At 35.4% G+C, this 72,089-nt stretch overlaps 1 protein-coding gene across 3 annotated transcripts; it reads left to right on the forward strand.

Annotated features, from left to right (window-relative positions):
- Nucleotides 1-15,644: 15,644 nt before the first annotated feature.
- Nucleotides 15,645-55,078, forward strand: LOC149558183 (arogenate dehydrogenase 2, chloroplastic-like). 3 transcript variants are annotated; one of them, XM_089832533.1, is made up of 3 exons: nt 15,645-15,700; nt 18,782-19,967; nt 54,770-55,078. In XM_089832533.1, the coding sequence occupies exon 2, from the start codon at nt 18,807-18,809 to the stop codon at nt 19,938-19,940; it is 1,134 nt and encodes a 377-aa protein (XP_089688659.1). In that variant the 5' UTR covers nt 15,645-15,700; nt 18,782-18,806; the 3' UTR covers nt 19,941-19,967; nt 54,770-55,078. The 3 variants fall into 3 exon arrangements, with proteins under 3 accessions (XP_089688659.1, XP_089688661.1, XP_089688658.1); XM_089832535.1 differs by lacking the exon at nt 54,770-55,078 and having other exon boundaries at nt 18,776-20,158; XM_089832532.1 differs by lacking the exon at nt 54,770-55,078 and having other exon boundaries at nt 18,782-20,158.
- Nucleotides 55,079-72,089: the final 17,011 nt, after the last annotated feature.

The raw sequence follows: 72,089 nt of genomic DNA on the forward strand, positions 1-72,089 counted from the left end.
TGTTTGTTGTATTGGACTCATCTTGAATTGAGTTTTTCCTTGTGTCACCTCCTTGTGATGAACCACCTTTATCTAGACATCAATAAGAAAGGTTCCCCATTTGATTACAATCGTAGCACTTCATATTAGCAAAGTAGTTTCCTCTTCCTCCTTGTCCACCACTCCTTCCTCTAGAGTTAGAGTTTCTTCCTCTACCATGTCTAATTGAATTTCCTTCTTGTTGTTCACTAAATTTTACCTCACCTTGAGCCCTTGAATCAGAACTTTTTCCACCATAGTCACCTCTTTGACCTCTATTATCCTTGCTCTTAGCTTTACCTTTAGAGGTTTCTTTCTTCCTCTTTCTTTTCTCTTCAATCTTCAAGGCCATTTGATAACATTGCCTTATGGTTTTGAAATTTACTAGGCTCATCTCTTCTTGAATAGACTATTTGAGGCCATTCAAGTACCTTGCAAGCTTAATGCTTTCCTCTTCAACTACCTTGGACCTCAAACACAATTTTTGAAATTCCTCGGTATATGTTTGGACATCCAAATCTTTTTGTCTAAGATTTTATCTCCTCTTATGAAGCTAAAATTCATAGTCATTAGGAAGGTAGGTCTGCTTCACCTTGATTACCATGCCCTTCCATGTAACTATAGGACCTTTCCCATCCTTCTCTCTTCTAGTTTGAACAAACTTCCACCAAGTAAGAGCTAAACCTCTAAATCTAGAATTGGCCACCACAAATTTTTGTGCCTCAAAGATAGCATCACATTCAAAATGGTTCTCAATATTGTAAATCTATTCCATGATTGAATTTGGATCCATTTGTCCACTAAATAGTGGTACTCCTTCTAGAGCTTTGCCACTCAATGCTTTTAATACCTTTAAGAATGGCTCTTTAAGAAGAACAGGTTCAGGTTTGGTGCTTTTTATTCCAACTCTAGTTCCTTATCCCTTGCTTCTTTTTCTTCCTTTAGGTCAATATTCTCTTTGGCCCCATTAGCTTTGTCTTGAACTTCACCCAAGAGTGGCTCCATTTGAGCTAGTCTTTCCCTTAGCGACTTATTATCTTCTTCTTGTTCTTCAACCTTCTTTGCTAACTCAATGTTAGTCACCATGGTTGTATCTTCTAATGTTCCACTTGGTGTATTTTCTCTAATTGATTTTGTAGGCTGCAACATCCACCACAAGTCTGATCAACTCAGGCCCTAATACCAATATTGTGTGTGTTCCAAGGGGTGCTTACACTACTCCTCAAGAAACCTAGCTTGTCTCTTCTAGGAACCTAGTCCACCTAGGTCCCTGATTGGCTTAGGTTTTTAAATAACACCAATCCAAACTCTTATTTAGGATTTTGAACCTTTGTGCTTACCCTCAGAAGACTAACACACTAGTTTAGTGCTCTTCTCCACACACACTTAGAAAGCTCTAAGTGCAACTTGCTCACAAACTTCATCCTTCATTGCAAGGTCATCCATCAACATGAGATAACTCCATTTGCTTCCATTTGTGTCCATTTGGAAATATTTTTAGACCTCTTCCTTAATGATTTCAAAATTTTACCTCTAAGAAGCCTAATTAGGCCTAGTTCTAATTAGCCCTTGGAATTGACTAATTCCTCTTTCTTGCAAGAACTATCCAAAAAACCTAGCAAAAAAAATCTAGATTCAAGCACCCTTTTAGATTCCCTAAAGGATTTTGTAGGTCTTAAACTTCTAAGTTGTCTATACAGGTGATTCCTATTATGTAGGTCAAATAGGACTAAAAGGCCTATTCCTAGGACTAGGCTACAAACTTGTTTGGAGACTCACCTAAATGGATTGGTAAGACCTCAATCTCAAAGATATATCAAGATAAAACTATCCCATTCCTAGAACTCTACTTTTTCCATACAACACATCCATTCATTGCACTTAACCATTTATTTCAACACTGTCAAACCTCTAACTGAGCATTCCTAGCTCACCTAGGGCTTGAGTTTTAAAATAGTAGCTCAACTTTCCTAACTCATACCTTGTTATAAATCATGTATAATGGTTCCACTCTAAGATTCATCCACATTTACAAAGTTTCAAGGGTTGAATCTTAAGTGGGAGACATGGAAGCAAAAACTATCTTCTAATAATCATCATATTGTCAAAAGTAAACTAATTTTGCCTTAGGTACAAGATTACCTCAAATAAACTTTCTTAAAGAATGAAAAAGTCTCTAGACTACCCTAGGAGCACAATAAAATCATCAGATTGATTCTTTTAATCCATGAAACACCACAAAAAATGAAAATGTTCAATCTGTACACTAATCACAATCACAATCACTATTGTATTTCCAAAAAGTTCTTACAATCCAACCTCCCAACTTGAGATTGAACCTTCAATAAGTAGTGGATGCCTTTTCCCTAGTTTTTAGGCCATCTTAGTGGATTATCCACTCATCATATTTATGGGATCCAAGGTAATTGATTTTCATGCAACATTTGCAATAAATTGCAAATGTTGTCAAGACAACTTTTTAACAACATTTGGCATCTTTGTACTTATGCCATGATCCTTGTTTCTAGGACCTCTAACCCCTTTAGGTTGATACATAAACCACATAAATGACCTTAAAGAATATTATCCACCTATTCTATGTGTTAGGATGCATTTAAAGACTCCAACTCACTATTACCACTAAACACTAAGAAATTGAAATAACAACTAACAAAGGCTAATTGTGTGACCTTAGTCCTAATGACTAACTCACCTAGCCAACAATGAAAATGACCTTGTAAGGTCTAAAAGAAAACTAACCTATTCTCTTGACTTGGTTAGAGTCAAGTACAAGCCAAAATCTTTCAAACAATGGAGGTTTCCTAGGTGTGCTCCTCCACCAATGAAATGTATGAAGGAAGAAATTACTGAACCTGCAATAATGTATTGTGATAACACAAGTTTTATAAACATATCTAAGATTCATGTGATGTACACAAAGACAAAGCATATTGAGATCAAGTTTCATTGATGGGGACACAACCCAGCATAGAATGGACACAATAGAAAGGGAAACTTTTATTTACTATGAGAATATGCTATTACATGCAATACAGAGAAAAATAGACTTCAAAACATGCCCTATGGGCTTACAATAGTAGAAATCAGGAGATAATTTCTTCTCCCAGCTCCTTCTCACAAACTCCACTCCGAACTACCTTTTACAATGCCAGAAACATCCTTAAATAGACCCCAAAGGGTTAAGGATTAGGAATACATTCTAGAAAGTGCTAGTTGGCATCCACTGACCAAATAGAAGGTTCCAGAAGCTGCATTAGAAGTCAGTGCAAAATTAGAAGAATCCAAAAATGGTAACCGAACTTTCAAGAGGCATAAATTTTGAACCGTAGCTCCGATTGACGAACCGTTTACATTTTTGAAAAGCTCTCAAAGTTCTCTATAGCCTTGTGGAGGAGCTTTGCTTGTCCCCCATTTTTTGGCCCTGTACGAGGTCATTTAATGCCCTGAATCTGATTTTGAAGCATTCTTAGGAGGTCTCCAAAAATTGAAAAATTGCAATAACTTTCAAACCATGGTGACTTTTGACCTGATTCTTTTTCTGGAATGCTCTAAATTACAAGTACAGTCATTTGGCCAATTTTCACCTCCTAGTTCACCAAAATGATAGCTCAATTACATACTCCTATTTTTTTAGCATTTTCACGTATCCTACAGTGCTCAAATACTCTAACCTAGAACACTAATAGTGCAACTGTGAGAGTTGGAACCTTTATTTGACCCAAATGGGTCTCCAGAAATGAAAACACATGAAACAAAAGCTAAGTCTAAGTACATTTTTTTGGGTGACACAAGATTGCCCTTATACCTCTGGATGCTCCTGCATCATTCATTTCTTAAGAGAACTAGTGCAAGATAAATAAGTGAGACTAGAATATGTGAATACGAAGGAACATATAGATGATATATTCACTAAGGCATTACCTAAGGAGTCACATGAATATCTAAGAGGTAAGCTAGGGATAATTCCCCTATCAAAAGAAAACTAAGAAGAGATGCAACATTTCATCAATTGTTATGATTAGAATATCTTACAAATTGATGCAAGAGATCACACTTTAGGATCTTCCTAGAGTTGTGAAAAGATGGACATAATCATGATTTGATATAGTTGCAAGAAGGCACAAGGTGGTAGTGAGGAAAGAAGAAAATAAAATTTCAAAAATCAATCAATATAGAGGACAAAGTATGGAGTTTTATGACGAGTTAAATTATCTTTGGCATTATTTTTAAAGAGGGGTAAAAATTTCAGTTACCATCCTAAGATATAAAGAGGGAGAATATGCATTGGAAGAAGATGAATGTCATAGAGGGAGTCACTAGAATTGGTATCCTAGAGGAAGTATATCAGAGCACTGCATGAATGAGAATAATAATGAAACTAAGAAGATGAGGATTATAATGAAACTGAGGACATTAAATAAAGTTCATAGATAGAATACAAAGGGAGATAAACAATGAAATGTTCATAGATAACTTTTTGAATTGCATGGTAACTCAAGGTGTTGCCATCAATGCCAAATAGGGAGATTGTTGGAACTACAAAAAGAACATTTGTTATGTTGTCATTGATGCAGAAGCATCCTGGGTTGCACTGCTATCCTACATGTTTTCAATTTTCCTAGTTTCTGCCAAGTTGCAATATCTGCCTTTACCGAGTTCTCATTTGGTGCCAAGTGTTTACTAGATGTCAATGTTCCTAGTTGATGTTGAGTTCACAGTTGTTGCCTAGTGTTCTTTGGTTGCTAAGTCATCCTTTGAATGCCAAGTTCATGTGGTTGTTGAGTTCATTTGGATTCCAATTTCATATGGATGCCAAGTTCATTTGGGTGTTGAGTGTCATTATTTCATGGAGCCTTCATTTACCGAGTTATCTATGTGCAGTTTCTTGTTGAGGCTAACCTTTGCATTGAATTTAGTCTTAGATATCAGTTATGAGCCAACTTGTGGCTTATCCTAGTATTTAATATGAGAATTTATTTAGTTGTATTTGCAATAGGCCAACTTATGTTTGTGCAATTATTTAAGAGACCTTGGTTAGAGTCTTATGGAGGTAACTTTGAGAGAAGGAGCAAAATGTGAAGTTGAATCATCAAAGATTATTATTGAAATTGATATATGGATGTAACCTAGAAGGCCTTATAGTTGGGCATGTAATTGATCATTGCCTAAGAAAATGAATGAAATCTTTTTACTTCCTTTATCTCCTGAGTTGTTTATATTTGTTGTTATTTCCACTATGTTGACTCTGTACAGGTAGTTTGAATAGTTGGGTGTGCCTTTGGCCCTAGTTCTTCATACCTCCCTACATCGTGTGGTATCAAAGTAGAGGTTCATCCTTATGGAAAGTGGATTGTGTAGAACCTTAAATGAATTTGGTTGTGGGGTAGCAGATTAGAGGATTTGACCTACAACTTGTAGAGGGTTACAATCTTCCAGGAACTTGATTTGTAAAGATGGTTCAAGGTAGAGGAAATGTTGATAATGCAATATTAGATACATTGAGACAAATTTGAGCCAGATTAGATGTTGTAGAGATAGCCTAGAGGAGAGGAGCACATCTTGATGATGTAAGTGATGATGAAGCAATAGTACCAAATCCTAATCCACAACTTGAAAAAGATCAAGATGAAGCAAGGTTGTTGAGAGAATTGTCTAGAGAAAATTCGAAGCCTATTGTAGAATTTGTTCCTTATAATGGGAAATTGGACACTAATGTTGTGTTGCATTGGATCTTTGAAATGGAGAAGGTCTTTGAGTGCAAAAGCACTCTTGATAATAGGATGGTGAGGATTTTAGTTACTAGTTTGAAAGGGCATGCCTCACTGTGGTGGGAGCATTTACAAAATGATAGACAAAGGAGAGGAAAGGAAAAGATTAGAACTTGGGTGAAAATATTGAACAAGGTAAAGAACAAATTCCTTCCCACTAATCACCAAGTTAGCTTGTTGAGAATGATGCAAAAATTAAGACAAAGAGATATGACTATGAAGGAGTATACTAAGGAATTCTATAGATTGGACATGAGATCTGGACATATGGATGATGATGTTGAGAAAATCACAAGGTATCTAAATGGATTGAGATCTAGAATTCAAGATAATATAACTTTTGTGAAATTGGAAAGTGTGGAAGAAGCATACCAATATGCCTTTCAAAAGTTGAGAAGATCTTGATAAATAAGCATGAGCAAAGACAAAGAGGTAGAGGTGGTAGATTATAGAGAGATAGAGGTAGATCTTATGGAGAAGGTGGCAAATCTGATAGTTTTGTGCAAAATAAAGGAAAATCTGAATGGAAAAATGATGATAAAGGAAAAACCAAGTGGAAAGGTGGTGATTCATATCGAGGAGGTACTAGTTCTTACTAAAGAAGAGGTAATTCTTATTCTAGAGGTGGTTTTCATGGTAATTATTTAAAATGTGGTAAAGAAGGGCATAGATCCTTTGAGTGTAGATCCTATGAAAGTGGGAAAGGTAACATAAATGTTGTGATTCAAGGAGACATTGAGGGTTCACCAAGTGGGCCTAAGGATGGTGAAAATATGATGGTAAGAAGAACCTTATGTAATAAGGGAAGTGATGAGGAACCTGTCGTAAGGAGAAGTCTTTTCAAAACCATATGTAAGATGGCTAAAAAATGTTGCAAGGTAATCATTGACAGTGGAAGTTCTACAAATTTGGCATCAGAAGAGGTCACAAAGTTGTAGTTTCAAAGGCTGAAACATCCTAAACCCTATCATGTTTCATGGATCAAGGATGAGCATGAAATATTGCTAAGTGATCGATGTATTAGGAAGTTCAAGATTGGACATTATTTTGATGAAGTTTTGTGTGATATTATGCCTATGGATTGTTGTCATATTCTATTGGGTAGACCTTGGTAATATGATAGATATGCTATACATGATGGAAGATTGAATCAATATACTCTTTGGGTGAATGGGAAGAAGCAAATATTGTTGCCTTTGATTGAAAGTCCATATGAGGTTAATTCTACTACTATGAGAATTTGCATGGTTAATGGGAAACAATTTGAAAAGGAAATAAAATAGAATCAAGTATGTTTTTCTATAATTCCTAGGAAGCTGAGTTGTGCCAGTAGCGACCAAGTAATAGAAAATAATGGTGACTGAGTAACAAAAACTGATAGAAGTTGAATACTAACAAAAATTAGAAATTTTCTAAATGAATATAAGAATATTGTTGCAGAAGATATACCTGATGGTTTACCTCCAATAAGAACTATAAGTCATTGTATGGATCTGATTCCTAGACCTAGTTTGCCGAATAAAGCACCATATAGATTAACACATATAGAGAATGAAAAACTTAATAGAAAAGTGCATGAGTTGTTGCAAAATGGTTTGATTAGAGAGAGTTTGAGTCCATGTGTTGTACCTATCATATTAGCACCTAAAAAGAATGGAGAATGGAGAATGTGTACTGATTCTAGAGCTATTAACAAGATAATAGTGAAATATAGGTTTCCTATGCCAAGGATGGATGACATAATCGATTGTTTGAGTGGAACAAAGTATTTTACAAAGATTTATTTAATGAGTGGTTATCATCATATCGGAATCAGAGAAGATGATGAGTGGAAGACTGCTTTTAAGGAAAAAGATGGTTTGTATATGGTTGGTTATGTCTTTTGGTTTGACTAATGCACCTAATAGTTTCATGAGGTTGATGAATGAAGTTCTGAAAAGATTATTGGGTAAGTTTGTGATTATTTATTTGGATGACATTTTGATTTTCAATAGGAGTAAGGAAGAACATCTTGAGCATCTCAAACAAGTATTGTAGAGATTGAAAGAGGAGAAGTTGATGATTAATTTGAAAACATGTTCTTTTATGCAAGAAGAGATTTGTGTATTTGGTATTTTTTATTTCAGCTAATGGTTTGAAGATGGATCTTAAGAAGGGAAAAGAAATTTTGGAATGACCTACACTTGAGAATATGGGTAAGGGTAGATCATTTCATGGTTTGGATAGTTTTTATAGGAAGTTTATAAGAAATTTTAGTTCTATTTGTAATCTTATGACTGAGACAATGAGAGGAGATAAAAGAGAATTCAAGTGGACACATGGAGCTGATAAGAGTTTTGAGACTTTGAAATGAAAGGCTGTTGAATTGCATGTACTAGCTTTGCTTGATTTCAATTAGGTATTTCAAGTTGAATGTGATGCAAGTGGTAGTGCAATAGGAGTTGTATTGAGTCAAGAAGGTAAACCTGTTGCTTTCTTTAGTGAAAAATTGAATGATGCAAAAAGAAAATATTCTGTATATGATCAAGAATTTTATTCTATTGTTTAAGCCTTGAAGAAGTGGAGACATTATTTGATTCCTAAGGAATTTGTATTGTATACTAATCATAAAGCTTTATAGTACTTGGGAAGTCAACATAAATTGAATCAGAGACATATGAAGTGGGTTGAGTATTGGAGAGTTTTACATTTTTTATTAAGCATAAGAGTGGAGTTACTAATAGAGTTGTTGATGCATTGAGCAGAAGAGGTTCTTTGTTGATTGAGATGAAGGTTGAAGTTCTTGGTTTTGATGACATGAAAGAGTTGTATGATACTAACCTTGATTTTTCTCAGGCATGGAGAGAGTGCAAAGCACCAAATCTAACATATCACATAAGTAAGTATGATGAATATTTCAAGGTATGTTGTTCAAAGGAATTTAGTTGTGTATCCCTAGAAGTTTGATGAGAGTCATTTGATTAAGAAAAATAATAGTGGTGGATTGGCTAGACATTTTGGAATTGATAAGACATTGAGTTTGTTGAAGGATAAGTATTACTAGCAAAAAATGTATAAGGATGTTCATAAATTTGTAAGGAGTTGTGGAGTTTGTCAAGTTGCAAAAGGAGTAAGTTAGAATATTGGTTTGTATACACCTACTACTATTGTTGAGAAACTTTAGAGTGACATTAGTATGGATTTTATTCTTAGATTTCCTAAAATAGTGAAGGGGTATGATTCTTTATTTTTTTGTTGTGGATAGATTTTCTAAGATGGCTCATTTTATACCTTGTAAGAAGACATCAGATGCTGAGCATGTTGCTAAAATTTTCTTCAAATAAATTGTAAGATTGTATGGATTACCAAGAAGTATTATTTCTGATAGAGATAGTAAGTTTATTGGTTATTTTTGGAAGACTTTGTGGAAGAAGATGGGTACTGAGTTTATGTTTAGTTCTACATTCCATTCATAGATGAATGGACAGATAGAGGTTGTGAATAGAAGCTTGGGAAACTTATTAAGATGTTTGATTTGAGATAAGCCAAGTAATTGGGAAGTAGTGTTGGCATAAGCTGAGTTTGCATATAATAATTTTGTGAATGGGAGTATGGGAAAGACACCTTTTGAGATTGTTACAGGAATGTAGCCTAGAGGAGTATTAGATTTGAGGGATGTTGTTGGTGAAGAGAAGAGAAGTGTTGCATGAGAAGAATTTGTTGATTTTATGTAGTCTTTGCATAAGGAAGTAAAATTGAAAATGGAACAAAGTAATCAAAAGTATAAGGAGAATGCTGACAAGTCTAGAAGACATCATGTTTTTAAAATTGGTGATGAGGTGATGGTTCATTTGAAGAAAGAAAATTTCCTATTGGAACATACAATAAGCTAAAAATGAAGAAGCTTGGACCTTGTAAGATCTTGAAGAAGTTTGATAGTGGTAATGCATATGAAGTTGAGTTACCTGATGACATGGATGTATCCTCTATATTCAATGTTGTTGATTTATATAAATATCATGAGTTAGAAGATGAAGTGGATGTGTTAGATGATTATCCTAAGAAGAAGATTGAAGAATTTGAACATATCCTAGAGCAGAGAGTTGGTAAAATACTGCGAGTATTTGGCAAAATGGAAAAATAGGCCTAGTGAAGATGCTACATGAATTTCTTAATTTGAGTTGGATTCAGCTCGAGTTGTGACACTTGCATGATTCAAGAGAATCATTTCTTTCTACCTTTGTTGTTTGATACAGGAACATCCTAAGTTGCATTTCTATCTTGCATGCTTTTAGTTTTCCTAGTTTTTGCCAAATTGCAATATTTGCCTTTGCCAAGTTCTTAGTTGGTGCTGAGTGTTTAGTGGATGCTAAGCTTCCTGGTTGATGTTGAGTTCATAGTTGCAATCATCCTTTGGATGCCAAGTTTGTGTAGTGTCAAGTTTGTTTGGATGTCAAGTTCATATGGATGTTCAGTTTGTTTGGGTGCTAAGTGTTAGTATTTCGTGGAGCCTTCATTTACCAAGTTGTCTGTATATAGTTTCCTATTAAAGATGACCTTTGCATTGAATTTAGTGGTAGATATCAATTACGAGCCAACTTGTGGCTTAGCCTAGCATTTAAGATAAGAGGTTATTTAGTTGTATTTGCAATAGGGCAACTTGTGGTTGTGCATGTATTTAAGAGATCTTGGTTAGAGTCTTAAGGGGGTAACTTAGAGAGAAGGAGCATAATGATATATGGTCATAACCATGAAGGCCTTACAATTGGGCATGTAATTGAGCTTTGGTTGAGAATATGAATGCAAAATTTTTACTTCCTCTATTTGTTGTTATTTTTTGCTATGTTGACTTTGTGTAAATAGCTAGGTGTGCCTTTGGCCCTAGTTTTTCATATCTTCTTGCATTAGTTATTGATGTCAAACTTTAATGGTAAGACTTTTTTCTAATAGAGTAGAGTGCCATATCAGTTGATTGATGAAGAGGATTTAAAAAAGAGAGATAATAAGATGACCTTGTGAAGAGGTTGAGTAAACAGGAGTAAGTATGATGGAGTTACAAAGGGAACTTTATTAGTTGGTATTTGACAAGATAATGTGTTGTTTGCTCATTGTACTAAGTGGAGAAAAAATATGAGTTGAAGTGTAAAAGAGATGATCAATACAAGTTAAGAAGTTAAGTGAATGCCAAGCAATGTCGAATAGAAGATTAAGGAACTTAAGCATTCCCAAGCTATATAGTATTAGCTGAGTGCTAGTAGCAACCAAGTAAGAAGAAGGAAAATTAAAGTTGTGACCGAGCAAAATAGTACAAGCCAAGTGAGAGTATTAGCTGAGTAATCCATTATAAGTCAATCAAGACAGAATAATGATGACTGGGTTATATAGTGATGACCGAGCTTCATAACCTAGTGATGACTGAGAGTCAAAAAAATGCCAATTTGTAATAGAATCAAGAGTTGAGCCCAACATGTAGGTGAATCTACAAATAAATTAAAGCATGCTAAAGATAAGGATTGATGTGCAGACATATTTAATGCATGAATAAAGTTTGTTAAGAGATCAAAGATAAGGGATTAATGAGAAGTTTCAAGATAAGGAGAAGGACAAAATGATGATTAGATTCATTAAATTTGATTATTTTTTTATCAAACCTTAAGATTTACAATTGTGATTAAAAGGAAAAAGATCAAAGCTATCTATTTAAGGAGGTATAACGAGAATTTTTTATGGTTGTTGGACTGGATAACTTGAGAAGACAAGTGAAGAATAGAGTTGCTAAGAAAAAGAAAGAAGTTTGTGAAGGAGCGATTGCTTAAAGGGGTTTCCATGTAGATTGAAGATGGAGAATGTGATGAATTCCAGTCAATGAACTAGGAATGAGCTGAATGCAAATTTGAATTTGTAAAATGAGTTGTATCTTATCAGATGAAACCTAACAATTATTTTCTAACTATTATGATAGTAAAAATCCTTTAATGAAGGTTGACCTAATAGTCATTTATAACCCTTTAATCAAGGTGACTGTATAATGGAATATTCTAAAGTTCTCTAACAAGGCCACTCTTAACAAGGTGATTTAATTCTTTAACAATATCACACCTAATAGTGTGTTTTGTAACCTTTAGCACGATTGGATCCTAACATAGCTCACTTTAGAAGAGTAAAAAATTGGTAGCATGTTACTTGGTTGTTTTTCCCAAATTGAGTTTCCATGTTAAATCCTGGTGTCATACATGTGTAAGTGTTGTTTGGATGTGACATGTTATTTACTATTTTATTTATCTTCTATTTGGTCTATACTAAAACAAAGAGTTAACTATTGTTATGAATAAGTTGGTTTATTGATATTATGCTATATTGACCAAGTGGATTTATGAGTTTGATTAAGCTGTTTGAAGTTGTTCAAAGTTGAATAGGTACATCTAGACCCGAGGATAATTGATTTACTTCCTCTCAATTATTCTAAATCATTCTAACACCCATTGCACTATGTCTTGCACTCAATACACAACATCAATTCTTAGATCTTGATAATTGAGACCAACTTTCACAAGAAGTCTTATTATGTAGATTTCAAAGTGTTATGCTTATCACAAAATTGTGGACAAAAGTTGGCCTTATCAATGTATCTCTTGAAGAGGTCAAAGGTATTGTATATCCCTTTGGCTCTAAGCCCCCACAATTAAAAACATATACATTAATCTTGAATTTTATAACTACCATGGTCCACCCTAGGATGAACAACATCCAAACCTTGTTCTAATAAAACCCATAACCTAGGACAAGTTTACATAAATACCACTAACTACATAAACAACTAACACTATACACAAATTAGAGGGCCTTACCCTAGATAGAGCCACCATAGATGTAGGTAAAAGTAAAAACAAGGCCTCACCTTTACAATAGTCTCTAAAGTGAAATCCCTATAATGTCTTTGCATTGAACCTAACTTCTTTTTCAATTGCCACTACAAAATGGAAAAGATTCCATAAAATATTATTAGAAAGAATGAAGAGGTTTGTCTATAGTTGCTTTCACATGATGCTAAAGTATGTGATGTTTCTTGTACACCCTCTTTTATAATTCTACGATTCATATTTTTCCTTTCTTTCATTTTAACCTTATTTCCATTGCTGAACATTTATATTTTTTCCTCTTCTACAGGTTTGCCCCCCAACACAGAAGTAGAAAAGAGCTAAAATTATTGTGTTCCAATAATCTCAATGCTACATTTTTTGGGAAATCTAACAAAACAAAATAATCTGGCAATATTGTAATTTAATTCATCATAAGTGGACACTTCTATGTATAATACTACCTTCTATACAAACTGACTTTGTACAATATCACTTGAATATACTTCCTTCTATTTTGCAAAAAAAAAATATTCTTTCACATTAACTTGTAGATAAATAAATGGTGATGTTGCAAATTGTATCGTTATTTATGTCTATGAGGGGCACTTCACTCTTCTAGTGTTAAAGTACATGCTTGTTTGCAACTACATTTCTTCTCCTTCAAGTACCAAGTTACATCTATGGAAGTTATAATTGCTATAGTTATAGATTGAGTTGAATATTAAGGTTTTCCATCTTCTTTTATAGATAGGTATTTTTACATTGATTTATTATTAGATATAACTTTATTATCTAGCTATGTAAGGAAAAGTTTATTCCTCCTAAGGTTTATTGCATCTCATCTTTCTTGTATTTGTAGTCCACTTCTACTCTTCTTGGGCTTTAATGACAAAAAATGTAAAACAACAATGCACACAATATATAGTTATTTCAATCCAATAACATGCAAACAACTATGTTTTCTTTGAGCAAGACTCAAATTAATTTCCGTCCATTATTTTTCAAAAACCACCTTGGTTCCCTACTATGTTTTTGTTATACTTGTTCTGATTGTATTTACAAATACAATATTTTCTAATGTGCTCAAATTAATTTAAATGCTACGGTCTTTTTTTGAGTTATATGTTCAAATTATACAACTTGCCTAAACTTTAACTTCAACTCATCCAAAGTGGATGTTGCTAAGTACAAGTTGACCTTCCACAGTGACACATTTTTTGGAATAATGTTTTCACATCTATGATCTATCGATGCACCCCTTGCATTGTAAGGAAACTCAAGTGCGGAAACAACTTCCTACACTAATCCCTTAAGGAAAGTATTGTGCAAATTCTATTTAAATCCTTACAATTTCAGATTCGATATTATGTAAACAACAATACTATAGTCAACCATGAATACAAAAAATAGATAGAGAAAGAAAACACAAACACAAAGATATGCCAATGGGGAAAAACCTTTCGGTAAAACAACCTCACCCCTCTAAAACCTACACAATGTATTATCTTCAACACAAAGGTTACAACACACTTGCAATGCAAGTTCTTTCAATACATAGAATACAAATTTAGTCGCAACAAAACACTACCGACAATACACTTTCACTCTCTCCTATCTGCAACCCTAAAGTCGCTTATATCATGTGCTTTCCATTTTTAGGGAAACTTTCAAAGAAGAACCGTATTAGGCTTTTACCATTCTTCGAAAAAGTAAGAACCCAAAGTACCCAATGATCAATTGCCACATGTCTTCACGTCTTCACCCATCATCATATCTTCCAAAGATATCTCTTACGCATCATAGGAATCCGTCACAACTGTTTCAGTCATGATCTCCTTACACACTATTCAAGATGCCAACACATGCAAGTGGAGTGACCCATCAACATGCCAACTAGACATGTACACTCACACTTAATTACATTATTTACAAAAAATACATTTACAAAACAAATAATAAGAATAGGAACTATCCAAGGTTGCAACACCTTATTCCTAACATGCACCTTCTTGCGATACAAGTGCTAGTAAATATACATGACATAGATAACAATGAGAGAGATAACATATATTAAGTTTCTTATGTTCCATTATAAGTTGATTGAGCTTCTCTAGGTTAACCAAGTTGATTAAGTTGGATGAGGTCCAATGTAGAGCTAGGTAAGACTCCTACTCCTTGAAGCCAAGGTGAGTCCATCAATAACCTACTCATATTAGTATCTTTGCAAATCAAACTCTAAAATACATTAGATATCAACTAAAATTATTTTATTTTATTTATCTTTAATTTTATTATCTACAATGTCTTTTTCTCTAATAATTTTTTAAAATTAAATTTTATTAGCACATTAAATAATATCTCTCAACATTAATTAATAATTGAATAAATTTTGTTACCATATTGAACATAATTTTTACCTAGAATAAGTCAAATTTCCAACATGAATATGCACACTACACTTTTTTGGGGTAAAGAAGATGAACAATGAACAAATTTTATTATTAGAAAGAAAAGATTATTATTAGAAAGAAAAGATAAACATTCTGTCACTGTTTGCAATCGTGGCTAGTATTAGAATCGTCTGGGAAAAGTTCACCTTAAATTTAAAGGTAGCAAAAATCGGAAGACACGAAAACCTTTTTAGATTCTATTGCTGATTGGACGAACACACATCGTCGAATAAAAAGAAATAGCTTGTCTCGGAACATGCTCACATTTTAAGTAGTTGTATTTGACATTTTGACTGAGATCTTTACTAATGTGTTTTTGATGTGATGAAGTACAACATATAATCCTCACACTCTACCTCCCAAATGTCCACGGCATTAACGCGTACGGTGTCTGGTCGAGATAAACGAACAGCTGGCATCTGTTATTTTCAAATCGCATCTTCTGCACGTTGGCTTTTAAAATCCGTAAATTATCCCAAATAGTTTTTATTATTAAATTATTTTTCAAATCTCGTATAAAAAGATGTCGACTTCGATATCGTTCTCCCAGAAGAAGAAAGATCGACTTGGATGAGTTAAGGAAACTGTTTCTGCATATTTTGAGGTAAGTTGTGTTTGTTGTTTTTATGCTTAGGCTGGTGATTTTTGAACGTTTTGGTGGCCAAAGAATAAATATCTTTGCATTTTTCTCGAAAGGTTTGTAGGACTTCTGTATTAACCGAGAGAGGAGTTCAAGAGGTTTTTTGGCTGAATTGTGGGATGAGTAGATTTTTTTGGAAATGTCCTCTTTTCACTATTTCAGGTTCTTTTTCCCTAATTTATTGGACTGTCTTTACTAACAAACATCTCAATAAGCCAGTTCCTCAATTAGCTCCAGGCCATTTCCGCAGTCAGCCAACTTTAGTTTGGTTAGTCCCTTTCACCATGAAACATCTCAATAGATTAGATTCATGCAGATTGTCTAACCATTGATGCATCTTAATAGATTGGATTCATTCAGATTGTCTTACCATTGATGCATCTTCACCAATCCATGATTCCATGCTATCATCTGGTAAACCTGCAGTTGTTATTTTCATTTTATCAGAAGGTGAACTTGCGTTTAGGTTACTAATTTTTTTTATGAAGGTGACTTTTATCAGTCATACGACGCATGGGTGTCTCATACTAATATCAGTAGTATGCTAAAGAAGGTTTCAAATCTTAGCCATAACCATGATATTCTTGCTAGACTAAGTTGGCTGGTTCAATATGACATATTTCCCCCCTAATTTTTTACTTATTTTAATAAAACTATATTTATGGTTCTCCTAATCTCCAGCCCTGGGAAGTTGCAGACCACATTCAATTCAATATCAGCGAGCTTGGACTTTGCAGTATTCCTTAAGGATTTTATATCTAGATCACCCTTCCTTGTACTTCATAAATTGGAGGGCTACGCTCCACTGCTGCTTGTTTGTTTAGAGTAATGGGCTGTCTAATTGCAGTAAGGGTATTTAAGGTGGTTGTTGCTATTACTAGCACTGCCATTACACCAAATCTAGTAGAACAACATAATGGGCATTTTAGCTGTAAATACTCCCATTTTTTCTTTTCTTTTTTTCATAGTTATGGGTTTTGAACATCAAAAAAGTATGTTTAGCCACAAGTAAGCTGACTTTTTGCACTTATATTGGTGGTTTTGACTCTGAACAGATGGATACATGTTTTTTTCAAAGTTCAGGGTAAAACATAAGATCAGTTTCTTATTCCCACTTTTAGGGGTTTGCCTCATAATAGTGGAAACTGCATCAATGCTAGCTTTTAGTCATCAATGCTACTTTTTCTGTAAAAAGACTTTTGATTATTGGGCATCTCAACAGTGGCAATGAGTCTAATCTGGCTTTATTTTGATCATTCATTTTATACAATGAAGATTTGGCCCGTTTCTTCTTGGTAAATCTTTGGTGATATTGCAAACTATATTTAATGTGGTGTGGGACAAGGTTGGACAAAAGTCTTGTTATGGGTGCTCCGTTGTGTTATTTGTCACCCATATATTTTTTCTTAGTTTCATTGACTATTTCTCGCCACTTGTGGATTGATGTCTAAATTCAGTTCTTAAAGTCAATCGGCCGAACCTATAGTATATCCAATTAAATCTGAATCAAAACTGAGTGTAACTTCCCTGCTTTTCTATCAGATTAGAGGTTCTTTTGAATATTTTAAATCTTGGCATTGGAAGTGGCAATGAACATTGTAAGCTAAATAGCCCATGGGTTATGTCCAGTAGATTTATTTCTTTATTACTTGTCAAATTCGAAAGTTCTGCTTTAAACAATATTTAGATATTTTTCATTTCAGTTATTTGCATTGCAACCCCCACATACCTGTTAGTCTGGAAAATCCTAGTCTACCTTATGCAATAGCGTCCATTTTTGGTGGTAGAGATAAGGCTCTTAGCGTTTTGTTTCAAAATGATAGAGGTTTCTTAACCAATTGTTAAGATACTAGTGCCCAATCCTTGACTAACTGGTTTATAAAACAATCTTACCATTATTATAGTGTGGTCAGGATCTCTTCCATAACATTTTTCTAAACTTTTAGTTAACTGTAGCATCCTCTTGCAAAATCTTTTTTCTTTTTTTTTCTTGAGCAATGTTGGTTTGTTGAGTAAAGGATCTCTGGTGGTGTGAAATATTTAATTCTCTATAGCTGAACATTTTCTATTATCAGCTTTTGGAGTCTGATATTTGGAGCAATACAAAAGTGAATATCTTTATCCAAACTCTCATGATTCTTTTTGCAGTTGGATGGCCATAATATTATTTATTGATTTGTCAGATAAGAATTAAACATTTTGGCAGCATTAAAGTTGATAGGTAGGACATATTTTGCACAGAGTGAAATTGTGATATTGCTATCAGGATTCAACTATGTAGTTTTTTGAGTCAAACTCATTGACCCATGTTTCATGAGTAGTGGTTCAAATAAACCCATCTCTTATGAGAATGAATGGAATACTTAGCACTCATTGCATCTAGGTGATGCTTATAGAGGTGAAGCACTGAGACTTCCCATCTGAGTGCTGCTCCATCTTGAACGCACTTAACTAGTGAGTTTCCTCCATCGCTAAAGACACGTTACTTGCAATCGCATTTGCAAAACCTTTAGCAAGTGTTGTGCCTTATGAACCATTTGTTAGAAAGCCTCTTGAGCTCATCAATATCTCATACTAATCAATTGATGATTATAAGGCACAACACTTGCTGAAGGTTTTGCAAGTGTAGTGTGTTTAACCATGGAGTAAACTCTGTAGTTAACTGTGCTTGAGCTGGAGTAGTACTGGGATGGGTGTCCTCCTAGGAAGTCCCATTGCTTCACCTATGTGAGCATTACCTAGATGCAATGAGTGCTTAGTACCATTGGTTGTCATGAGAGATAGGCTTATTTGAACCATTGCTCATTAAACATGGGCCAATGAATTTGTCTCAAAAAACTACATAGTTGAATCTTGATAGCAATATCGCAACATTAGATTTTACCCTATGCAGCTTCAAATTGTAGGCTGTTGCTTTTTCCAATGTAAATGCCCAGCAATTACTATCAAGTTATAAGCGTAGAGAGCTATATTACATTTGTATTTTTATGGTTACTTCATTTTTTGAGCTGTCTGACATCCTCATTTGTTCATTTGAAGCAACAGTGTAAAGTAGAGAGCAAGTGTGGACATGGCTGCTTCAATCAAAATTTCCACTGTTTCATTTCATTCCTCTCAGCCTTGTTCTGGTTTCAGACAGCCTGTAATGCCGACTGAAATAGGATATCCAAAATCAGTAGTTTCAGTTTTGCAGAAGAAGAAACAAAATGGAAAGCAAAGTCACTGCCCAAGGAATTTGAAAGTTATAGCTTTGGATGCTGCACAGCCATTTGATTATGAATCCAAGATAAGTAATGAAATCAAGAAGAGTAGTAAGCTAAAGATTGGCATAGTGGGCTTTGGCAATTTTGGTCAGTTTCTTGCTAAGACCATTGTCCGCCAAGGTCACACAGTATTGGCTTATTCTCGAACAGATTATAGTGAGGTTGCACGTAAGATGGGAGTTTCGTTTTACACGGATCAAGATGATTTTTGTGAAGAGCATCCCGAGGTGATATTGCTTTGCACATCTATCATATCAACAGAGTCTGTGTTGAAATCATTTCCAACTCAAAGATTGAAAAGAAATACATTATTTGCAGATGTCCTTTCAGTCAAAGAGTTTCCACGCAATCTCTTTTTACAAGTGCTTCCCCCAGAATTTGATATATTGTGCACCCATCCTATGTTTGGGCCTGAGAGTGGGAAAGCTGGGTGGAGCGGTCTTCCCTTGGTCTATGATAAGGTTAAGATTGGAGAAGGGTTGAGAGCTGAGCGTTGTGAACGGTTTTTGAAAATATTTGCAAAAGAAGGCTGTAGGATGGTTGAGATGTCCTGTGTGGAACATGATCGCCATGCAGCTGAAACACAATTTATTACACACACTGTTGGGAGGATGTTAGGGAAATTGAATTTGGAATCCACCCCAATAAATACTAAAGGATATGAGTCATTACTTCGAATTGTTGAGAACACTTGTGGAGACAGCTTTGATCTTTATTATGGTTTGTTTATGTACAATATTAATTCAACAGAGCAGTTGGAGAGGCTAGAAATGGCTTTCGATGCTCTAAAGAAACAGCTTGTTGGCCGGTTGCACAAGATTTTAAGAACACAGCTATTTGATGGGGTTGCCAGAGGAGAAGTGCCTGAGCAAAATTCAACTCTTGCAGATCTGAAAAACACGAGTCCTTCGGACGCTGCAGTTCCATTACGAACAAAATAAATGAATTATCTGTTCTCTAGAAACCAAGTAGAGCCATGCAATTCCCTTCTTATCTGTAGCCTAGCAGAGTTGTGTTTGTTTAATATAGTTGTTAAAACTTTCTCCCTTTTTATCAGGAGACTTTTCTCGTAAAATTTCCTTTTTTCTGTTTGCTTGTCATTGCATGTCCTCTGAAGTACAAGAGCAGGAATAACATCTTCTCTATGTGATTTTTGGAATGTTTTGTCATCAGAATTAGCTGACTTAGACGTCTCGGGATAGCAGGGTATTTTGCATGATGGCATTTATTAATTTGCATGTTCTGTATACTTGCCTTTCGTCTTAGCATACTTAATTATTACCACAAAGAGATTAATGTATTTATAATCAAAACTATTAGTATTTCCTCACTGCCTAGTTTGCAACTTTTTAGTATATCCAAATTTAATATCTGATCCATATATCTTTCAATGTTACTCTAAAGCATGCAGCCCTATTGCAAGCACTTAATTTTATTGAATGCAACATACAGAAATATAAATTTATTGGTTTAGAGGACAATGGTTGGAACTAGTTAATTGACATATGTTATTGCTTGGTTATATATCATACTCATTGCATTGTTAGAGGATTGGAACTAGAAATTTCTTTGATTTCCTAGAAGGTTGTACTTAGCTGTTCTTGTTTAGATTAATTGATTGTGGGTTCTATTAGGTCCCCCACCCTTAAAATAACTACACATTGTCCTAACTCTTACTTCTTTTTTATGTGAGATCTTCAAATTATCTAGGAAGAGGCTTGTTTCTTTGATTTACCTTTACTGTTGCTTATTATTGTTGAACCTCCTTGCTTGGGAGAAACAATCTCCATGTCATCATCCTTCTGCCCTGTAACAACTTCATTAGATGGAAATCCTCTATAGAAGACAGCAAATCAAGCCATTCAAACTCTTGCAATACTAACCATTCTGCAGAATTGGCTGAAATAACTTTCAATAGCTTCAGCACTTCAGAACAAACCACTTTATTGCACATTTATTTGGCTTCATCTATTTGCCAGCCCAGTGATTGAAGGCTCTTTTGACAAAACCAACTTACAGGAAGGAGGCATATAATTGGAGTTACTATCCTGTGTGGATGCTAAAAGAATTTGGCTTATAAATTCCTTTTTGACATGAAACCATAAGATCAGCTACAAAGTACTCTATCTTTGACAGTATTGTCTCAGCCTTTGAGATTTGGCAAAAGTAACCTGCTGATGAGGCAAGCTGACATTTGGGAGCAACCATTTATTTGATAATATAGGTCCATCTCTTTCCTGTTGGAATATATTACATCCTCAGTATATTGTTTAGATAAATAAATAAAACAATGGTAAGTCAATAATAAATCAGAATTTTCTGTTTTTGGAAAGTTATTCCTGTAGGCTGTTTCGAAAGTTTGTATACAGGGAAAATAAGGCTATTATAAAGTGACATTGGAATGTAATGTTTATGTTGTCAGAAAATGCCAATTTCATCATCGTATCATTTGCATGTTATTTATATGATTCATGGCATATTAAATTTGTAGATTCATGCTATTTCACTTTCTAAAATGGTATCAGAGCGACTCTGTGAGCCTTGGCAATATGTTGTAGCATCAGATCTAAAGAGATCCAACTGCCATGCATGAAGATTCCATTCTATTTGTAGTGCTGTGAATTCTAAAAACACATTGAGGGCATTTTCCAGTTGTGCCTTTTATGGGTGGGAAATTCAATATAAAAATGCATGATATCAAAACCTTAATCAAACTCAGTATGATATATGGCTTAAGTGATCTTAGATATGAGCAGGATGGTAGCATGCATAGTTTTTTTTTTGGTTCATGGGCACAGAATCCATAATTGAGAGATGTAGATAGTCAGTACACACCATTCACATTAAGAGGGACACACTTGCCACTAATTGTGCATTGGCAAGCACTTTTGGTGCGGCTCTTAGTCAAACAAGGTATGATATCATGCATTTTATGATAGTCTTCTGTTTCATTTCATTTCTACCTAGAGTTATGATGTTCGAATTGTCTATTTGATGACACACCTACTTGTTCCCTGTAATAATCAAATAGATATAGTAATGGATGGACCATAAGCTAAGTGCTACCAAAGTAGTCATATGCAGTATGGCTAAGAAATTTCAAAGGGTCTTCACGGCTAGGGTATAGTTCCTCAATTGTTTATTATTGTTGTGGAAATTGTACATGATTGATGAAGAGTAGTAATTTGAAACATATTGGTATATAGTGTGAAACTTGTTTATGATGTTTTGTGCACCATAAAAACTACATCCACTTGGGAAGTTTAAGTACTATAAGGATCCAAAAGCTATAACTCAACCATTTTTTTTGTCAAAAGGTGTATACAGAGTTACAAACATTAATTTGTTTCAAAGTCATAGAGTACAAACCTTAATACAAAAATATTTTTAATACCTCAAATTTCAAAGTTGTTTATACTTTGGACCTTATAGAGTAATTACTAATAAAAGTATATTAAAATGGAAAAATTCAATTATTATTGCTAAATTTGAAGGAATGATTTTTATTCATGGCAAGTAAAGATACAGTTGCTGTTAGGATAAACCACGGAGAGAAATAAAAACTACATGCAAATATAACCAATAACAGAAAATAATAGATCACACAGAAATGAACACAAGGCACCAAGATTTAACGTGGTTCACCCAATCCCTGGGCTACGTCCACCAAACAGCAAGTCCGATCTTATTACAATCCAGTGATTACAACCTGATTACAATCTGTAATCCCTTACAGCTCAATACCGCCGCAAGAACCAATTTCGCATCACAACATAATGAAAAATGCCCAACCCTAAATCCTTTTATACAAGTATTAAACCGCTTTAGGGTTATAACATGTCGGCCATAATTAGCCATAACTATAGTGGCGAATTTACGAATGGCGAATAGTACCAAAACGATTAGCGAATAGTACCAAGATTTTTTTTTTCGGGGCGATGCCCCAAACCCCACTAATTATGAAGTATGTACAGTACTTTCCTGATCAGTCACCACAATCTAACAGTTGCATCTAATTGAATTTTTTTTATGGGACATTGTGATTAGAAACACAAAAAGGCCACTAGTGCCAACTAAGCTACATAATGGCAGTTAGAGATCACAAAGTAACAACATTTATTGGTTTGGAATTATTAGATGCTTGTTTGCTACCTAAATCTTTTAAAAATGTCAAAATAAATCTAGGAAGGTCTAAGTACATTATTGGATCTTAAACCTGCATTTAAGATGTCCATCAAATAAAACTCTTCAGCCTCGAGACAAATTAAAAGGGAAGTGTTATTTAACAAATTAGTATTTTTCAAATCTCTTCTAAATCAACTTGCTGTTATAAATTCCAAGTTATAAGGAAATGATGCTAAAACAATCTTATTAAGTAGCATGCCTTAAAGTTGTGATCATGTTGGCTTTTACATTTAATTATTGAGGTAATTACACTGCTTGTCAAGAAGTCTAACATTTCTATAGGGAAGAACAAAAAATTCAAATGCTAGGTTCTTTTTTAGATGAATAGTCCCTTTCTAATAATTTTAAATATAAAGTTACATATTCACAAATAAAAAGGTCGGGGGATACTCGATCACTCTAGGAGAGTCCACACTACACTGAGGCCATAAACAACGACTAACTATTCATAAAAATAAAATAGTATAGATCCTTAGATTGCAAGGATAGTGCCAACTGAGGGAGGTGGATCTTAGCGGTCATTAGAACCCATACATCAACGGGGTTAGGTGGTGGGTTAGGAAGAGGCCAACCATCATTATTTTTTATCTTTTTCTTCTTTCTCCCTCCCAAAAGGCAAAATGGCTAATGCCAATTGAGAAAACCACTTAACATTGCTGGCAGAGGGCCACCCAGTAGCAAGAACAATGGGAGCAACAAGGGACCAACTAGAGCCACATTAAGGATAGGTAGAGCATTGTTGCCAACCATCCCATCCTTCATTAGAGGAATGGCGAGGGGCTTGGGACCTTGGGGTCTCTGAGTGACGGGAAGAGGAGTTGCGACGTCCACAAGTAAGAGTGCGGTAAACGAAGGAGGCAGTTGGTGGCAGTCGAGCTACTGTATATGTGGCATTTGCCCAATGCTGTAAGAGCTCTTGAAGCTGAGCCACCTCCAAAGCTACTTTACTTGCTTGCACTTGAAAGTGCATCGTAGCATTATTACAAATACATGCTTTAGTGTACATAGTAACATTGATATCGAAGTGGTTGTTATTGAAAATAATAACATTTCTTTTTTCCCATATGGTGAAAAGGATCTCCAATATGAAAGCATGTCAAGTCTAGAAATTTTTTTGAGGAAGCTTAGGAGAATCAACGAGTTAACTATGTGCCAAGAAAATGGCTTTGGTCATATATCTAGCTCTAGAAATGTTGAGCTTTGTAGCAAAACTAGAAGAGATGCATGAAAGTCTCAAATTGGCTACAAAAAGGGCATCTGGGATTAGGAATTTCCAAATGACTGAGCCGCGAACCCAAGGGAAGCCCTTGTAGAGCACACACTAGGCAAAATAAGTGATACATACCAATTTTTGCCCTAAAATTTTAACTGATTATAGCCGTTGAACCAAAATTACTTCTTCATTTTCATGTGAATTTGAGTTAGTTCATTATAGCCGTTGTTATAACATGTTAGTTATAGCCGTTACTTATCTCTTCATGTTCATGTGAAATTGAATTAGTTAATTATAGCTGTTGTATCAACTGACTAAGTTAATTATAGCTGAGTTAATTATAGCCGTTGTATCGATCTAATTATCATATGAAATTTAGTTAATTCTAGCCGTTGTATTAATTTATTCTTGTTCATGTTAAATAGAATCAGTTAATTGTAGTTGTTGTACATATATGATGAATTGGTCAGTTATTATGATATTGATGAAATTCCTAACGGTCACTTGTTGGTTTTAATTAACAATTTATAAATCTTGAATTGATGTCTCGGCGAGAATGTTTTTACGAATGATTATAGGATAAAGACTGGAGAAAGAGAGAAGCATTGCGAAATGAGGTCATCGAAAGGGGATGGTCATAAGATTTAGTCATCAGAAGCGACAGGTTTGATTTAAAACCATCCTGGCAAGGTTATTAGGACTTGGCGACATAATTTCATGGTGGAACCGCATGAGCTATAAGTAAAAACAATATATTAAAAACAATACAAAATAAACATAAGTTCTTACCTTTAAGAAATTATCACATAATAATATCATTTAAATATTATTTTATTCTCTCAATTATGATCATAGGTAAATAACAAAGTTGCACGGATACGGATACGGGTACAAATACGGAAACGGTATTGGGCACGGATACGGCCATTTATTTAGACACCCAATATGGATACGGCTGGACACAACATTAATAAATAATACATATACATATATTTAACATAGTTTTCTAAGTTCTTGTAGGAGATTTTCATTACTTCAAAAGTAATATTGACACATAAATGCTACATAAATATTTATAAGTTAATTTAATGCTTTACAATTTGTAAACACAGTAGAGTTACATTAGAAGACAACCCAAAAATGGGTTGCTGAAATATAACAAAAATTTTATTCGTCTTTCTCATTCAGTGGAGGTTTTTTTTAATACTATTTAAAAAAAAAAATTGCTTTAATATATATATTTTTAACATTAAAGGGAAGATCTACATCAAATCTTAAAAAAAAAAAACAAATCGCATAGTATTTGGTACGGTTGGAAAATCAAGTTTATTAGGCAGACATGGGTACGATATTCGATGTGTATCCAAGCAGTATTGGATACGTTTCCAAATTGGATACGGAGATACGCGCGCCCAAGGAGGGACAAAGGAGTTTCCGGCAACTCCGGTAAATAATAATAAAGTGGCACCATTACATTAAAAATATTAATCCAACGATGCCACCTTACCAATACGTACCTATAAACTTAGTCAAGAAAATAAAACAAATATAAATGATATTAATTATTTAAAAACTCTTCATCTTCTTTTCTTTCAATCTTTCCCTCCTCTTTATTTTATTTTTAGCCGATTGATTAAAGATTCGAATATGATCTTTGTAACTGTTGGGTAGCCATAAGGTCGGCTCAAATTTATTTATGCAACCTTTGTTGTGTATCGGCATACCACCTTGTAATCGGCTTCTTTCATTCATGATTTTTTCATCGATTTCCTTGTCCAGTTTACTGAGTCATTAGCACCTGTTTCTGAATTGCTTGCATACTCTCATAGTAATATCATTCACCGCGGGATTCATAGCAAAGAGGCGGGTTAAAGACAAGCGGAAGCCTTCTCAGTTTGCAGTGACAGAGTGTGTCACGTAAGAGTTGTTTTACATTTCTCTAATTACCTTTTTTAATATTGAGTCGGCTTTAAGTTTAAGACAATATAATTCCCTTGTTTCCAGTAATCTTGCAAGTATGTTGTATCCTCATGTAAAAGAGAATACGAGCTGTGAATAAAGCCATACATTTTTCATTTTCAATTTGCCTCTTGTTTATTAGTGATGTAAGATAATGGTTGTAAGCCGGCTGCCATCCTTCCAAGCTCATTATAATTTTTCAAGATCAGTAGACAGCCATAGTAATATTTCAATTTAAGTCTGTTTTTCATTGTAATATCTGAATATGCTTTACTCTGTAAATCTCCTTTGAATGGCTTTCTTCTCTGATAAAAATTAATATACAATTTGGAATAATGTTTATAACTGAGATGAGTATTAAACCAGAGTACCAAGGAATTCACCAGACTAAGAGTCTGAATATGGTGAAGAAGGTACAAGGTAAATCAGCAAAGTTAATTTGATGGCACCAAGGAATCACTGGCTAGTTGACTTGATTATGGTGAGGTGTAGATGAGCCTGTAAAAAGAAAATACAAGAATGATATCAGTAACGATACATATTTAATAAACTAATGCATTAGCTCATGCAAGTTCCACTTTTGACATAAGTTGTCAAGCTGAGTGGTGGAGATGGGGTTGTAAACCCACAATTTGAAATCCTTGGCCAGGGTGGAATTAGGCAGACTTGCCAGAACAATCGATCTTGTTGTTGTCCAGACACTTTAGTTATTTTGGCAGCAAATAACTGTTGGGACCTCAACCCACCTGGATACTATGATGGATGGATCAATGAACATCCCAAGCCTGACCTCGGGATAGGGAGGGCCGTTCTATTAAATTAGAACCTGTGGGGATAAGTAATGGTCCGCAGCTGGGAGGTTAAGCCTATGTCAATGCCTCTCCTCTCACCAAAGCTTGAGCTTGGGCAACCGATTAAGGAAGTTTCACAAATAATTTGTATGTTCTTTTAAACTTGTAAGTTTAGATATTTCCTTTCAAATTTAAATGTCAATTATTTAAAGGATAGATATTACTTAAAATAGTTAAATGATCTTACGTAATTAGATCTGAATTTCCATTCAAGAGCAACTATTAGTTTCGGTTGGAATAGTTAAATATTTATTTTCAGCTGATCAAGTAATTTGTTGATGTTATATTTTTAATCTTAGCAGATCAGAATTGTAATTAGATTTATTTCAGTTTAAATAGTTGTTGGAAAACTTTGTCATGTGAACAAGAAATAGAAATCATATTAGATCAAGACTAAAATTTAGTTAGAGAAAAACTGGATGTTAGAATAAGCAATTTTACGTTCTGTGGTAGCAAACCATACAACATGGAACCTATGACGCCATAACTCTTGAGAAGACTGCAAATGCTAGTGCTTGTTGAGAACAGTGACAATAGGCAAGTGGGGAACCAACCAATGGTACCCCAACGTGGGTTTGTAACTGGAAAGAGGAGTATATAGGTACCATGTCCAATCCTTCCACAAGGCTTAACAAAAGTAATTGCTAGTTTGTGAATTAACTCTAGTGGTAGGCACAGACCAGTAAATCAAAAGTTTGTCGATCTAGATGTGACAAACGAAAGTGGACTTGCATATCCTCCTAGGAACAAAAGCTTATAGTAGCTTTGGAAAATGGATATTTGGGAGTCTGAATGCCGCGTTTGTGAAAACAGAGTATTGATCCCTTGAAGCTTGGCGAGGGGAAAACCTTGAACATAAAAAAGAGGAGACCACAAGATGTTATGCTGATTCATGGGAAGCCCACCCCCGAAAGCTATCACCAACTCATTGAATCCAAGGCTTGACTACCTGCTAGGCTCTCCAAATACTTTTGACAATGAAAGTATCTTGGATTTGAATCGACTCTTTCATGAAAAGAAAGGTTTGAAAGCTAATCCCCTTCCAGGTTGGTTTATTATATGGAAAGTCTGAAGAAATACAATGGCAAAGAAGAATTTTCCAAGCCTCATTTCCAATTAAGGCTTGTATGACCCATTTGGCGTATGAAGCCAACCCTTGCTTTTGGGTAGGCAAGAGGCCAAGAACTCTAGAGTACTTGGGAAGGTAGCATATAAGCAACTTTGTGAAATCCATAATGAAAAAGCAAATCTTTGAGGAGGCATTCTAGTTTCATATAAGAGGCTTTAGAAGGAGCCTAACATGAGGAACAATACACATGAGTTGTAGCAAGAACTATGGAACAAAATTTGAAATTTATTAGCAAGAGAAAGAAGCTTGGTAATCTAGTAGTCAATGTTTTTCAATTCTCACAAGGATAACATTCCAAAGGTCCACTGGATTAGCTTAGAAGGCCAAGGGAATGCCTAAGAAGCAAAAGATTTCCCCATGTTGGATCCAGTTTCATCCAAAATGCAGAAGCCAAGGAGGAGTTGGGAGGAAGGTGTTGTCGGTAGAAAAGGGATTTGTGCCATTGAATAACCAACCTAGAAGCAAGGCAAAAGTTTCAAGACATTAAAGAACCGCGTTAACATTATCTTCATCCTCAATCAGCGTGAGTAATGGGTCATTCACAAAATGCCCATTGACAAGCCGAGCAGGTGACTCAGGCAAGGAAATTCCTTTGACATTGAAAAGAGAGATGACATTTGCAAGTAAGCATCCAAACCCTTCACCAATAAGAACATATAATGTAGTAACTAAGGGACACCCTTGACGTATGGACTTGAAAAGGCCAAAAGCTTGGGACTAGCGACCGTTGATTATAATACAAGCAGAGGCATCTCCAACGAGCGTCTAAACAAATTTTATGAAAGTGGGACCAAAGTCAAGAGCTTGAAGCATGATTAAGTTGAAAGGCTACTCAATACGGTCATAGGCTTTAGCGAAATCTATCTTAAGAAAGAGAGTAGACTATTTTGATTTTCTAGCCCATTCCATGCCTTCCTAAACAACAATTATATTATCCAGAATGTAGCGAGACTTGTTAAAACTAGTCTGCTCAAGGAAAACTAGTAAAAGCAGGATATGATGAATTTTAAGAGTAAGAGCCTTGGCTATGATTTTGTAAGAGACAATCAACAAGGTTCTGGGTCGTCAGTTACAAATATCCTCAGGATATCTTGCCTCAGGGATAAATTTAAGATTGCCTTTGTTAATAATTTCTCCTAAGGATGGGGAATCAAAGGCCTCAAGGTACACCTTGTGGAGGTTAGGACAAACAAAGTCCCATAAAGCTTTGTAAAATTCACAAGGGAAGCCATCTCATCCCGGAGTCACCATCTGCCATGAAGAAAACAACCTCTTTAAGGTCTTGTAGAGTGGTTGTTAGAATAGTGGATTTGTTGAAACAAATTGCATTTAACATTCTACAAATCTTATAATGGGAAGTTGATTAATAAAGCTCTTGCTCCAATTGAAAGTGAAATAGAAGATGGTGGTGTTGTAATGCATAAGGAACAATCCACACCATAATGATTAGTAGGAACATTTTTTTCAAAATTAAGTAGGAAACATTGGAGACTGGAGACATTAGATGTAAGATTTTATCATCTCCGATAGCTTCCTGCTTAGATAGGATACTTTGTGTGTGCCAGTTTTGTTTTTTGTCCCTTCATGGGATATGGAGGGGCTTGGCATTTCTTTATAGAATTTGTGGATAGTGTAAGTTTTAAAATAAGGTGGGATTAGTTTATTTGCGTTGACTCAATTTCTTTTTTACATTAGAGAAGGGTTTTCTTCACATGGCTTTGGAGGAGGGTATTGACACTTTAAAAAGAAAGTGGACTCTTAGAGGTGACTTGTTCTCTCATTGTGCACAGAGGATGGGATGACTTTCCTCATGTTGTACAAAAGATATACATGTTTGACAGTTAAGAGATCCATTGATGGATATTGTTTGGTGTTTTTGGGTGAGCAAGGAGAATTTCATAAGGGTTGTTGTGTTGAGTTCTTGCAGCCTTACATCCTTTGTTGAGATTGATCTAAAAAGGGGGAACACTAGAATATATTACATCCTTAGGATACACTTTAGATAAATAAGTAAAACAATAGTTTAGCGAACAATAAAGTAGATTAATTTTTGGGATGTTATTCTTGTAGGTTGTTTTGGTAGTTTTTACATTGGAAAGTAAGGCTTTATAAAGCAATGTTTAAAAGAAATGAAATATCATATGAAAATATGAAATTCATTATAATATATTCTCGTACTATTTGAATTTTGTATAATTCATGTTGTATAAAATTTGCAGTTCCGTTCTTAAATTTTCTAAAATTGGCACTATGTTGCCTTGTTGGCTTTACATTTATTATTTAGACACTAACTTGAGAAGCTACCCAAGGCCAAGATAGCGTCGTCATCTAAAAGGCAACTTTGCATAATCAAGAGGTTGCTTCTAGATGATCCATGTAAAAGTTGGGTTGGATTGCTTGAGGGTCTCAAGGGTATCGAAAGAAATTCACTTAAGGTGTGTTGCCCTCAATTTTATCCACAGTAATTTTAAATTTTTGAATCCACTAGTTGAAAGATGTTGCTCAAAAATGTCTTTTGGAAGTTGTGCTAAGCATATTCATTTCTTATAGAGGTTTTGTCGTCGAAGTATGATTGAGTTGAAAATCATTAATTATCCATGGACTTGGTTGTGAGCAATTTAAATTTGTAAGACATGTTATTCCATCATAATTGTCCATGACAATCATAAAAAAAATATCATCTAAAGTTGCATATAGTGTGCCAAATGTTTAAATTTTGTTGATATTGCGGCATTGTTTAATGTTTATAGTTACACCATTGGCTTAAATGTAATTGTACACTTGAGGGCATACTTGTAATGTTCCTTTGCAACTAATTCATTTATCAGCATCCTGTAAACCCATTTCTTTATATTTCCTTGTGTTGGAGGAAAAATATTCTCTTTAAGGGTGCAGCTAATAGCTTGGGAGAAATAGCAATAACAAATAAATAATATTTAATGGCATATTCTATTTAGTTTTATCAAATTTTGAGAGTCAAAGTCAAATTTTTAGAGTTATATATTGCCTTTTCCAAAGAGGATCGTTATGTTGTCGAAGTGGAGTAGTTGAGTTATAGTGGTATTTTGTGTTGGACAATGTTTGAAACTTTGGGACTGCTTTTTATGGGAAAGGTCGACTTTGGACCCTTTATCGTGCCCTAAAAGGAGGTATTTGGATATTAGAACTATAAGTCTCTATTCTTTTGCTATTTTTCTGCATCAGCGTTCTCTAGCTGATTTGAGGATGGAATCACTTGAATCTGGAATTAGAGGACAACACAGTTTTGGCTCCCTTTGGTAATATAATCTAGGGGCTACAAGTATGTGAAAGATATTCTTTGGCAAGTGTTTGGCAGTCTATCATAGATGCATGTACCAAATTAGTTTTGGAGAATTGTTTGTAGGCCATTCCATGCATTACAAGTTTGGCATGTTTGCATGCTATTAGCTATGTGTCATTTAGTGTATGTTGTGAGTTAAAAATAGGATTTCAGTGACAATTTTTATAGAGGTTATTACAGTGTTATTCTTGCCAACATGTGAAGTATTACAAGAAAGTAAATACTAAGGACCCATGTCAAAGGAGGAAATAGTAGACCTGTTTCAAGATATCATGGTAGTTGGGGCAAGAAAGAATGATTGAATTGTTCACACAATTGTTGTAGTCCATCACCATCCCATTACAAAATCAAGGAAATTTGAGAATGCCGCAGGATGGGGGAAGCTAATTTTCACACCTTTGGCCAATAAGTTAAATTCCAAATTCTTCAAAGCCCATGTTCTTATAGAGGGAAGAAAAAACTTTAAAAGCCAAAGAAATAATCAAGTTGATCATAGAAAGGAATTGAAGCATAAAATAAACAAATTAATTGCACCCACATTTGATGGCACAAACAAGATTGCTGCTAGTGTTTGGTTATAGAAAATGTAGACATATTTTAGAGTTAGGTCTATGGAGGAAGAAGCAGCAATTCAATTTACACCATTGCTCTTGGAGGCATAACATATGGTAGGTGGTATATGGCCTTATCACACTAGGGCATAGCCTTTTGCAAACTTTGGAGAGTGTCAAACAAATTTTGACAAATTTGAGTAGAAGGATGAGGAAGAGTACTATAGAGAACTAACCATAATAAAACAATATGTATGTAGGAAAAATCCAAAGAGTTGTAATAATGGTCCCTAGTATTTTAAAGAAGATTATTTTCTCCTCTGTTGATTGGAGAAGGGCTAACCTTTTGGAAGGTTTGAAAGTTTCATCCAAATTTCGACAGGCTTGAGAAGGAGGACAAGGAAGAGTATTTTATAGAGCTAACCATAATAAAACTACAAAACTTGTTGGGTGCCTATGTTGCAAATTTCCATAGAATCGCAGTAATGGTTTCCAATATTTTAGAGAAGATTATTTTCTGCTTTACTGAGGGCTTATTTGAGTCTCTACAAGAGGTTATCAGAGAGTCTTGAGATTTGAGCCATTTGAGTTAGGAAATATTTTTACATCATAGTTGAAAAAAGCTTACTGTTAGACTCCATCAAGGAAATATGTGATGGGTGGATTAAACTCATAGCTATAAAAGATTACTCAGTGACCATTTACAACAAAGAAGATGGATGACAAAACTAGAACTCAACTCGAGAGAAGATGCAATGGCTCATTTGTAGAGAGCCATGCGATTGAGCACAAATCTGTTGGCAAGGATCAAGTACAATATATAAAGGTGATATTTCATGAAGAGAATGAGTTTGAAGATGCAAAACCACAACCAACCATAGAGAAGAAAACCATAAAAGGTAGTAGCCAATAGCAGGTAGTAATAACATTGAGCACAATGATACCAATCAGTTAGACTTTATGGGGTGTTATTGATGCAATGGATAATTGTGCTCATAGATAGTGGGGCCACCCACATTTTCATTGACAAGAGCATGGTAGCTAGACAAATTTTTTGGGGTCCAACATCATTCTTGTAGATAGGTTCAGAATTCCCTGCATAAAAACCATATTATAGAAAAAATAACCCTCAGTGACTATGAGGCACGTAATGATCTTTATGTCGTAGGATTTAGGGAAAACAACTATTGTTTTGGGAGGGCAATGGTTGCATTCCTTTGGGATATTCTCTTCTAACTATTAGCTTGTGAAGTCGAATATTAAATCTTAAGTAAAATGTGATACTCAGGGTTATGCTAGAGGGGTCACCACAAGTGATCAAACTTTTTTGGAAAGAACATTTTGCAAGGGACAATTTGAAGGTGAGCATGTTTATTGGTGATTGAGGGCATGCACACTTCTAATCTTTTGGCAAGCTACATAATTATCTTGCTGATATCCAAACTTTTTTGGATAAGCATATGTAGTGTTCAAATGATATGCCTTCATGATTACCACTAGATAGATGACTCCAACATACCATGGAGTTGGAGCCAAGCTTTATGCTTTTGATAATAACTTCTTATTGTCACATAAGGACATACCAAGATGAGATAGAGAAGGCTTTTTAGAATTTTCTTAAAATAGGGCACAACAAACCCAACTTCTCACAACTTAGGAGAGGAAGTTGGAGTTTTAATGCAAATGGGCCACCCCGTAGCATTTGAGGTAAAAGGTTGAACTGTTAAAACAGGAATTTTGTCTTTATGCTAAGGAGATGCTTGCTATTATGCATGCTTTGTCAATGTTCAAATTATCTGGTTTGTGGTAGATCTCTGGTAGAACATACCATGATGTATGAAGGGTAGAACGGATATAATTGTGATGCCCTTTCTAGAATCCCCACTCTTTGTTCTATTATCATTTCTGCTGATCATCAGGTTTTTATTGTGGTCAAATATGCTTTAAAACACTCTTTATTAAAATCTTTGATGCGAGTGTGAAAGATGGTAGGTATGCAATAGTAGAGAGTCTCATTTTGCATAAGGATATAATATTTTCAATATTTGAATCTAAGGTGAAAGAGATAAGGACATACTATTTTCAGTACTTGAAGCTAAGGTGAAAGAGAAGACTTTCAAGCATAGCATGGTTCACCTTTGGCTGGTCACATTAAATTCTACAAGATATACAAGTAGATGAGGGAAAGGCTCTCTTGCAAGTGCCTTAAGATGATGTATTTTAACATCATGGAGTACATAACCTATTGCCAAGACAAGATAGAACATGTTTTACTTGTAATATTATTGCAGCCATTACCTATTGAAATCACTATTTGGAGAGCATACCAAGGATTGCATTATGTGATAATGGATAGTTAGTACAAACACTTCTTTTCCATTATTTCAGATCTTAGATGACATTAGATAGTTGATCTATTTTTCATCGAAGTGTTTAGGCCACATGTCATGGCCAATAACAATGTCAGTGATAGAGAGAGGGGATTCCTGAGCTTCTTTTGTGAAGATTTGTTTAATTTGACTGTTACTAAGCTCACTCCTAGTACTGGTTATCATTGATAAACAGATGGTTAATTAAAGATAGTGAATAAATGATTTGAAGGATATTTAGGAAATTATGAAGGCAATGTTAGTGGTAGCGATATGATATTCTTGAAGTTCTTTAAGATTTGTTTTATTTGATTAATACTAAGCTCACTCACTTCTAGTACTAGTTATACTTATTATCCATAGACAAATGGTTAATTAGAGATAACGAATAAATGGTTGAAGGATATTGTAATAACCCAACCTGGTTATAGCTTAGATAAACACTGATTCTATCAATTTTCCTCACAAATCAGATGTTTGGCATTATATTAAATACTTGGCAAGCAAAGCTAATTATCATTTTATATAGTGCCAAAGTCTTGAGCATAATGCAAATAAATTTTTCCCCAATTAATGGTGTAGTCTGAACAATCCTGCCTTGAAATCTATGATGAATAAATGCACTGGGAAAACTGATTTCTAACAGGACTACTGTAATTCTGAAATTCTGCTCTAATTAAGACAATTGAGTATGACCCTTCACTCCCTTCTCATTTTGATTTGCCACAATGAAATACTGAAATAAATATTGAAACTCGGATCTCTTTATTTTGATTGCGTATGTAAGAGAGATTTACAATCAAAGAATTAGAACCTGATGAGAAATAGATCAGTACTCCAGCTGGGCGACTAATGATGCATATAACTCCTTCGTCCAATTCCAACGTTGCTTTCTCCAGCATTAAAATTGGACCAGTATGAATTTGCTTGTGTTTTGATTGTAAAGGACTGATGATCAACGTCACCCAGCCTCCCAGGTAGCTAACGCAGCCTTCTCCAATTCAAACTCAGGCCATAGACACTTAACCACAGGAAGACTTTTGAATCGCTTCCTTGTGAGACCAGATCACAGGTTTATGTTGTGAAGTAATCCCTAATCACAGGTAACCGCAGCCTTTAGGAGATGAAATGCAGGTCTCTGATAATTCACAGCTCCTTGTAAAGCAATGCCTGGCCCCAGTGATGATGTCCAGCCTTGTGAAAGGTTGTAAATGCATTCACTAACAAAAAGTGGCCTCTAGATGAATATAAACTCTATAAATTTCCAACAGTAATCTCAAATGCATTCGGTGATTTCTCCAGATGCAAACGCAGGACCCTATAAATCTCCACCAAATAATCTTTCTTGAAATCACACCATAGAACAAATTTCTCCTTAGATACAGAGAGCACAGTAAGGAGAATTAGTAAAGTTCTTATAACTTGATCCACAATACCTCAGCCGTGGAATCAATGCACAACTGAGAACCAAACCCTTATACTTCAGCAAGGGCACACTATTCAGAAAACTCAGAAAAAGCCACAAAGGCAGCAAAAGAAAATGAATTATCCAAGCATACTTTTCTCAACAAATGGGCTTGTATTTATAACCTCCAGATTCCCTTTTGTTGCCAAAATGTAACTTCACTGAAGAAGCTTCACCACACAACGTTAAATAGAAGCTTCTAATAGATTCTTTCACTTGACTTGCCTTAACTAATTAATAAATGGATCTTTCCAATGATAACTCAATCCTCAAGTGAAATTATAAAGTTAAATTATAACTTTATAATAAGCCATTTAATTATTTAATAATAATTTGGCCACTGAAAATATAATAACTCCCCATACACTCATCATTTAAATATGCCATTTGAAATAGGAGTCATACCTATTACTTCCCCATGTGACCAAATGCACTTTTGAAAAATAGAAAGGGTCCATCTTAATCAATACCAACTTACCACAAATAGTAAGTACACAAAACTAAGCCCAAACGAAGTCCACTTTGAGCCAAATGAAGACCAACTTGTAGCTTACTGAATTGTGGAGAAGATAAGACCCTCCCAAGCCAAGCCACTGCCTCAAAAGCCCCTCTATCCACAATAATTAGCCTACGAGGATCACAATAATAAGCTAATCCCTGAAGCTCCAATGTTGGCAAAAATGGGGACATTATAGTTCTCCCTCCCCAAGATTGCTTGTCCTCAAGCAATTTGGCATCACAGTGAACTCCAACCTCCACCTGGATCCGAAATGAAGAAGTATGTGACACCCCTTTCAACATTGAACCAACTCGATACCACTAACATCATTAGGACCAACAACATAACCTGTAGTATAGCACTCAAAACTTGTGCTAATGATGTAGGAGTTAGAATATTATCAGAAGAAAACTCCACAAGAAATATCTTCTTCCTGGCCACCACCCACATAATACATACTGGACTGGAAACCTGATCAACAATCCTTGGAAGAGATGTAGCCATAGGAGAACCATAGGCACTCATGCCAACTGTATCAACAATAGGTGTAGCTACGTCAAAATCTGTGGACACAGGAACATCACCAATTGCCACAACACAAAACTGAACTTTTGCAAATGGTGAAAATTGAGCCCAACTCCACTCAGGTGAATGATCAACATCAACCTCAAACAACGGATTGTCATAAGACAATGCTGCATCCATGTCGAACATAGGATTGTTTATGAAATGAACATCAACACTGTGTTGGTTAGTAGTATAACATGACTTTGTCACTACATCACTCACCTCATCATCAATAAAAAGTGTACTATCATCAGAGTACACATCTACAACTGCATGCATACTGCTAAAGTCCTTGTTGGATGACTCAAATGACATAGAAGTGGTTGTTGATATGATGATATCTTGGCATGCTCCTACTCCCACTTTCACTGTATCGACATCAAATACATGATCCTCGAAACTCATGCCAACAACCACATCATGTGACTTAAAGTGACATGAATTTTCATCACATTCCACCTCAATTGTGGCCAACTCACGCGGTGTCTCATAAGAAATGTCTTGCAAATCTGTAGCCGCAATTGTATCATCACATTTCACTCTTCAAAAAAGCGATATCATGCTTTGCTCAAATTTTGGATTCGAAATCAATTAGGTAATCCATTTGTGATTTTGATTCAGCTCATTCACTAGCACATCCAATTGTTTCACAATACCCCATATCTCAGATTCTCTATCCCTAGGCGGAGAAGTATGTCCTCTGCGGGTATAATGAATACCAAACCTCTTGTCACCATCCATAACGCTGAAAATCGAATCTCCAAATTAAAGCCCCAATCAAACTGAGCCCAATTTGTACAGGCTAGCAGGAAACAACTCTGATACCACTATAATAACCTTACCTGGTTATGGCTTAGATAAACAATGATTCCATCAATTTTACTCACAAATCAAATGTTTGGCATTATATCAAATACTTGGCAAGCAAAGCTAATTATCACTATATAGAGTGCTAAAGTCTTGAGCATAATGCAAATAGATATTGCCCCAATTAATGGTGTAGTCTGAACAATCCCACCTTGAAATCTATGACAGATAACTGCACTGGAAAAACTGATTTCTAACAGGACAACTTTAATTCTGAAATTCTGCACTAATTAAGACAATTGAGTATGACCCTTCGCTCCCTTCTCATTTTGATTTGCCACAATGAAATACTGAAATAAATATTGGAACTCGGATCTCTTTATTTTGATTGGGTATGTAAGAGAGATTTACAATAAAAGAATTAGAACTTGATGAGAAATAGATCAGTATTCCAGCTGGGCGACTAATGATGCATATAACAACTTCCTCCAATTCCAACATTGCCTTCTCCAACATTAAAGTCGGACCTGTATGAATTTGCTTGTGTTTTGATTGTAAAGGATTGATGATCAACGCCAACCAGCCTCTGAGGTAGCTAACGCAGCCTTCTCCAATTCAAACACAGGCCATAAAGACTTAGCCATAGGAAGACTTTTGAATCACAGCCTTGTGAGACCAAATCACAGGTTTATGTTGTGAAGTAATCCCTAATCACAGGTAACTGCAGCCTTTAGGAAATGAAATGTAGGTCTGTGATAACTGGCAGCTCCTTGTAAAGCAATGCTTGGTCCCAATGATGATGTCCAACCTTGTGAAAGGTTGTAAATGCATTCACTAGCAAAAAGTGGCCTCTAGATGAATATACACACTATAGACTTCCAATAGTAATCTCAAATGCATTCAATGATTTCTCTAGATGCAAACACAGGACCCTATAAATCTTCACCAAATAATCTTTCTTGAAATCACACGACAAAATGAATTCCTCCTTAGATATAGAGAGCACAGTAAGGAGAATTGGTAAAGTACTTAGAACTTGATTCACAATACCTAGCTGTGGAATCAATGCACAACTCAGAACCAGACCCTTATACTTCAGCAAGGGCACACTATTTAGAAAACTCAGAAAAAGCCACAAAGACAACAAAAGCAAATAAATTATCCAAGTGTTCTTTTCTAAACAAATGGGCTTGTATTTTCTCTAGTTTCCCTTTTGTTGCCAAAATGTAACTTCACTCAAGAAGCTTCACGACACAACATTAATTAGAAGCTTCCATTAGATTCTTTCACTTGACTTGGCTTAACTAATTAATAAAGGGCTCTTTCCAATGATAACTCAACCCTTAAGTTAAATTATAACTTTATAATAAGCCATTTAATTATTTAATAATAATTTGGCCACTAAAAATATAATAACTCCCAAAATACTCTTCATTTAAATATGTCGTCTGAAATAGGACTCATACCTATTATTTCTCCATATGACCAAATGCGCTTTTCAAAAATAGAAAGGGTTCATCTCAATCAACACCACTTTACCACAAATAGTAAGTACACAAAACTAAGCCCAAACGAAGTCCAATATGAGCCAAATGAAGACCAATCTGTAGCTTACTGAATTGTGGAGAAGATGAGACCCTCCCAAGCCAAGCCACTGCCTCACAAAACCCTCTATCCACAATAATTAGCCTACGAGGATCACAACAATAGGCTAATCCCTAAAACTCCAATGCTGGCAAAAATGGGGAGCGAATAAATGATTGAAGGATATTTAGCAAATTTTGTCACAAATCAACTGGTGGCATGGGTCAAGTGGTTGTACCTTAGAGAGCATTGCTACAACCATAGTTGAAAATATAGTTGTGGGCAACTTATTGCCAAGGGCCAAGTAAAAGGTAAAAAAAGGAGATTGACAAAAAACCTACAACTTAAAAAATTAGTAAGGCAATTTTTTTGCAAAATTCAATGAGGAGATGCATCTAATGAGTTAGTAAATGAGTAAACAAGACAAACACGATGAGTCTAGATATATTTAAATGCAAATAGGGTCCAAGATGACATTCTTATGTGGAATGTTGATGGCTGGTAGTCATAACCTAATAGTCTAAACACTAAAGCAATTGCAAATTGTCTCTGTAAAAATATAAGTAAATAACAAGTACAACATCAAAATTGTGTACATCTTACTCTTACCCTAACCAACAACTCTAGTAATACTAAAAAATGTTGGTGGTGTAGGGGCTCTAGTCCTAGAAATCTATTGTGGTTGTGCTTCCTCCCTTTGCACAATTGGTTGTGACTCAACTTATATTATCAAACTAAACAATAGGCATTTTATATCGACCACATCATCTCACCCAAAAAGAAAAGCCGTCTTCCAAATGATAGGTATGCTTTAAGTAATATCCAAGAAGATTGATGAAAAAAGTGTAGGTTGTTAATTTTTTTGTAGTGCTTGTTAACCACAGGAAAATCATCAAATTTGTTGCCTTCCCAACCATAGATGGTAAGCTCTTATCATCACTCCAAGCACACTACATATTATGTGCATCACATAATTCATGACTATTGATTCAAGAATGACCTTGCATATATATGAATCAATGGTTACCAATAGACTTCCAGTCAGCCTTGTAGTTTTGACACCAAGGATAGGATGAAATCTATTTATTACAAGTTAAATTCATATAGGCCTTTCCCAATTGCATAATTGCAAAATCGCCCAAATAGAGCTATATCCAAATAAGCATTAATAAGGGCAAGATTTATTAACAACATGGCTAAGGCCGAAAGGATAATTAGCCATTAGGTGTACTTGGTTGGCCCTATGGCCCTAGAAGGGATCCAACTTAGCTACACACCAATGCTCCCTCATAGCTACGGAGGATTCCTTCTCAACATTCAAGTTATGTAGTGACAACCATCAGAGCTACTCCCATGAAAATGCAAGTTAACACAACCACCATGGCTACTTCCAGAGGGTGGATATACCATGGCTACTTACATGAATGGAAGCACAAATGCTCATCATGGAAATGTGATGTCGTTTAGCATGGCTCCTTCTAGAGGGCGAATTAAAAAAAGTGCTACATCATGGAATTTCTTCCATGACATCCACCATGCCCACTCATAGAGGGTGGAGTGAGAGCTTTTATCTCAGACACAATGCTTACTCATAGAGGGTGGAACGAGAGCTTTCATTTCAGGCTTCTCCCAGAGAAGAATGCATCTCTACCATGCTTATTCACAAAGGGTGGATCCACCATACCTACTCGTGAAGGGTGGAACGAGGTCTTTCACCTCAAACTTCTCCTAGAGAAGAATGTATTTCCACCATGCCTACTCCCAGAGGGTGGATCCACCATATCTACTTGTAGAAGGTGGAACGAGGTCTTTCGCCTCAAACTTTTTCCAGAGAAGAATGCATTATTGAGGGCTTGCACCTCAAACTTCTCCCATAGGATAATACATTACTAAGGCAATGTACCTCCCTCTGAACTTGATATCAACTTTCTAAAATGACTGAATCCCTCTAAAGCACATATCAATCTTCTAACCTCTTCATCCAAGGTTGCTTTTGATGATATGTTAGATTCCATCAGAGTCGGATGTCAACCTTCTGACCTCCTCGAACAAGGTTGCCTCTGGTGAATTATCAGACTTTCTTTGAATGTTAATTCATCCTCTTCAAAGAAATGCAAGTAGTTATCAAGATCTTCCTTTCTTGAAGGCAACCTCTTATGCTTCTTGGTTTGTCCAAAAACATTTCACAAAGATTAATAATAGTTCAAGACTATTTGGAAGAGAAATATCAATGCTTGAATCCTACATGATTCACTATCCCAACTATATTGCATGAATAAATAACAACATGAAAAGTTTTTTGGAGTTGATGAAATCCAACTTTGAAGACGCCCAAGATCACTTGCATGCAAAAACTTGTCAAAGAGAAGCCAAGGAAGGAAGAGCGTGGAGCAAGGGAAAAACCCTAAACGGACATGAGAGAGAAAATATGCAAACACAAGAAAATATGTATTTACAATATGCTAAATGTCTTGTTGTGAAATACAATGAGGGAGAGACCGCTTATAAAGGCCTCAAGGAATCTTCTAGAACAAGCTAGAAGATGCTAGGAGATAAGTGTGACAACTAAGTATACATCCACATGAGGTGAAAAGTTCTCGAACAAATCCACGTGAGGTGGAAAGTCCTTGAACAAAGTGAGAGGATAAGTATGACTTAAGAGAGAACAAACTCCCGTATTGTCAACAACTTATAACAAACTCTTAGACTACAACTAATAAAAAAAATGCATTTACCTAAGTAAGCTTAAGTAAATAGAATAAATAATTAATTATTTACTCTAACACCCCTCCTTAAGTGCAACTTAGGGAAATGCCTTAAGCTCACAAAACTAAGAAATGCAGAAATGCAGAAAGGGTTCCAGCAACGAGGCCATGTTAGGTACCCATGTACAAAGCAAAGAGATGCAATCGCTAAAAATGGGGAAAGAGAGAAAACCATGTGGGAAAAACCTTCCCCCAAAAAGAGGTAACCTAGTGAAGAACTAAAGAAGCCTCCAACTAGGGAAATGTCCCTTAAAACAGGAACGATGAGTGATCATGAAGAGTATCACTGAAGCATGAAGAAGCTACAAATCTGCCAAATTGCTGATCTGAAGAACCTCCAAGGAAGAAGGCACGAACCGAGCATGTCTATATGGTAGATGATCCATCTCACCGAAATGCATAGGTAGCCAGCCACTGCAATCGCCTTGTATATAGGATCAACCATTGAATACATAGTTCACACTATCGAACCATCGAACCACGGATGCATTGCCCTTAATGCAGACGGGGTGAGATGACAGACAATTGAGAAGGTGGGCCAAAGTCTCCTGCAAACGAACCAAGAACGACGAGAGAGGAAGAGGTACAAACACCTATAAAGACACGGTCACACTGATGCTACATGGGGCTAATGTTGTGGAAGGGACACTCACTTGACAAAGGGAGAAGGCTTAAAATAGCAAACAACTATCCCCCCCATGGTGCTTTATGAAAATAGTGGACGTACAACTGACTCAAAAACAATGTTCATGACTCCCAGAATGCAAGAGTGGCACTTTATCTTAATGTGATACATAAAAGTGCTTCAAAATGATAGCTACAATGATTAAAACTGAAAACAAGTTGCAACAAAACATAGTACAGCCCAAAACAAAGGAAACCATGCCAGGAAAATGATCCTCGGACCTAAAACACCTAAGATATTCACCATAGAGCAAAAATGCCAAAAACATGATAGAAAGAGCATGGGCAAAAAATTGAAGAAAAGGACCACATTTTTGAAAAGGTGACAAAAACCAGCTTTCCAAAAATATAACGTTTTCAAAAAATTGACATGGGACGCAAAAGAAAAGCTTGCCGGAGTCAAAAACACAACCTTGGACTTCAACTGAAAAAATGGGCAATAAAAATGCATCAAAACCTAATAATACCCGCACCAATGTCTTTGTCTCGAAACCAACTTTCTGGTGCTTCTTTCGGATTGGAAAAATACCTCCGTATGCTCAAGTTATGGCCAAAAAATCGCAAGTGGGTCAAAAATGACCTTGGAGAGGTGCAAGGGTCATATGATGCAGCGCTGACATCATGCTGATGTCAGCAGAAAGCGTCATTAAATTTGACGGCTTGCGGCCCATCGGAGCAAAAAAAGGTGCCACGTGGCAGAGGAGTGACATGGTAGGGGCCACGTGGCAAAGTGCCATGTGGTTGACTTGCCACGTGTCACACCCTAACAGGTGCTGACGGGGCTGAAAATCCTCCCTGGTAGGTGCAGACGTGTACGCTGACGGAGCGGAGCCGCGGGCTGGCGGCAGACGAGCAGAAGCACCAGTGGAGGCGGCGGAATCTTCGACTAAAAAATTTTGCCTCTCGAAGCTCTGTCTCCAAAAGTGAAAAGTTTTATCTGAATCCTAACTGCAAACGGCCTTCTGGATCCAATGGCAGCGTCCGTTTGGGTCCAAAGTGCTCCGAAAAATCGTTGTCCCCCTGATTTGAAGAAAAATGCACAAACAAACTAGGGTTTGTGACTTCAAATCACAGCTTTAAAAATCTTTCAACGAAGCAGCAGTAGGGAGGCTCTGATACCATGTTGGAATTGATGAAATCCAACTCCGAAGATGCCCAAGATCACCTGCATGTAAAAACCTATCAAAGGGAAGCCAAGGAAGGAAGAGCGTGGAGCAAGGGAAAAACCCTAAACGGACATGAGAGAGAAAATATGCAAACACAAGAAAATAAGTATTTACAATATACTAAATGTCTTGTTGTTGTGAAATATAATGAGGGAGAGATTGCTTATAAAGGCCTCAAGGAATCTCCTAGAACAAGCTAGAAGACGCTAGGAGATAAGTGTGACAACTAAGCATACATCCACATGAGGTGGACAGTCCTCAAACAAAGTGAGAGGATAAGTATGACTTAGGAGAGAAAAAACTCCCGTATTGTCAACAACTTATAACAAACTCCTAGACTACAACTAATAAATAAAATGCATTTAACTAACTAAGCTTAAGTAAATAGAATAAATAATTAATTATTTACTCAAACAAAGTTCATGAACATCATTCAACCATAAAGAATACTTGTCACTTTATAAGTTAGTCTTCTACCAATGTTCTTTCCTAATTTCTCTCATTAATGAAATTCGACAAAATGCAAGGTGAAGCATTGAGTGAAATGAAATCTATAGGCCTCTTACCAGATTTCTAACCGACTTTGATATTGTGTTAATTTTATGGTAGTGCTCGTTAATCACAGGAAATCCATTAGATTTGTCGCCTTCCCAACCATAGATGATAAATTCTCATCATCTCCTTGAGCACACTACATATTATGTCCAATGCATAATTAATTACTATTGATGCAAGAATGGCCTTGCATATATATGAATCAACACCTCCTAATAGACCTCAAGTTGGCCTTGTAGTTTTGGCACCAAGAATAACATCAAACCTATGTTCCCCTGAGTTTTCAGGATGGGGACGACAAGGGACAGCTATTTATTTTTAAAATTTTTTGCATATTAAAAAATTGGGGACGGATGCAAGTCCCCAATGAAGTCCCTGAGACGGGAATGTCCCCATTCCCGAAACGTTGGTTTTTTGAGGGGTACGAGTCCCCGGGGAACATAGCTGATCAAACCTATTAGTTACAAGTTACATTTATATGGGTCTTGACTAATGTAATAGGTCTTGCCAAATTACATCATTGCAAGTTACATAAATCACCCAAAAAGGGCCAGACCAAAATAAGGATTGATATGGCAAAGTTCTAGCAACATGGTTAAGGCTGATAGGCCAATTAGCCATTAGTTGTACTAGGTCGGCCTTGGAAGGGATTTGATCTAGCTACACATCAATAGAGATGATGACTTGTATTGCACACACTCACAGTTGGGGGGTTTGGGGGCAACACCCCCAGTTGGGTCAAGTGGTAGTGCCTCTTGCAAGAGTTTGAGAGCAATGTCCCTAGTGGGGTCAAGAGGTAGCACTTCAAAACAATACCATTTTCTTGATTTTTTAAGATGCAAAAAATCAATACTTATAAGGTCTGACATCCACTTCAAATTCACTAAAAATTGCTCTAGATTTCTCCACATCACCTATCAAAACCTTGGGAGCCATTTGATCCCCAAATAGCAGTTTAGAACTCACAAAATGAAAAATGCACTTTTGTTTGGCCAACAATCTTAATTAGGTGACTATGGTCGATAAATAATCCACTTATGACTGTTTTATTATCGACGATAAAAATGGCAATAAAGTTCAGTATTTTAGCACCATGAATGTTTTATTGCAATAAATGCATTGATCACTGATAAATAGGTGATGAGTGCAACTATGGCTACACCACCAATCATCATACATCCATTGGCACAACTTCATTTATGACATTGTATAGTTATGACATTGATTTTGATTGTTTTGGTGTTCATGGATGAGAAGGTACTAGCATCTAGTGACTTGGTGGGATAGAGATGAGGCATTTTTAGATCACTTAAAAATCATTTGCAGCGGGCCCAAAATCAACAAAAGCTTTGTGCAAACCAACAGCATACAAAGAGACCGTTTGAGACATCTGCATCCACAACCTTAAAATATACGTCCACTAACTAATTGGGAAATGAAAAGCTCAGAGTTTATTTTTATTGAACAAACAATGTTTTGAGGAGACTAGGTAAAGTGGCCTATGGATTGGGGTTGCGTGTAGGTAATTGTTTTTACAATGTTTTCCACATATATTACTTTAAAAGGGTATTGAGCTAACATGTTGTGTAATTAGTTGATCAACCACCCTTGAATGATTAAGAGAAACTTAAATTGGTGTTGGATTCCATCATTGCATATGGGAGAAGAATTTGAAGGATAGGGCCATTACATGATACTTGGTCTGTTGGAAGCACCTACTGCAGGGGTCAAAATTATTTGAATGTCTAATGCCCCCTTTCCATTTATCCTTCTTATACAGTCCTGTAGCTCATCCCATTATTTTTTTTGATGGTTTGGAAGGTAAAATTCTCTTTAAAGGGGGCGTTTACAATTTGAGACAACTAGCAATTATAGATTTTGTTATTTTTTGATAGTGCATTATGGGAATTCCAAGTTGACATTTCAAAGAGGGCAGTTATGTTGTAAGAGTGGGGGCTTTGAGTTATGCAGTTAATTTCGACTTGAATAGCATTTTCTATTGTGGGAATGCAGCTAATTTACGGCCCTCCTTTTTTCATTTAAATGAGGCATTAGAATTTTAGGAGTGTCATCCATTTTGCTTTGATATTTCTGCATTAGTGTTTTGTAGCCACTTTCAAAATGAAATTTCTTGAATCTTGAGAGTAGAGGATAAATATCCTTAGGCTCCCTTGGCCGACTCATCAGGCGCCGCAACTCTACTGAAGATATTCTCTTTCTTAATTTTTCACTTGTGCTTGGCGGTTTGTAACAGCTGGATGTAGTACACAAGTGATTCAATCTTAGATTATTGTTTACAGGTCATTGCATGTGTTGCAGGTTTGGCATGGTAGCATGCTCTTGTCTACGCAATCCAATTTTATGTTGTCAATAACATAGAATATTTCAATATGGTGTGTTGTTTATAAAACTGAGTGTAGTATGTTGTATCGTAAATTATAATAATCAAGATGATTCTTCTAATTTGTTGTGGAGTTTGTCTGGTTGAAAAGGTTACAAATGTATACAAATGTGGGAGTCCAAAGGTTTTTCTGCTAAAACTAATGTGAGTGCAAAAGTGGGTATATATTGTAATTTTGCAAGTTTGTGATACTTACATAGGTAGTCAAAAAGTTTGACATTGAGCTGTAAAATTGCAGAGATGAGAAGTCACGATGCAGTTTGGCAGTTTTTATAAATCTACATGCAATATGGAAACGGATGCAGAGGAAGCTCAGAGAAACATAAAATTCAGACTTAGGGTCTTCCTATCACCATTCACTCCCAAGGTGAAACTTAACACCATTTTTTAGACCTTTCATTTCTGGAACCCCTCAACATCTTGAGAAAGTACACTTTCTCAGGACACCTTCAATAGGTTTGAGAACAGTATGTGGTCTTCTTGACAACTAGGACCAATCCACTTTGTATTCCAAAATCCAACTCAATACATGGAAATAACTCTTCACTCATGACGAGTATGTTTGAGACTGCACTATGGATAGGTACAGATACATACAACACAAATTTGGTTATGCGATATCTAAACAAGGTCCATAAAGACTACACAATCACTTTGGACTTGGTTTGTCAAATCTTCCATATGCTGTCCTTAACTCTCATTCTGTCTTCTTAGGACAGTTATTCAAAATTTGATCAAAAATTCATGAAATGGCCTGCAACTTAATGGAATTAAAGATAAGAAGACATCCACACCAATTTTCATGAGAACCCAACAATGCAAGACCAAACTATTTTAAACATGGTCACTGAAAAATCTAGGAAGAGTTTTGACCGGTTATGAAAGAAAATTCTATAACTTCCACAAAACTTAATGAAAATCAATGAGACCACTTGCAAATGAAAGTAAATTCAAAGACCTAACTTCTCCAATTGATTTTTGACAAATGTCAGTCTGTACAAATTCGTACCATTCATTTTTGCAGACTGTTAGCACAGAAAAATACAATCTTTTGACCTGCATCTACAAAAAATGCTATATCTCAACTGGATGAAATTTGATGAAACCAAAGGAAAGAGCAAAGTATATTCATATGACAACCAAGTCCAATAGGTTTCAGATTTTTATATGAATCCAACAATTCGTATAATGTGAAGAACAGGAGTGTTACATGAAAACCCAAGTAATTTTTGCCCAAAAATGTTTCAAAATTCTCATTGCAATGTTCACCTATCCCCCTAAACAATTTTGGAATCCAAATTTATACATTTTCAATCAATTTCAACTGTCCAACTGACCAACTAATCCATTTGTTAACCGAACCAACAATATGACAACTTCTAAAAGTTGCTTGACAAAGTTTTGTTGCTATATGACAATTTTTTGCTACTTTGCAATTTTTTGCCCTATTGACCTATAACTTTCCGAAATGGTTCAATGTGGTCCCAAAGAACCATCAAAGACTTTATTAGACTCAAAAATGCCTATTCAACCTAAAGCCAAGTCATAACAAATTATGACGACTTTTGATCAATAGGAGGCTCTTGATGCCCCTTCATCAGAAACTCCAAATGATCCAAAGAAAATCAGATCTCATTGGAGGTCCTATACCATATTTGGATTCTCATTTAGTACATTCTAATAGGTGTTACACTGTTACTATTTCTTTATATTTGCCAAGAATATTGTCTTAGGAAATTGTGGGAACATATGTGAGCATGGCAAGGAGAGGAAAGACATGAAGTTGGGCAATGTTTTCCAACAAACTTAACCAGAGGTAGACTTGTGGACTTTCCACACCTTTGTAAGCTGCACAACCACCTTGAAACCTCTTATTGTAACCTTAAAATCTTGTGCAGTGTTGAAGTTGAGGGGATGCCAGGCATTTGCTGCAGCTTTGTAATGTTTATAAATGTGCAAAAAAAGCTGTGTAACCCTGTAATGTATATAAATGATAGAGATTCAAGTCACATGTTTAACCCAAAATCCTGGCATGGGATTATAAGTTGCATATACAATTGAAAATCCCGCTCATGAAGAGTTAATGTACAAAACAACTCTCAAGTCTGGAAACAAATGAACTTGCACACAATTTGAGAATCAAAACCCGACAATATTTTGGAAAGAAGGTCTCAAAGAGATATGCTCCCACAGAATGGTCTGAATACAGGATAAGGATCCCCCTGGAGTCTTCTACATATTTCTTAGCGAGTACATACCTGCTCAGTTGAGAACATAATATCACATGAAAGCTCACAGCCAGTAACAAATGTTACATTTGTAGAATCTACATTAAGACAGTTAATAAGCAGTCCACTAGATAATGCTTGTTATGATCTGATGATGGGTGGGTTAAAGATGAAGCTGTGGAAGTCCCGCAAAGTGACGTCCTTGTTGTGATTGATGACAGTAGACCTGATATTGGTTTAATGACACAAATTGAATCCTTGGTGCCATTTGGATCTAACCTTCCTTCTCGAAGGTATAATTTTAGATAGTATTGCATGGAACTTCATGGCTGTAATTGCTATGGCTTACTCACTAACAGGATATGCACAAAAACTGTTAGGAAAGTGCACAACTGGTGGGTGTAAAATCAAACAAAAGAACCTTTTGCTAACATCTTACCTGTCTGTTCTCACTAGGAGTTTTTGAACAACATAGAGACGTTTATTGAAGCATACTCAAAAGTGGATACAATTTCAGACCACTGTTGTATGTAAAATGTGGAAAATTAGACAAACTATGTGAACTGTGTGGAAGCACAGCCATGATAGGGAGCAAACTGTTTGACAAATATCTAAAGACTGTGGAGCAGATTGTGTGAAACATAAACATCCATTTAAGCATGAGTGAAGTACTGAAGTGGAGATAAGACTTGGGAATTGTTAGAAAACTATGTAAAATGCGAAGTTAGATACAAGGGATGTAAATTGTTTGCTGAAATGTAGGACACTAGATCAGAGCATGGACAATGCATGTCACTGGGTTAACACGTGTACAAATAATGAAAACACACACGACACATGAACAATTTAATCTATCTCCGTGAAACCCAAATCTATCGTGAATGCAGTGATGGTAAGAGACACATAAAATGGTATGTTGACTTGTCTCCAAATTGACCAGTCCACATTTCCCAGCATTCTCCCAGCCAATGCTAAATGGAAGCCTCTGAGCAGAGCATTCAAAATGTGAAAGCACAGATAAGACAAATCAACTGTTTGATAGAATGCCCTCTTATTATGCATGTGCAAATTGAATCTATTAATGTATGCTTGGATTGCAGTTAAGGTTTGAATTTAGATTTGGGGCAGATATTCTAATTCTCCAGCTAGAGTACAATACAGAGCTTTTGAGGTGATTGAAACCAAGGAGGAAGATCAGGCATTCAAGTTTGGAGAATGAATACTTGGCTACATGTGTTCCTGCATAATGCCAAAATAGGGTTTCAGGTGAAAAATGAGGGCGGCATGATGAGTCAAACAAAGCGGTCCTTGTATAGAAATTTGAAAATTAAGAGTAGGCTAAGGAATATGTAAGATCAGGCCCTCTTTGTTACTTTTGAGTTTAACATTTTCATCCATTCTTCATCATGTTCTAATTTGAATAGAATGTTCTGGTGTGTCCTAAAGACTGAGAACTGCATACTTGTCAGATACTGAGAAGATGGAAATGAGCTTCAAGTTTGTCATGATCAAGCAACTATGTAACTAGAAAGAATGTATCATCTGAATTATTACCGTATATGTTGCATGATCATGCCATTTGTTAAAATGCTGAAGTATGATTATTGCAACCAGCCAAAGAATATCTGTATAAATTTAATCATATATTAGAACAGCAAGTATGGGAAAAAATATATCATGAGAGAGATTGTTCCAGTTGAGTCCACATAGGATATCGCAAAACTTCCTGTCTCTCAAGCCAGACAAAATAAATATATTTTTTTGGAGCTCCCAGACTTTTTTGGCGATTTCAAGTTTGATCAGAAATAAGGATTCTAAGGTACTGTTAAGATAGTATTAGATAATCTGGTTACATCTGCCAACTGCAAATAAGTTCTTAATATCATAGTAACATGGGGACACAACCCCACTTTTTGCCCCATGTCCCAAAGACTTGGACGCACTGGGGACTTGGGGACTATGTCCCCCCGTCCCTAGCGGCACCACCAGATTCCGCTACCTCTTCCGAGGATGAGGAATATCCTGATGTTGACTAGTTGCTGATTCGACAATTTATGTTCAATGTTCCATGTTCCAATTCAATCCAATGTTCAAGTATTTACTTTTTTACATCTTTATATCATATATTGGAATACATCTTTTCATAACTAGCATTTAAAGTACCATATGTATATATATACACGCTATCTCCAAAATTTGCACCCTGAAAATTTGCCTTAAGTTCTAAAACTCATAGCAATTTTGGAGAAACATGGGATCAACCAAAAGTTGTAGGTAACTTATAACTTGGTTGAACCTCCGGTTTCTAGGCCGGTTCCTGTATGATATATCTTATACCTTACTTGTACTAATGGAGAGGTGAAACTTTCAGATGGAAAAGGGTAAAAAGACAACCTAAAACACGGAAAACTCAAAGAAATAAGGTGATACACCAAGATTGATAACACAAAAACACTACTATACCTGAGACACAACGAAAGTTTTGACAAGACAATCACAAGAAACCTTATTTGAAGATCCGCTAACTCATATCAATAATTTAAGAGAAGGTTCATGAACTTGAAAATATACAAAAGGAATTTAATCACAATCGAATACATCCATAATGGAAACACAATTCCAAACCTATGAACAACATTTTAGATAAAGAAGATACAAGATAAGACATCATTCAGAAAGGTCTATTATTAAAACACAATTTGAACAATATCAATCACCTTAACGCATACAACTAAATCTGTTAACTCCCAAAACTGGTTCCAATGAAAACTTTATTTCCATCAAAGGCCCCCAAAACAGTACATCTGCATAATGGATCAGAATCATGAAGAAAAAGGCACTAAGGATCAAATCACATAAGTGTCCTCTCTCAAAATCTGAACCCCTTCCTCCAAAAATAAGAGGAGTATATATCAACAATACAACTGTCTCAAAACAGGAAAGCTGGGTCGAAATAATGAGTTAACTCATTATTAAGAACTTTTGAAAACTCCAAAAACATGTTCAAAATATCCCGAACTAAAGCTCCACCAACCATGCATAAGCAAAGTGTATAAAAGTCCCCAAAACCGTCATAAATCACTCCACAATGTACTTTGAGGTCTTCAGTCAGAACTATCCCTCTAAAAATAACAACTGAAATTGTCCCTTGAACTTTGGCATTTTAAAATACCAACTCTTCCTCTAACTCGTCTTAACTCTTGACTTTTAATTATAAAATATCAATTATAAAATAATAATTACAAATATAATTCTATGCAATAAAATATAAATATAATTAAGTCAAGAATGAGTCTTTTGACTTCTAATTTGGCACCATTATTATTTTAAATCAATAAAATTTTATTATCTTTTAGTTGAATGTAAATTATCAACTTAAAAGAATAACAATATTTTAACGCGCATGTAATGCAATAATAGTAATGTAATAATGGTAAAAATATGTTTTAAGTCACAAAAACTCCCCACCATACTACGGACCTGAAAACTTATCAAATGAGTTTAAGGGAATGTTAAAAAGGAAGAAAGAAGTCTTATTTGTCATTTCATTGCCGAGCAAGAGCAAAATAAACTGAGTAGGGTCGTTTTGAAACCCTAGCCGTCCAAAACTAACCCAACGATTTTCTTTTTGTTGCTGAAGACTCCATTTTTCTTTGCCCTGCTCCTTGTTGATCTCCATTATGGCATCTTTGTGAGCGTTGGCATGAAAGAATATGAATTCTTTGGCTGTCGATTGGTGTTAGGTAGTCATCTTCTTGGACGCCATAGAGTTTTTTTGAGACTTATGGTTGAAAACGTATGGCTTTTAAAGCAAGCCGACTGGTGTCTACCATTTGATTTGATTTGTTCTCCATGCTGTTATGAGTGACGAACTCTGAGAGCCAATTGAAAAATGGCATTTTCTTCTACAGAAAAGACGTGGTTCTTGTTTTTCTCTACTGTAAGTAACAATATATTCTCCATTTTCCTTGTTACTTCTCTTCAGATCATGGTTCAACATAAGGCTGACTGGTTGTTTTAGCCATTGTTTAAAAAAAAATATATTTGTCAATTTGCTCTTTCTGTGCTTCATTCGTGAGCTTGCTAGCCATGTGGGTTTTAGAATTAGAAAAATATTAAAGAAAAACCACCCCAGATCTATGGTTTTTCTTTAGAAATCATTTACCAAATTAAAATGGAGGTTTTTTTTAATGTTGAAATTAGAGCAATAACTGTGAATTCTTTTTGGCTCTTTGCTGAGTTCTTAGTATTCGAGTAATGCACCTCATAGATATGACTGAGTTATACATCTGCTACTGCTGACATACTTTCATTGGTTACTGTTGGAAGTATACCAAATTTTCTCATTTGGGTTTTAACTGGAAGATGCATCAAGGCGCCATATTTATCTTTTCATTTGATTGCAAATTTGAGCATGTGAAATTTATTTTTGCTACAGTCCTGAAGTTTCTTGAGATAATTATAATGATACTAGTGCTAGTAAATAAAATAACTTTATCTCTGCTATTGCTATGCTATAAGTGAATCTTGAACGTCACTTTTCTGACCTTTTCTTATGCTTTTGCTGAGAGGTAGAGTTACTTGAGTTTGTACTTTTGATGCCATAACATGTTGCTGGTAAATCACAATCTTCCTTATCATTTGTCCCTCTTTTGCCTTTATAAATCTAGCTTGTAAATTTTGTAAGATAGTCTTAGACATTTATTCCAATGCTGATATTCTTTAATCTCTGAACTTTTATATTGTTCTCATGCCCCTTTTTCTCATAGGCCCTCCATTTCTGATAGTGTAATATTAGAATAACATTTCTGATAATGTAATATTAGAATAACTCTGCAAATCAAGAGCAACACTTTCTCATTGTTTTTCTATGTGACTAAACTTTCTAGTCATAGAGAAATAAGAAATATAAGAACCAGTGGGAACTTGTTTGAATCTGTACAATGGCTTTGCCAAATACCTTCAATAATAGGCTATTTATGATCATTTGTTTGGGTGTCATGATTTGATTTCAGAGGGTTTCTGCCACCTTAGACGTCACAAATTCTTTTTTTTATAAACTCCACCTCTACTTGTTTAGACACCTGGAGATTATGACTTTTGGATGTCGCCACTACATCTGTTGTAATTCTGAAATACTTGTCCTTTGAATCTGTAGCATGCACTCTTTCTATTGGCTAAAAATGTTTATCTTTTTGCTGTGTCTAAAACTTCTTACTGTGGCTTTCATTCTTGCTGTATGAGCAAAACAAAAGGTTTCAAAACCTTGACAGTTCGTCCCTTTAATGTTTCCTTTGCTATTATTTATATGCAACCAATCCCACCTATAATGCTTTTCCTCTCTATCTGCTGATGTATGTCTGTATTTTACTGAGATGAATAGCATGTAAGATGATGAAAGTGAGATGAAGTGAGCTATCAACATTGCTTAGATCCATTGGATCTAATCCTTTCTCTTTTGTGGACGCAGGGATTGGAAGCACAGAAAGGGCGAGATCTGGGATAGCAAGATGGTGGATGCAGATGGATGCCACTTCACCAGTCATTACAGGCAATGACTGGTGGCCATGACCTTTTTCTCCCTTTTCTCCTCTTTATGTTACTGATTTCAGTATAATATAGATGTATATCAGTACGTAGAGACTACTCTCACAGTCAGATGTGTGGGAGAAATTTACTTTCAGCATTTTATTTCCATCATGATTTGTTCCATCATACGGACATTGTATGTTATTTCAAAATGAATAACAATACTTTTCTTTGATGCATTTTCTAAAAATTATTGGAAAGTAGTAAGCATGTATTTTACTTTCATCTGAACATGTGTGAAAAATGAAGAACAATACACACCCCTCCTGTCCCCTGCCACCGTCCCCCCGCCGTCCCCCCACCATCCCCTTGCTGTCCCTCCACCATCCCCAAATGAAGGCCCCTCTATCCCCCTATCTTGGAAACTTGTCCCCCTGTTCTGCCGTCCCCCCATCCCCCAAGGTGGTGTAACTATGGTTCTTATGACGAGAGATGAAGTGATCATGATGGAGAAAAAATGTAATCTTGTAAGCTGGCATGGTTGCAAAACAACATATGATGAAGGCTTGAGTCGGAGAGGTTGAGAAGAAGAGAGGTGATAATTTAAATTGTTTGGCTGCAAAGAAGCCTTAATTTTTTGTAGAGTAACAATTTCAAAGTTTGACCAGTGAGTAGAAAGTTATGACCCTGCGAAGATTGGGTTGATTTCAACTAGGTGTTAAAATATTTTTATCACATCTTTTAAGTCCTTTCAGATAAGGTAGATCAAAATGCCATTTTATTACATTTTGATATATACAAAGTGACTTTTGAAAAGTATGTATATTGTAATGCATAAAATTTCTTTATTTTAAAAAGAAATTTTATTATTTTGAATTTTATTTTTCCTAATTCTCTTACCAACCAGAAGAAAATTGTTCTAGCTTTATAAAGGGCTGTCATGTGATTATTATGATGCTTTTTGCAATCTTTAAGGCTTTGTATTGAAACAAGCAGGAAAAACATTTTGTCCTTTCTGAAGAATTTGTCATGAATTTTGTGATGCTGTTGAGTTCAATATGAAATTCATTTCTTATCCATTTGTTGAGGATGTAGATGAGAATTGATCTCTGAATTTGTACTTAATTCCACACGTATCTTTAGTCTTTCTTGAGTAACCATTATGTTTCTCTGCATCTCTGCATCCATTCCATCTAGGATTGCTCCTTTCTCCCTTTCATTTTCTATTTTGTGTTGTCTTTGTACTTAATTCTACAAGTATCTTTACATTCTTTCTTGAGTAACCATTATGGTTTTCTGCTTCTCTGCATTCATTCCATCTAAGATTGCTCCTTTCTCCTTTCATTCTCTATTTTGTGTCGTCTTTATACTTCCTAGTTAGAAGCACTAAAACAACTAAAACCTCAATCTGTGAGGTTGTTACCCCACTCAAATGCATAGGAAAATCACCTTTCACATAGTTATTTCTTTCACTCTTGCACTATCCCTTGGTCGAGTCAAGGGAATAGCCACAAATACCACAGCCAGTCAGTATACTTAATAGGAAGTTACCAATGCTCTCCAAGGAAGAAGGAAAAGCCAAATGGGTAAGAGCAGATTAGATATTCTTTCCCAATTTGGGACAATAGTGAAATGTTTTGTTGAGGGATTGTAACACTCGGTACTAGAGTTTGATTTCAACCAAGTATTGTTAATTTTTTTTTATCATGTGTTTTAAGTCCTTTTAGAAAAGATAGATCAAAATGTCATTCTATTGCATTATATATATATATATATATATATATATATATATATATATATATATATATATATATATATATATATATATATATATATATATATATATATGAAGTGACTTTTGAAAAGGGTATACATTGTAAAGCATAAAATTTTTTTATTCTAAAAGAAATTTAATTAATTTGAATCATATTTCAAATAAGAAGCTAATTGTTTTGGGTTTATAAATGGCTGTCATGTGATCATTGGAAATTTTTTTGCATCCTATTTGAAGAATTTAGGAGACTTCTGCAGATTTTTGTCTCCCATTCTTCATGGATTTTATGACACTCAAGTTCACTATGAAATTCATTTCTTAACCTTTATTATTGGTTTCTGCAACGTTCAAATTGGATAATCTTTATTCATTTGTTGATGATGCAAATGGAATTGATCTCTGAATTTCTACTTAATTCTACACATATTTATTTGTTCCTTTCTTTCCCAAGCTTATGAACTCTTTGCCAAAACACAGTTTCTATCTGCTACAGGTTAAAAAATTATAATGAAGATACCATGGAATCATTGATAAATCACAAGAGGTTCAACAAGGGTGGGTTTCCAAGAATTAGTTATCCCTTGATGTAATTCAGGAAGATTAAGCCAAAGATTGTTGAAATTACATATCATAGCCAATTTTGAGTAATACACAGCTTCCTTTATAATTGCATTGTCTAGTACTAGGAGTGGAATCTTCTATGCTGCTTTTAACATCCACATGGAGCTCCCCTTCTTTCCACATAGAGCTTTCTCTTAAGTTAAAAGATTTTTGCCCTCAAAAGCACCAATCGTGACAGGACGATCTTTAGTTTTCTTCTTCTCACTAACTTCTAAAAATGTTTGTGAAGAATCACTGTTTTAGAGCAAGGGCCCAAATTTAGGCTAAAATCCCATCCAAAATCTTCATCTGTGAGTCACTTGACACTTTTTGCCCACCCATGGTAAAAGAATAACAAAAACTGTGAAAAGGAGCCACACTTTGTGAAAGGGTTAAGCATAGCAACTTTTCTATAAGCCCCATCATGCACAATAGTTGAGAATTGAAAAGTTTCACCATAAGGGTTTAAATCGTGGACAGTGGCATTTGTCTTGCTCCTTTATTGCTGCAGTTGTAGTCAACTGGTGCATTGAATTCAGAAAACCATTATTTTCCGTGTTGCTATCAATTGTCACTTTAATATTTTGATCTTATGTGCCAACATGCATTTATAATTTCTTTGCAGATTTTAACAAAAGAAATTGCTTGAATTTGGGATTCAAGATACCTAACTCTTTCTATTTAGTTATGTAGTTCTACCTCCATTCTTTTAACTTGCTCCCAAGTTGTTGGCCATGTTTGTAATGTCCCGAAGGTGAACTTGGCTTGCAGGCGAACTCAGCCCAAAGGCAATCTTGGATCGAAGGGGATCTCTGTCCAAAGGCAATTACTGCTCAATGAAATCTCAACTCGAAGACGACGAAGGTGATCTCGGTTCGAAGGAAATGACTTCTTGAAGGGAATCTCAACTTGAAGGCAATTGCTCTGATACCACTGTAATGTTTCGAAGGTGATCTCGAATTGAATGCAATATTAGCCCAAGGGAGATCTCTGTGTGGAGGTAATCTCAACTCGAAAGGGATCTTTGTCTGGAAGCAATCTCAATCCGAAGGAGCCTCAATCCGAAGGGGATCTCGGTCCGAAGGGAAATTGATCCGAAGGGGAACTTGGTGCGAAGGGAAAATTGATCCAGATGGGAACTTGCTCCGAAGGGAATCTTGACTCGAAGGGGACCTTGATCCAAAGGGGAATCCGGTCTGAAGGGGGTCTTAACCCAAAGGCAGCGTACAATCAAGGGGGAGGACTGACTAAGATGTATGGTTGTCTGAGAGGCCATATGGTTGTAGTAGAGAGGCCGTACGGTTGTGTCTGGGAGGTCCGTATGGTTATAACAGAGAGGCCATATGGTTGTGTCTGGAGGCCCGCACAAATGTAGCAAATAGGTTGTATGGTGAGGGGGAAGATGAGGTTGTATGGTGGTGGAGGTGATGCATTCAAGGAGAGGGAGAGGAGGTTGTACAATGATGGAGGTGAATGTGTCGAGGAAGGCTTTACGATCCTTGCAGGGGGCAGTGCGGTTTGTTCTTTAGATTTACCAATGCTCACTCCTCTAAAACAAATTAACAACTTGAAAGAGACACCATAATATATTGAGATAATCATATAGATATATATGTTACAGACCAAAATGGTGTTCTTGATGTGCAAGATCCGAATCAAAGTAATACATAGACGAAATAGGGTGAGGGCTGAATCCCACTGAAACTGAAGAAAGCTAAGTAGGAAAGATTTTTCACTTCCGAAATGACGAACAATACTGAACTCCAATAGGAATCCTCAATACAAACGAATAATCCAAATTGCATGCCAACTATTACCTATATGCTGTGCTTAAATACCCTTTGAAAAAACTTCCTGAGGGTTTATAAAGATAGTCGACGACAACACCTATGGAAACAATTAAAATAAAAATGGGTTTGAGATATACTAAATTAATTAGAACCACAAATACAAATATTATTAATTTGGACCCCATATTAATTAATGAAAGTAACTAATTAAAGGTCCTTTTGTTATATTATTTAAATTCTGGGACTAGTTAGTTAATTAATTAAATTAAATTAATACATTAAAATTTGGAGACATGACACATGCATTTCTATTTTCCTTGCAGACTTTAACAAATGAAACTACTTGAATTTGGGATTCAAGATACCTAACTCTTTTTGTTTAGTTATGTAATTCTACCTTCATTCTTTTAACTTGCTCCCAAGTTGGTGTCCATGTTTGTAGCTATAATTATCATATTGTATACCTTGTTCACAAAATGCTTGTCACTACTTTGTCTAAAATGTAAGGTTCCACTATATTAATTCTTTGCTAGGTTCAAGCTGAGTTCTCATCCAAGTTGTAGAAGCTAAATGAAAATTCTGCACAAGGAAGGTTGCTTTCTCAAGTACTACCTATTCAATGAACTAACCATCTTTATTGGTAGTCATATTTATAGCTATCAACATATTGTATACCTTGCTCATAGAATGCTTGGTGCAACTTTGTATAACATGTAAGGTTCCACCAATAAAACCTCTTACCAATAAAAAATATGGAAGGCTACACTATATAACTCTTTGCCAGTGTCAAGTTGTATTTTGATCTGAGTTGTAAAAGCTAGATGAAAAATCTGCACAAGGTAGGTTGCTCTCTCGAGTAATACCTGTCAATTGAACTGACCATCTTTTCCTCAAAAACAGATTTGTCAGTATTAGCCCTGAAGACGGAAGTTGATGCTCGAGGAAGTGGAGGCGGGAGATGATGAGAGGGGAAGCTAGCCGAAAGCCATTCCTGGCCGGCCAGGATTGTTATGTCTGAGTTATTTCAACATTGGTGATTTAATGCCATGCGAGCCAAATCTGCACGGGATGGAAGCACTAAGACACACCTCTCAATATAGTCTGACCAAAGCTTATTTAACGACTTGACTCCCGTGAAGGTTATAGGGTTGGCTCATGATCTATATAAATGACGTAGACAAGAAAGGAGATGTCCAACCAAATAGAGAGAGAAACACAGGTAAGCAACAACACAAGAATAAGAGGAAACAACAGATTCAATCGATTACATGCAAATCTAATGACAATTTGCCTTTAAAACATGTCAGACAACATGCCCACTTGATTGCAACCTTCAATTACAGTCTTGACCCACTGTGTAATCACAAAATGTTCAAAAGCTTAACCTCTAGATCTTCTTTATCATGTTCTACCTAGTTGATACATCAAGAATATTACATATATAGTCATTGTGATGTGCATGTCTAACTCAAAAGAATCACATTTTCCAATAATTAGGAAATGTGTTACACAAATGGGTGTGACCCCCAAAGATAAGATGAGTGATCAAATGACTAAGCATATAAGGATGTGATAGTCAAGATATAGCTCCACACATGTTCTAAGAATCCCTACCTAGAGTTATGAATCCATGCGCAAGGATAATAATTGGACCATTGAAATTCCACATATCTCTCAAGGTGCCAATGAAAAACATGCTACTCGAGGATCAATGATTTAGAACTTGAAGGATGCAAAACCGTAAGATGCACGATCATAAGACAATGTTCCAAGATAGGTCCTCTTTAAGAAGCCAACATCTTGCATGCTGAAATGTATGATTGAAGAATCACACACATAAAAATAGGCAAGAAATCTAGAACTTAAACAAAACATAACAAAATGTTGCAAGATTGCCAAGAACCCAAGATGCTCTTCCATTTATTTGACAACTTAAGGTCTACATTAGAATCCTTGCACAACTTGAGTGAAACAAAAAAAACTCAGATTGAGAAATCCAATAATTGTCTTCAGTTGGTTTACTCTTCTATTGAATTAATTATTCCAAATAATCCTTTCCTCTATTAGGTACTCTTTCCAATTCTGCTATACAAATTCATCTCAATCTTATCAATCGACTTCTTAGGATAATCTTCCTTTATACCTTAATCATCATTAGGCTCATGATACTCATATGAATTAGAAATGTTGAATGTTGGTGAAATATTTATGTCATTAGGTAACTTAACTTCAAATGCATCACTACTGTCAAACTTCCTTAAGACTCTACAAGGCCCAATTTTCTTCATCTTCATCTTGCTATATGTTCCAACAAGAAATTTTTTCTTCTTCAAATGAATGATAACCCCATCACCCATTGCAAAATTCCTTGCAATCCTATTCACATAATTGTTATAAGAAAACTCTGCTTGAGCCAATACAACATCCCATTCACTTGGTTTGTCTCCAACAAAGCATCTCAATAAGTTACCCAAACTTCTGTTCACAACCTTTGTTTGCCCATCACTTCGTAGATGAAATGAAGAAATAAACTTCAAATCAATATTTATCCTCTTTCAAAGTGTCTTCTAGAAATATCCAACAAATTTCTTATCCTTATTTGAAATAATACTCTTTGGTATCCCATGTAACCTCACAATTTTCTTGAAAAATAAGTTAGCTACATGCATTGCATCTAATGTCTTCCTACAAGGTATGAAATGAGCCATCATGGAAAATTTATCCACATCAACAAAAATAGAATCATTACCTCAAGCATGTCTTAGGTGAGTGCTAATGGAGAGTATTTTTTGAGTATTTGATGCATATTTTGAGTTTTTTGAGGTGAGTTTGATTTGCATTTTTTACTGGCCAGGTGACCCTGATGAGGTAGATCGGCCCTGATTTAGGGGAGGTCAATCCTAATGAGGCATGTTGACCCTGAATCAGGGGAGGTTGACCATGACCTTGAATTAGGGGATGTTAACCTTGATGAGGGGGATGTCGACCCCGACCAAAATGATCAGACTGACTCCTAGAATGATATTGATGCTCAATTTGATGTGTTATGCAGGAGTTGGTGTCTCTTTGGGAGCATCAAATGTCAAATGCAATGCAATTCATACAAGATAGCCTGCAGAACATGGGCATGGAAAACATTCAGTTGCTGAAAGAGGTGGGGCTCTACTATTTTACTCTAGACACAAGTAGATATTAACTTCATTGCCTCGATATTTTATCAATGTCAGTTGTTGTTCCCTTAACCTTCCTATTCCCACCACCTTCACACATGATCATAAGGTCATGGTGCAACTATGTTTTTTGTCCAGAATCTATTTCTCATGTATGATTCAAAAACCTTAACAATTTGACCTCCATGGCAACCTTTAGTGGTGTGATAATTTGGATGAGTAAGCAACATGATGTGTTCACTTTATTCATTATAGATGTAAAGTATATGATAACAATTTTGATTATAAAAAGATTATTAAAGTATGATAGTTATATTGTAAAGTTTTGAATTCTTGTACTCACATTCTTTTTATATGATTTTTAAAATATATTTTATAAGTCTAATTTTATTTCCCAAAGTTAATATATAAATCTTATTTTTAAGGAGTTTGTTAGTATTTGACATTTCTAGTATTTTATGAAGACAATTTTTTAAAAATTGTTTAAATATATTAAATAATATATATTTTAGTTAATCTTTGTCAAATTAATTTATAGATTAGATTTTTATTCATTATTATAAATAATATTGATGAAAGTTTAGTAAAAAATATCAAAACTCAAGATTTTATATCAGGTCAAATTCCACACCTGATTCAAAAACCTTAACAATTTGACTTCCATGGTAACCTATAGTGGTGTTGTAACTTGGATGAGTAAGCAACACGACGTCTTCACTTTATTCATTATAGATGTAAAGTATATGATAATAATTGTGATTATAAAAAGATTATTTAAGTATGATAGTTATATTATCAAGTTTCAAATTCTTGTACTCACATTCATTTTATATTTTTTTTAAAAATATATTTTATAAGTCTAATTTCATTTTCAAAGTTAATATATAAATCTTATGTTTAAGAAGTTTGTTAGTATTTGACATTTCTAGTATTTTATGAAAAAAATATATTTAAATATATTAAATAATTTATATTTTAGTTAATCTTTGTCAAATTGATTTATAGATTAGATTTTTATTCATTATTTTAAATAATATTGATGAAAGTTTAGTAAAAAAATATTAATACTCAATATTTTATAGCAGGCCAAATTGCATACTTGATATTCTGCTGAGGCACGATCTTAGCCTTGATAGATAGGGAGGATGAGGATACATGTTCGTTCCATCTTCTAACTAGGGAGATCACTATCACAATAGAGGATGTCTATCACATGCTCCACCTTTTGATCATAGGGCTTCCAATGAGGCTTCGTTTTGGGAGGAATGTCAAGCATATATTTGAGGATGTCATGTATTGCATTGGTTAGAGATTATTGATGAGATCAAGAGCAGATTAGATAGGTCTTCATGATATTATCCAAGGTAGTACTCCTTTAGTGAGATGATGGATATGTTGTGTACTAAGTTGCATCACAACCTGTAATGGTAAGGGGACATTTGCCTTATCACCTTTTACACATGGTACGAACAATGGAGATAGATCAGTTAATATTTGCATGAGATAGGAATATGCTGGCAACTCTGTATTCATAACTAAGTAGACTCATTAGGTATCAAAGACATAGTCTGAGAGTATGTACACTCTTATAGGTGTGGTTGTTTGAGCACTTTACATGCAGTAGGCCAGCAAGAGTTCTTGTGGCACTAGACCTGAGCCTTTCGAGAATGTATGCATATCCCCTTACTGATTTGTGGTAGTTCAGAGACTTATCGTACTAGAAAGTTAGATTTGATCAAATGTGTAGTGATGAGATAGTGTGGAAACCATACCTCTGGGTGGCAAAGTGGCTTGGTATTGCACACCAGATGAGGTTTTCATAGAGTCATGTGATCATGTTGTAGTGAGACAATTTGGCTTACTACAGGAGATACCAAGATTAGTGCCACAATATGTACACCCACATAGATATATTCAGAGAGCCAGAGCCATACATTGACCTATAGTAGCTGACATCACCTCTAGTGATTCAGATGATGGAGAGGGTGTTCCTACCACAACAAGCGTATATGATGGTTGTACAGAGGAGTATATCTAGTACTCGATCATAGAGGGAGTGAGACTCATCTTCTCACCAGGCTACCCTATAGGAGATTTGGGTTTGTTCTTTAGATATCAGAGAGGAGCCTTCAAAGATAATGATGGGGCCATGAGAGAGGATTAGGAGATGGAGGATAAGGATCAACCACCACCAAAGATGGAGTATGAGGAGATACTACATCTTGATGAGAGAGAAGATGAGAGACATGGTTCACTAGTAGAGGAGATTGCAAGAGAGGAGAGAGTAGAAGAGAGAGAAGAAGAGATGCCCCCATGAGATCATGCAATGGATGATGAGCTTGCTTTCATTGTGCATGCCATACCATTGTGATCATGATACTTGTGATTTTAGAGTGGCACTAGACTCCGACAACCTAGTCAACAAGAACATGGAGAGATGAGTCGATCCATGCCCCTACCATCAACATCAAAGTGAGAGACAGAGTGACTCTAGGGGATGTCAGGTAGGGTTGTGATGTTGTAGATTAGAAATTGACTAAAAGAAAGAAAGAAAGAAGAATACAGACAAGATTCTATGATTGGAGGGACACAGTTAGAGTGGAGGAGATTTTTGAGTGAGGTCTTGATGGACCTAACTATAGCTTTGATAGCACCTTCCACTCACTGTCATGAGGCCAAAGGATAGAGAGATCCAAACAAACATGCTGATGTCTTTGCATTTATTGCTCTAGATCTGAGACTAAGACAAGAGAATGAGGAGACTCTAACGTCACATAGTAGAGCTAGAGATCGAGTTATGAGTGATATGAGAGCGCATGATGGAGTGTAGCTCGATCAGGAGCCCTACTTACAACAATACATCTTGGAGACCATCTTCCTTGTACCATGGATGAGAGAGATTAGGGAGCCATCATCCAATGGAGCGTTGAGATAGACTGATAGACAAATGATATATATAAAGGCATATTTTGTATAATTCCTTCCATGTGTACCAACTTTTGATGATATATAAAAGAAACTATTGTTTCCATGATTAATGTTTGTAACTTTAATTGCATAACAATAACTGGGAAAATGCAAATATTTTTAACATAATATTTTGGGATTCTAAATATTACACACTGATAAAATATAATGAGCATTCTATTAGGAGAAACATAAGTGCAATAAAGAAAATAGGTTAGACATGGTCACAAATAAGATGCGTAATATTAACAGTATCCTTTAGTAACCACAAAAGGACTGTGCTAGTTAGAACCACAAAAGCACCAAAGCAATAGATTTCAATAACCACAAAAGGATTGTGCTAGTTAGAATTGAATTTTCCCTTTTTTATCTGACAAAGCATTAATATTCTATTTATTTTTGTAAAGAATAAGATCACCCACAACAAATAAGCATTCAATTAATTTATTGTTATAGCACTTTTGAAGGGATTTATGATAAGCTCTTAAATGTTCTAATGCATTAATTAATTGTTCATCCAACATTTCTAATTCCCATAAATATTGTTCTTTAAAGGTCTCATTATCAATAATTCCATGGAAAGAGACTTAAAGAGAAGAAATTCTAGTTCCAAGGGCATAATGGCATCTACACCATATACAAAGTTATAGGGAGAAGTACCGGTATTGGTATGAACTCCTATTCTATAAGCCCATAAAGCATATGTGAGTTGCGTGTTCCAATATTTTCTATACTTATTCACTATTTTCCATAGGATTTTCTCAATGATGTTGTTAGATGCTTCAGTTTGACCATTAGATTGAGGATAACAAGGAAATTGTTGATGAATATGATATTTCTCCATGAATTTATTTACTTCCTTATGTTTTAAATGAGGTTTTATTGTTAGAAATAATAGTAGAATGAACACTAAATCGAGAAATGATATTTTGAAGAATGAATTCACAGATAACCTCTTATGTCATAGATCAGAGAGGAACAACTTCAACGCATCTATTAAAGTAATCCATAACAGTTAAAATGTAAGTATGGCCTTGTGAAGGAGGAGATATAATCCCAATGAGATCAAGATCCCAAATACTAAAAGGAAAAGATTCTAATTGAGTACGAAGATAAGATAAGATATGATAAGATAAATTTATTAATGTCCAACAAAAGACCACAACATGGGTATATGGGACTGGAAGTTTACAACAAGGAAAAAGCAGACAAACAGAGCACCAAACGGTGTCCAAAAAAGAACAAGCACAAAAAAAGAAGAAGAAAGCAGGAAACATCACGAAAAAGATTAGGCATCCGTCGTCACAGGGAAAAAGTTCAACAGTGACTGATTTGTGCAGCTACTAGAAGCCCTGTGATGAAGCTAAGTGCTACGAGAGGAGTGTCACTGGCAAAAAGGTCCCTTGCGAGGTCTCACCGATCTGGAACAACCCATGTTAGGGAAACTATATGGTCGCTTCAAACCCCGAGCTGGAGTTAAGGGTGAGAAGAAGGTCGTAATAAGCTATGCCTGGGTTTGACTCCTGGGAAATGAAAGCTGTAAAGTATGGTCACGAAGCTGTAAGGACTCGTGGAGAAGAACAATAGTAGGAGCATGAATAAGATTATCGTGTTGGAATTGTGGGAGTTTCTTGGAAAAATTAAACGAGTCTTGTTCCATCTATTGAAAATAATTGTCCAATTGTATATTATCTTTGATGTTACACAAAATGTCAATTCTTTACCAAGCAGTCAGTCTCTGTCGATCTCACTCAGGCGATGCAGAAAGTTTCCAGTGTATGCCGAGCATTTTAGTGTCAACCAAGTTTAGAGTTAGTATCTACCGAGCTCACTTGGGTATCAAAGGAAATCCAGTGTTAACCGAGCTCACTCTGTTAACAAAAGAAAGTTGGCATGGAACCAGTGTTAATCGAGCTCACTCGGTTACCAAAGATAAGTTGGCAAGATCCATTGTTAACCGAGCTCACTTAGTTAACAAAGGAAAGTTGGCATGGAACTAGTGTTAACCAAGCTCACCCAGTTACCAAAGGAAAGTCTTTTATGAGTTAGTGTTGATCGAGTTGGGTTGATTAACAAAGGTTTTTTTGGTTATAGCATATTGAGTCTTTTGGATCAATTTGTTTGCTCTAGCTAACTCAAGGGTTGATTATTGATTTATTTTAAGTATGTTCAAGTCGACTTGACAAGGTAATTCATATAAGTATAAGGTCAAGTTGAGGATTGAAGAGTGTGATGCATGGAAGAGAAGAAGATGAATATAGGAAGTGAATTGGAAGGATAAAAGAGTATCTAAGTTAACCGAGCTGCAAAGAACATTTTGATTAAGGATGATGAAGTAATCAAGCTAGGACAGAGATCTGAAATCAACAAAGATAGTTGCATCAATAATCAGGTCAAGTCATTGTTACTCTTTAATAATTGGAGTAGTTAATCAAATCTCCTAACAAAGATAGCTTAACAACTCTTTTCCAAATCCTCGAACAATGTGACATTTCTAAATTGAAGTGTCTGAAGACCTCTAACAAGGCCACTCCTAATAGGGTGATCTAAATCCTATAATAGGGTCACACCTAACAATGTGTTTTGTAACCTTTAACAAGGTTGGCTCCTAACAGGGCTCACTACAGAAGAGTGAAAACAATAACTAGTTGCAATTAGTGGTTTTCCCAAATTGGGTTTCCATGTTAAGTCTTGGTGTCTCATGTGTTCATGTTATTTGCTTTATGTTTCCACAACTAAGTTAATTAAGGTTAATCACACTTAATATCCTAAGTTTCTACATTTTCAATATTAACTGAGTGATTACCGAGTAACAACAATTTTTACTGTAAATCGAGCTATACTGTGTTAACTGAGTGATTCTGTGCTAACCAAGTTACAACAATTTCAAAAAAGTTTTATTTTTTATTATTTCCATCATAAAGGACTTGGATTTTGTTTTTGTGGCAATTTATTCACCCCTCCCCTCTCAGTTACTTCTCTTATATTTCTAACAATTCATATAAGAGAATTTGGTGCTTGAAGATAAGCTTTCAAGGACCTAAGCCAAAGATCAAGATGTCTTACATAAGGGAAATTCCTAAGTTGAACACAGATAACTTCAAAGCATGATAGGAACTCATGAGGCTGCATTCGACAATGATTGGAGACTCAGGCCTAAAATACCTAGACAACAAGTATGTGGTACCTACTAGAACTTTGACTGTGGAAAAAATTACATAAAAGAAGAATCACAACATAATGATGATTGACATTGCCTCTACTCTCAACTATGCTGAATTTGATGAAGTTAAAGATTGTCCTACTGCTCATTAAATGTGGATGAAGCTAAAAGGTATCTATGGAGGAGATGACAATGTGAGGAGAACTAAGGTAGAAAGCTTAAGAGGTCAATTTGATCAAATAAAGAAGAGAGAAGATGGGAAAATTGCAAAATACAATGAATCAATCAAAGCTAGTGTGAGTGCAATTAGATCCTCAGGAGGAAAGATAGATGATGTGATAGTGGTAGGCAAGGTACTCAGAACTCTTCTTCCTATTTATGTAATTAGAGTTTAAATAATTCAAGAGATGAGATGTGATCCCAAAAATGATATAACTTTGAATGCACTAGTGGAAAGGTTGAAAACCTTAAAGTTAGTAAACTTTGATAACTATGTTCCCAACTCTGGTAACATTGAGTCTATTTTTCAAACTAAACTATCACTCAAAAAGAAAAGTAGAAAATCAAAAAGCATGCATTCTGATAGTGAAGATGAAGAAGATTTTGATGATGATCTTGAAACCATTGAAGTAGTACTAGCAAGAAGATTTCCTAAAGGAAAAGGAAAGTGCAAAGGTAAAATACCTCTAATCTATTTTTCTTGTGAAGAAGTTGGTCACATTTCTATAAGGTGTCCAAAAAAAGAAGACAAAGAATAAAAGAAGTATAACAAGTAGAAAGGTAAGAAAGATTTCAAAAGCTACAAAGAGAAAAAAGATAAAGGTAATAAATCCGATTACATGGCTAAAGATTCTGACACTAGTGATGATGATGAAATGGTTTACATTGCTATTAAAGATGAATCAGATGATGAGAATGATAAGATGGCCTTCATTTATCATATTAGCAAAAATGACACATGGATCATAGATGGTAGTTGTTCTCACCACATGACTGGTGATAAATCAAAGTTTAAGAACTTGGTACACTATGATGGTGGTAGTGTTAGATTGGCATTAATGAACCTTGTTATGTAAAAAGAAAAGGATGCATTGCATTGACCAATGAACTCAAATGTGATAATGCTTATTGGCTTAAAGGACTGAAACATAATCTACTTAGTATGGCACAGTTGAACAACATTGGATTGAAGGTAGAATATATGAATGGTAAGGCCAAGCTATTTGATGGGAAATGAAATTTGGTTGGGACTGACAATAAAAAAAAGGTAATCTATTCTATCTTTGATCTAATCGAAAGTTCATGTTTTCTAGCTCAAGTAGAAGAAAGTTGGTTATGGCATAAAATGTTGTGTCATGTGAATTTTGGTAACCTGGTCAACATAAGAAAGAACAAAAGAGTGAGAGGCATTCCAAGCCTCAAGTAACCTGACATGGGCATGTGCAAGAATTTTCAAATTGGGAAGATGGTAAAGACAAGCTTCAAAAACAAGAATTATCATTTTGAAGAAGTTCTAGAGTTGGTTCATGCAAACCTTTATGGAACTATTGGCCTATAAATCTACTGTGGAGACAAGTACTTTATTTTATTCATTGATGATTATTCTAGAATGATGAAAGTAATTTACTTGAAAGATAAATTTGAAGCATTTCAAAAATTTAAGTGGTATTTGGCTAGAGTAGAGAAATAAATAGGAAAGAAATTGAAATGCCTAAGATCAGATAGAGGAGGTGAATTCAATGAATTCTACAATGAAAGAGGAACCAGAAGAAAAGTTTCAACACCTGTCACACCTTAGCAGAATGACATAGTAGAAAGAAGAAATTGATCCATTATGGATTGTATAAGGACATCGATGATAGAGATAAATTTTGTAATCAAATACTGGAAGGAAGCAATTAACACAAAAATTTGTACATTGAACCAAGTTCAGTTGAAGAAAGATTTAGAGAAAACACCTTAGGAATTATGGTATGGCTAAAACCTAATGTCTGTTATTTCAAAGTATTTGTAAGAAAATGTTATATCTTAAAAAAGATAAGGAAAGGAAAATTTGATGTGAAATGTGATGAAGGCATATTCCTAGGATACTCAAACAAAAGAAAAGAATATAAATGTCTAAATCTAACTACTCACAAGGTTATAGAAAGTGCAAATGTAAATATTGATGAGTTTGCGAAAAAGAGTGAAGAAGAAAAGCATCAAAGAACCTAAAAAATACATAAACTTTGTTTACTATGAACTTGATACTTTACCTAAAGTTCAATATAATGCATTTGAGAATCAACAATCTTCACCGCCCGAGTCCCCAAAATATCTAGTTCAACTCGAGTTGCAACAAGTGCAACCCAAGTCATAGTTAGAAGGACTAGAATCACTGTTAGAAGGACCCGAGTTTCAACTAGTGGAAATTGAGTCACAATCAGAAGGACCTGAGTCAAAGACAGTAGGACCCAAGCATGATTTAGAGGATCATTTTAAGCATTGTGAGCTGAGTCATTCAAGTCCAAAATTCAAGGAGAAGATACCTATACTTTCCAAATATGTCAGATGGCATCATGCACCCGAGCAGATCATTGGAGATCAGTCAAAAGTCACGATGACAAGGAACATACTGAAAGGTACACATTTTCTTACTAAAATTTGAACCTAGAATTGTTAAAGATGCATTAGACAATGAAAGTTGGATTGAGGCAATGAATGAAGAGATTGAGCAAATAACAAGACTTGGTCTCTTGTTCCTAGACCCAAGGATAAAAATGTAATTAGCACAAAATGGTTATTTAGAAATAAGTTGAATGAAAATGGAGAAGTGTCAATGAATAAGGAAAGACTAGTATGCAAAGGTTAGGCTCAAGAAGAAGGTATTGACTATGGAGAAATTTTTTCTCCTGTTGCAAGACTAGAAGGTGTTAGAATACTACTTGCTTATGCTGCACATAAAGGATTCAAAGTATATTAGATGGATTTAAAGTCAACTTTCTTGAATGGAATTCTAGAAGAAGAAGTCTACATTGAGAAACTTGAAGGTTTCATAGATCCTTGCAAAAGGAATATGGTTTGCAAATTACACAAAGTTTTATATGGTCTCAAATAAGGCCCCAAAGGCTGCTATGAAAGATTGCATAGTTATTTCGTAAAAAGTGATTTTTAAAGGACAAATGAAAACATCAGTCTATACATCAAGGAAGGACCATAAAAGAAGATAATGCTGGCAGAAATCTTTGTAGATGATATATTATTCAGTGGACATGATGACTTGTGCAAATGTTATTCTAAGGAAATGAGTCAGGAATTTGAGATGTCAATGTTTGGAGAGATCAAATTCTTTGTTGGCCTACAAATTCAACACAAGAAGGATGGTATCTACATTACTCAATCAAAGTGCATCAAGGAGATATTGAAGAAGTTTGGAATGGAGGATTCTAGACTAGTTGGAACACCTATGTCTATTAGACATAAGCTTTCCAAAAATGATGATTCTAAAGAGGTAGATCAGACTACATATAGATCAATGATTGGAAAACTTCAATATATAGTGTATATAGGACTTGATATTGTACTAGCAGTTGATATGGTGGTAAGATTTTTTGCTAATCCAAAAGAAAATCATATGATGACAATTAAAATAATCATGAGGTATCTAAAGGGTACTGAAGATTATGGTTTGTGGTGTAAAAAAGGAGGCAACTTTGAATTGAAAGCCTTCACTAATGCTGATTGGGTAGGAAGTATTGATGATAGAAAGAACACTAGTGGTGGAGAATTCTTTCTTGGAAAGAGGCTAGCATCTTGGA

Source organism: Cupressus sempervirens, chromosome 5 (assembly GCF_028749045.1).
Source record: "Cupressus sempervirens isolate cs-2001-9-10 chromosome 5, ASM2874904v1, whole genome shotgun sequence".
In the NCBI taxonomy this organism is placed as follows: Eukaryota; Viridiplantae; Streptophyta; class Pinopsida; order Cupressales; family Cupressaceae; genus Cupressus; species Cupressus sempervirens.

Coding starts and splice junctions, on each gene's coding strand:
- LOC149558183 (XM_089832533.1), top strand. CDS start 18,807: ATGGCTGCTTCAATCAAAATTTCCACTGTTTCATTTCATTCCTCTCAG.